The sequence below is a fragment of the Camelus bactrianus genome, chromosome 10 (assembly GCF_048773025.1).
Source record: "Camelus bactrianus isolate YW-2024 breed Bactrian camel chromosome 10, ASM4877302v1, whole genome shotgun sequence".
In the NCBI taxonomy this organism is placed as follows: Eukaryota; Metazoa; Chordata; class Mammalia; order Artiodactyla; family Camelidae; genus Camelus; species Camelus bactrianus.
The window spans coordinates 11,493,059-11,565,147 of NC_133548.1; the positions used below are offsets into that span (position 1 = coordinate 11,493,059).

At 39.9% G+C, this 72,089-nt stretch overlaps 4 protein-coding genes and 1 pseudogene across 4 annotated transcripts; 3 read left to right on the top strand and 2 right to left on the bottom strand.

Moving 5' to 3' along the window:
• Positions 1–11,507: 11,507 nt before the first annotated feature.
• On the top strand, positions 11,508–12,452 carry OR10W1 (olfactory receptor family 10 subfamily W member 1). The gene has a single exon (XM_074373016.1). It carries the CDS (start codon positions 11,508–11,510, stop codon positions 12,450–12,452), a length of 945 nt encoding a protein of 314 aa, XP_074229117.1.
• Positions 12,453–35,771: 23,319 nt separating this feature from the next.
• On the top strand, positions 35,772–36,850 carry OR10Q1 (olfactory receptor family 10 subfamily Q member 1). The gene has a single exon (XM_010952366.2). The coding sequence runs from the start codon at positions 35,772–35,774 to the stop codon at positions 36,729–36,731; it is 960 nt and encodes a 319-aa protein (XP_010950668.2). The 3' UTR covers positions 36,732–36,850.
• Positions 36,851–43,924: 7,074 nt separating this feature from the next.
• Positions 43,925–44,808, top strand: LOC105066953 (olfactory receptor 1S1-like; annotated as a pseudogene).
• Positions 44,809–56,474: 11,666 nt separating this feature from the next.
• LOC105066954 (olfactory receptor 9Q2) lies at positions 56,475–57,617 on the bottom strand. The gene has a single exon (XM_010952416.3). The coding sequence runs from the start codon at positions 57,474–57,476 to the stop codon at positions 56,532–56,534; it is 945 nt and encodes a 314-aa protein (XP_010950718.1). The 5' UTR covers positions 57,477–57,617; the 3' UTR covers positions 56,475–56,531.
• A 5,626-nt stretch (positions 57,618–63,243) lies between these two features.
• LOC105066955 (olfactory receptor 9Q1) lies at positions 63,244–66,349 on the bottom strand. The gene has a single exon (XM_045514775.2). The coding sequence runs from the start codon at positions 66,205–66,207 to the stop codon at positions 65,251–65,253; it is 957 nt and encodes a 318-aa protein (XP_045370731.1). The 5' UTR covers positions 66,208–66,349; the 3' UTR covers positions 63,244–65,250.
• Positions 66,350–72,089: the final 5,740 nt, after the last annotated feature.

Consider the following 72,089-nt stretch of genomic DNA (forward strand, 5'->3'; position numbering starts at 1 on the left):
TTCATGGAACTTACCACTGACTGGTGCTGTCTCGTTTACTTATTTCTCATCTTTGTTGTCTGCTTCAATGTAAGCTCTATGAATGCAGGAATCCTATCTGTCTTACTCTTCCTTGTACCTCCAGAACTTAGAATAGTGATGGTCACATCGTATTACATAAATATTTTGTTAGTCAGTCAATCAGTGATGAGCCAAATTCTAAATGAGTGAACCCTGAGACTAATTATCACCTGGAGTAATTATCACATCTCAAAAAAAACACATCAGAAGTTCTTCCCATTGTGAACCATCTAATAAACCAAGGTAAATCAGGGAAAGAGAAAATTCAGTAAGGGGAAAGATTTTTTTAATGAATATGTTTTAATATGACAAGGCAATATCTGAGCAAGATCATGACCAGACCTATAAATCTACCTGGTACATTGAGTGAATATGTATGCTTTCTTCAAATTCTGGAAGACCACAATAAGGGAGTTATTTTTAAAGTAACAGAGGAAAATTAAAGGCCCACCGGGCCTCTCAGGACCCTGGAATATAGTTCTGAAGTAGGGGTGAGATCATTGCAGACTTAAAATAGGCATAATCTCTTGGCCCTATGAGATCCTTCCCCGGTAAGAAGGAGCTTGCTAGAGAGAGTCCCCTTTGCACAGGCTGGAAGGTGCTCCTACTCAGTGATCAAGTCTGTGTGATAATTACTCACCAGTCCTCCTGGATATGGACCCTTGACTCAGCACCAGCCCGGTGACAGCCACCCTCCTGCTTGCTGGAAGGCTCTTCTTGTTAGCTGCCTGCCCATCTGGATTTATGCATCTGTCTCAATTACCCTAGTATATTTTCTTTCTAACTGTTAGACTTCTGTGAAGCCCAGACTAAGTTTAACTGGCTTCTGCTTCAGTTTCCCTCTCTAGTCATCAGTTCTTTACTGAGAATAGAGCCCTTCCATTGGTCATCATCCACCCAAAGGCCTTCTAACACCTGCCTAGAACTTGCCAGTCTCCTAACCTCTGAGAGAAGAAGTTGATATCTGGTCTCCAAATATCCTACTCTGGTTGGAGTGCTGAAAAAAATAACTAGTTGACCAGGACCAAAACACATGATTGATCATCAGTGCTAATGCAAGAGAACGGTTATGCCATCTCTGTCTTCACTATTCTGGTTCAGTTCACCCTTAGCTCTCATCTTAATTACTACAAGTACCTCTAATTGTCTCCATGTTTGATTCCTTACAATTCATTCTCCCGTCAAAATCTAACCTCCCATGACCAGAACAGAAGAGATGATTTCCCAAGTCATTTTATTGCCATAAGTCCCCCTCTACTCATAATCTGTCTTTTCACCTGTGCACTCTACACTGTATTCAGCAAAAAATAATTAAAAAGGAAAGTCACTGAGCTCTTACTATTACCAGGAATGGCGTTAAGAAGTAATAGCCAAGAAATATCATGGTTGCCATGTCTCCCTCTAAACAGAATGCTACTCTTTCCTTTCAAGGTTCTTTGTTGCACAATATTCCCATTGTGCATCATAGAAGTAAATGTAGACAATAAATGTTTAGAGATATCATCACTGTTATCACCACCAACATGAACATCTTTCCCAGATTAATAAAAACCTGAAAATGTCCACCTATTTCAGATCTTATGGAAGGAAAGTCCTCTCCTTACAGATATTTTGATAAACCTAGGAATATCATTATTGTACTTCCAGAGATCAAAGTCCACATTAAGAACTTTCTGCAAATGGGAAATAACCAATTCCTTACAGAACAACAATGGGTTTGGAGAATAGAACCTTCACAAAGCAAGGACAAGAGGAACCTGTTGATCAGAATAGTAATTTCTCCCAGTAAATATTTATTAATGAGGTGGCATCAAACTGTGCCATTCACATCTCCTGCCACAGGAAGGATTGCCCCAGACGCTCAGCTGAATCCACCACTGTGTCCATGCCGTGGCCACACTGCACACAGTTTGCATTCAACTAATGACTGACTGTGTTAGCAATACTAAGGCAAGATGCGAGACTCTTACGGCTAGAGATTCTACCTGAAGACATCATTGTCCTGGTTAAAACTCTCTTAGAACTACACTGCAGCCTGAAACTTGACCTGTCCAACCCTCATTCCTTCTCTTCCTCCTCCATAAGTGTCAGAGCTACATCACAGCTCAGCATCTCTCCCTGCCTCCTTCCACCCCTTCCCCCTTTTCTCTGATAAGCTTTTACCCCAATACCTCTTACACATATCAAATCCTGTCTTGGCATCTGCTTCTCTGAGAATCCAGAGCAACACACTTAATAACAAGGAACAGGCAGCTCACACCATGCCTTTTAAAATGTCATATGTCAATGTTGTCTTCATTTTAAGTAGACATGACATAACTCTTCATTGAAGTGTATAGAGTCTTATCAAGGTGTGAATTCATTATTTTCTAGTTAAACTTCTTCCCCCTACAAAATTCTTTGATAAATAACCTCTCCAAACATACACACAGATAGATAATAATAGATGATAGACAGTAGAAAGATAGATAATAGGTAGATAGCTATTGAGATGATAGAGATCTATAGGGAAAGAGAGTAAGAGAAATAACTAGGAATCTGGGCCTTATGGACAATGTGGACAGAAAATCTTATGGAATGCTGACTTAATAAATATAATTTATGCCTGGGTGTACTACAGAGTAGGCTCTCAATTATTTAACTTTTTTTTTTAATTTATGTGATACTTTTTATTAATTTGTTGTGAGCCACATGAGCATGGAGTACATAGACGGACACAGATGCCCAGGCTTGTCCCAGTAAAGTACCCGATGTATTATCTGCCTTGGACAGAGAATTCCTGGAATAAGGACAGGGATGTGGGCTACCAGATACATCTAAAAATGCCTAAAACAAAATAGTGGAAAGAACAAGCACAAGTTCTGGTGCAAACCTGAGTTCCTATAGAGCAGTGTATCTCCAAGGGCTGTCAGCTAGCTTCCTGCATGAGAATCACCAGCAGGGATTGGGGAATTTGCTGCTCCCAAAGTCTCATACCCCATAGCCGCTAATCAGAACTTCTACAAGAAAATGAAGAAATACCCTTTTGAGACAAATGCCCAGTGACTTTATGTAAACTAGTGTCTATATCAAAGATTTGCAAATCAAATTTTTTAACACTGACCCACATTAAGATACCAGAGTCTATTTATCTTCATTTTTACTGATCTTCCTTGGTCATTGTTGATAATCCTTAGGGCTCAGCTGTTGAGGTCACATCCCCAGTGACCCTTTGCTAAACCTCTCTCTGAAGTCCTTCTTAGTGTTTTGTGCTTGTCTAAACTAGGATGCATGTGTAGGAACTCCAATTTAATTTGATTTTTCTGCATTGATAATTGATACCCCCACTCACATTCTTAATTTATTTTTGTTGTTGTTGTTTTTAAGTTTGATCTTTAAAAATAGTTTTCTGAAAGCCAAGTATGCCAGTAGGCTTTACTTCTTTCATCCAAAGTCCCTTTGGGATTAATTAAACCCAGTCCCTGTAAATCAGGGAAGAAAAGTAGAGTTATCGTGGGAAAAAATTATTCATTTCATGAAGCGCTTGGTCCATCCCTACAGCATTTCCTGATAGCTTATTTATAAAACATGGGATGCGAGAAACACATTCTTGGTTAATCGAATATCTGAGTTTCCTTCATCCAATTCTCCAAGTGTTTTTTTCCCTTGAGGAATGATTGGAATGAGGGTGCAGGTGGGATTGGGGGCAATGGCTCTAAAAAGGCACTGCATCTACGCTCTTACAGGTAGCCAGTGGCTGAACCAGGATGCAAACCCAGGCCAAGACCATCTAAAAGTCTAAGCAATTTCTATTTTGCTGTGGTCAGCTATTTTGCATGCACATGTGTGTCTGTGTGTGTGAGTGTGTGTGAGAGAAAGAGAGAGAGAGAGAGAAATATGAAAGATGAAGAAACTTCTGGACAGACCGTTGACCTAATGGATAAAGACTGAAGAAGAAAATTCCCTGGTGTGACATATTTTACCATAACACATGTATTATTGGCTGAATTGTGGACCGCCTCCACACTTCATGTATTGAAGTCTTCACCCTTCAACACTTCAGAACGTGACTATATTTGCAGATAGGGCCTTTAAAGGGGTAATTAAGTTAAAATGATGTCATTAAAGTGGCCCCGAAATCCATGTGACTAATGTCCTTATAAGAAAAAGAGAACAGGATGCAGACACATCCAGGAGGACCACGTGAAGACTCAGGGAAAAAACGGCCATCTTCAAACCAAGGAGGGAGGCCTCAGAAGAAAGCAACACTTGTTGACACCTTGATCTCAGACTTCTAGCCTCCAGAACTGTGAGGATATAAATTCTGTTGTTTAAGCCACCTGGCGCGTGGTAATTTGCTATGGCGGCCCTTCCAATCTAATACACGTAACTACCAAACAAATAGCGTCGCACTACTCTTTTATTAATGTAGCTTAGAGAGGAGAAATGTTTCATCACATAGTATACAGTCATTATATATGCTATATTTTTCACCCATATGCATATCTTCATTTTTACTGATCTTCCTTGATCATTGATAATCCTTAGGGCTCAGCTGTTGAGGTCACATCATTCTCTCGTCTTTCCCTGATGAGTAAATTTTGCAATCATGCTATGCAATTTCCTATCCCATAATAAATTATCTAGACCCTTACCAGAAGTCAGGATGTAGCAGGCCCAGACTGTAACCTCATAATTACTATGTAATAACCTGCTTCACTCCTAGAGGGACCAGACCACAGTGAAAAATTATTCAAGAGATTGGAAGGAATCCTGTATATTTTCATAGTCTTAAGTCCCCTGTCCAACCTCCCCTCATTCCAGATGTGTCTTGGCTTCTCAGTTGTAGGAACGTTCACCTGTTCCCTCACTCCTCCAAACAAGGATCCACACAGACAACTTAGTTCTGAAGACAATTTTCAGACAGGAGTTAATCTATGTTATTCAAAATGAAGAGTTGGTAGGAAAGAATTGGTGTTTCCTTAGACGTGAATGGAGAAAAGGCTGCCCTGATTTTAAATGACCATCCCTAATTGATTTAACTGAAATATCTTCACAACGGTGAAGAAAAAGCATCAGATTAGCTTAGCAGGTTAGAAGGAAGGCTTAAACACACACAGCTCAGTCAGCTACAATTCTGTGTTCACATACCAACCTCTCCGCCTTTATCTTGAGCTTAAAGACACATCTTATAGCGTTCCAGGCCTGAGTCTTGAGCTCTTTATTAAATTATTCAACAAATAGTTTTGAGCACCTTCTGTGGGTCTAGCCCAGTGGTTCTCAACTGAGGGCAGCTGAACCTCACAGGAAATATTTGGTAACGTCTGGTGAGATGTTCGATTATTGTAAACAGTAGGTAGAAGTTGGTGTTACTGTCATTTAATGAGTAGAACCCAGGATACTGTGAAATATCCTGCAGTGTTCAGGATGGCCCCTCACAACAGAATTATCCAGCCCCAAATGTGAGCAGTTCCTAGATGGGAAACCCTTTTGCTACCCATCCAATAGTATACACGTTGAAGAAAAGGGGACTCAACTTTGTCCTTGTTGATCTGGACACTACTAGTGGAGATGGAAGTGCATCCATAAACGTACAGCAGTGACAGTGCAATGACGAAGGAATATGTGAGAGTCCAAAAGGAGCATTCCAGAAAGTGCTTCTGACACTGTGAAGTTGTCATGGACCCAGCACAAAGGAGAAGTAGGAGCTACTTCTGTAAAGAGAAGTGGCATTCCCAGCAGCGTGAACAGCATGTGCAAAGGCCTGGGGGCAGGAGGAGGTATGATGAGAAGAAGGAACTGAAAAAAAGACAGAGTCGATGGAGCAAAGAACCAGAAGAAGGCTAGAAGTTAGTTAAGTACCAGCTTTTACATGGCCTTGTAAGTAATATTATGGCTCATCATTGTCATAAGAGCCAGATTTTACTTTACTTGAAAGCAGTGTGGCTGGATGAACCTTGATGCAGAGGAAGAAGAATATGCTTCCGGGTCAAGCAAACTTCATCTCAGCCACTGGCTGCATTTACTCTTGGATAAGGTATTCACATTCTAAAAATCTTTTACCTTTGACTTTACTTATAAAATAGGGATAACATTCACTTTGCAGAGTTCTTATAAGGATTAATATAATATAATATGCAAATGGGATACCAATAGTACCTCCTTTTTGGAATTGTCGTAAGGATGAAATTAGTTAATATATGTAAAGTATGTGAAATGTAGTAAGTTCAACGTAAGACTTAGCTACTGTAATTATTATAATGCTGGGCACAAAAGATGTTTCAGAGGTCCCTAAGTATCCTGCCTGGCTGTTGGGCTCTCCCAGTGTTCTGCACCAAACACACACACACACACACATGCACACACACACACACAAACACGTGCACATACATCAAAAAAATGCATTAATCACTCTAGCCCTCTGCAGAGGACTTGCCTTTGAATAAATGGGGCTCTTGGGATCACACATTCACACACACACATATAAACATTGATACACACATGACCGAGCAACATCTCTTCAAGGAATAAGCTAATTTCACTAAGACCTATGGGATGTCTCTGCTCAAGGAGAGTCAGACAAAGAAAAATTTGACAAATAGCCACTGAGGACCTCTTAAGCATATAGCACTCTGCTGGGTCTCATGGAAGCCAGGCAAATTGTGAAATATGGTTTCGGTTCTCTGGAGTGATAATAATTGGTGACTTGGGCTGAACAGAGAGCGATGATAATCTGGCGGAAGTAAGCTCCTCAAAACAGGAGGCTCACATGACCTTGATTAGGTAACTTCATATTTCTCAGGAAATTATTTCAAGCACTGAGAATGTTGCTGAAGTGTCTGACATTGGTCTTTACTTGGAGGAGCACACCCGTGACCTTCCATGGACAGCGAGGAGATCCCAAGTGGAGAGACAGTTCTAGCTGGACTAATTATCTGGTAACAGGAGATCAGTAATCACTACACCACCTTCTTCTGGGAGATGGAGTTCATGAGGCAGGACCCTAGATAGCAAAATAACTTACTCCTTCCATGGGCTTTAATTTGGGAAGGTTAATATAGCCTCAGTCCTACTGGGTCATCTCTCCCATGCTCCTCCTTTCTCCATCCACCGGAGCAGTCAGACATCACCTGCAACGTTCTGTCTTTTATGAATGTGACTGAGAAGACAGGCTCGGTGTGCCCCTCTTTCTTCTCCTGCTGACAGTAAGAGAAAGTGTTTTCTACCTCCTTGAAGACTAGCAACATACCAGGCACTTACTGATGCTGGTTAGAAAAGCACTTAATGGCGCCACAAGTAAAGACTTCAGGATTTCAGAACTAGGTCAGCCCATTACTTACAGTGTTTCTCTGAATTCACTTGGAAGGCCTATTCCTCAGGTTAAAATGGTAATTACTAATCCCAGTCTAATATTGAGGGATATAAATATAAATTTGGGGGAATGACTAATATATATTCAGATAAAGCTTAAGGATTAATAACAAAAAACTTTTCCTCATAAGGTAGCTCATTTAATCCTCCGCTATGAAGCAAGTATTATCATCATCCCCTTAAAAGATTCAAAGGAGAGAAGAATTAACATCTATTACGCAATTTTAAAAGTTTTGTACATCAAATGAAGGGTTCTAAATACTTCATCTAATTTAATCTTATCACAACTCCATCAGGTATCATTATTTACATCTTTTAAACTTGAGGAAAGAGAAATTAATGTAAGATAATCTGTCCAGGTGACAATAATAGACTGAGATTCTACTGTGGGTCTCTTATTGCCATATCCATGGTCCTCCTTTTTTTTTTTTTTTTTTTTTTTTTTTTTTTTTTTTGCATGGTGATAATTAGAATATTGGAAAATTGCTCCAGTCTAGACTTTCTGTGTTTCCACAATGCACATGGAAAACATTTCTCACAACACCTTTGCCATCTCAAGCTGGTCTGGCTGGAGGAGTAAGAAGGAAGATGAGGATGTGACTTAGGATGTGACTTGGAGGCACTATGATGGGTGTGGATTAATGAACAGACACCAACCTGGGGCAGGTTTCTGAGGATGATGCTAAAATGCCCTTACTGTGCCTCTGTCACAGGCAATATGACAGAGTAACAACTTGGAATAGCAAGTTGACACTATGTTAGTTAGTAACACCCTGGAACAGCAAATTGACAATATGTTGATATAATGTATTTCACTCTCTTTGAACCACAAAATCCACCGTTTTACCTGTTCACAATATGGACCCACTACTCTACCTATCTCGCTTCTCCTAGTTAGCTTCTATTTTTCAGATCTAAGATTAAATATTCCTCCCTCTAGGAAGCTCTTTCATAAACTTAATCATAAACTGTGCCAGAGCCCCATGTTGCACAATCTGACAACACGCTATATTTTGCAGCATTTACTCACAGTTGTAATTATATGGATATGTAGCATATACATATATAAATGTGTATAATATCATATATATATATACACATACATATATATTTATACATGCCAGATTCTTTAACAGCATCTGTTTCTCTCATTAGGATATATAATCACTTGGGCACAACTATGCAATTTTGATAACCATTATATATGGGCTTGGCACTTAATAAAAAAATAAATGTGAGTGACTGCAGGAAGGATAGTTAAGATGTGGAGTCACACATTGAAGATTGTATTAAATGTCCATCTCAACAGACGAGAGCAATGGACCAATGTTAGAGGATTGATGGAGGATGTTGTGTTTCTTTGGAAATGAAAAAGTTACGTTTAAAGTTTGAGCATCCAGGGAGCTATATATCCATCCACATCTGAGGAGACCATTCGAACAATCAAACAGAAGCATGTGAATTAATCCAATTTTGATTAAAGAAATAGACTTCCAATGAACAGAGAAGTGAGACCCAGTTCTTTTTATCTGATCATTTCTGTGATCTGCCCCATGCAGTACAATTTTAAGTAAGGTATTTAAAATGAGAGCATTTCCCAAGCTAAGTTTTTTTATGTTTAAATATCTTTTCTTTTATAGCAATAAAAATATATGTATATATAGATGTAACATTTCTCTCAGTATTTCATTAATTTGACCTCTCCTCAGCATACTTAATTACACAAAGTTGAATTTTTGTTTGCTTCTCTCTTGTTTCCATAAGATAATACCTGCTCCTTTCATGGAATAGTGAATGAACTGGCTGCAAGTACGATGTACAGGAAAAGTTGAGACAGGAACACGTGTAGGGCTGAGGCAGCTTTACCGAGCTCAATTTTTGAGACACACCAGCACCATGTCATGTGAGGAACAGCAAAAAGGAAACTGGGAAGAAAATTGAGGACTGCATGATAGTAGCTCTTTAACTCCTGAAGCGTTTCATGCAGAAATGGCCCCATTGTATAGAACAGAACAAGTATGTGGAGGTTGCACAAAGGTAAGTTTCAGCCATTACGAGAAAAAGCTCTTAGAGAATGGTGTCGTCCAACAATGAAGCAAGCAAGTCAGGAGGAAATGAGATTTTCTAGGCTTTGAAGGTGACCTGATGTTCAGATACAGATGGGCGATTCATGTATCTGACATAGGACTGAACTGAGGTCCTTTCCAGCACTAAGAATTCATGACCTGTAGATAACTCCATTACAAATATTTTATTGTAGCTCCTGGAGAGCACCGCTAAGAAGACATAAGTGTGACTGACTATAATAAAGTTCTCAGATGTCATCATCATCACACAGATCGCAGAGCCTTCTGTCATAACATGGGTGGAAGAGAAGCCTTGGATGTCTGCTATGTTCCTCTATACACTATGTCTCTGAGTGACAGGATTTTTCCACAGTGCAGCTCAAATGTTGGATATCACATTGTTTTCCATAAGGGCTCCTAAACAAGTGTTTTGATTATGAAATAATCTTAAAAGTAAAAGAGAAAATGGAAAAAAAAAAGTGTAAATGACATGTTTTTCACAGTATATTTATCCATGCAACATATATTGAATGTCTATAATTTGTACAAGATTAGACTCGGGGATATGGGAGATGATATAAACAAGGGAGGATGGTTGCCCTTGAATTTATAAACAATAATCATGGTCACCCATCATTAGGTTGCTATTACTATGACCTAGGCTTTGTAGTAGATATTTAACCTCAAAATCTCATTTAATCCTCACTACAACCCTTAGAATTAAGCATAATTATTATACCCATTTTTCAAATTAAAAAAAAAAGGACTCAAAGAAATTATGTATTGCCCAGCATAACAGAGTCAGGAGATGGGGTTACTCAAACCACATCATTTAATACCAAAACTTACTTCACTCAGTATAATCCTCCCTCCCCATGTTATAACACTATCTTGAACATGCTCGGTGACATTAAAAATTATTCAAAGCATCAGTGAAGTTCAGAAATGAGAAAGAGAATGAAATGGACACCACTTGTTAGTTGTTGGAAAAACAACAGAGCCTTTCACACCCTAGGTCTTCTTGATACTTGTGACAGTCTCTAACCACATTCCCCCCCATGCTTGGAACACTACATTGGGTTTATGTGACTGGTTTTTCCTAGAGTGGTGCCTCTGGATCAAGATTTTCCTCAAAGCTCATAATAAATGGTATACATTAAAATCAGGCAAGTTGAATCAAGGTCACATGTTGTCTCTTTTCCTGAATAAGTTGGTTTGGGGAAAGGAGTGGAATGGATACCCTTTGAGAGTTACGTCTCTTTGTTAGAAACTTCAAGGAAGCTAGATGGTTTTTCTTAGATTTCACTTTCGCTTCGTAGAAGAGGGAGAAATAAATGGAAACTGGCTCAGTCTTTTCTGTTCATCCCCAAACTCACAGGATGGATTCTTAGATCCCACACCACCCACCTCGAGCCAGGAGAAGCCCTGCGACAAGGCTCCCTGGTTGGATATGGATGGAGAACCCAGACATATAGAGGCTTTGTTTTCTGATGTTTATTCCCAACACTGTCAGTCGCAGGCCATGTCAGCTTTTTGCCTATGGGCATCATTTTTTTTTCTTTATTTTCCATCATATCACTAGCTTTTCAGTGTTATATCCACATACCCCTGAGTCAATACCAAATAAATATATGGATGAATGAAGGAATGAACGAATAGCTTCCTGCTCTCAATTTAATGCCACCTGCTGTCAAGAATTCCTTGACATTTCCCTGTGAAATGTCATAATAATTTAATTTTCATTCCACTTCTACCAAAAATAGCTTTGAAAAATAAACTTCTTCTGCTTCTTTTCCTCAAAAAGTTATACAATTTAGCTCAATTCTTGGCAGTTAGATATTAAGTTGTAGCTATTTCTGTGAAGAGACTCAGTAAAGGGGGATGAACAAAGAGAAATAGTCCTAATTCCTCTAGTTTCTAGCTCCAGCCCTGATTGGATGACATCAGGGCTGAGAGTGTGAACTAATGTATTGTCAGTCTGATACATTCTTCTTTCTTTGTAACTCTTGGCAGAGATAAGCTGTTAGCTCAATGACCTGGGGAAATCGCTCGGCGTGGATGGAGTTTGTGTTCCTGGCCTATCCCTCGCCCCCAGAGCTGCGTGTCCTGTTGTTCCTTGGGGTCAGCCTGGCTTATACACTGGCCATCGCCGGGAATGTCCTCGTTGTGGTGGCCATCCAGACAGAAGCCCGCCTACGCACACCCATGTACTATTTCCTGGGCAGCCTCTCAGGAGTAGAAATATGCTACACGGCTGTGGTGGTGCCCCACATCCTGGCCAACGTCCTGCAGTCAGAGAAGACCATCACTCTCCTGGGCTGTGCCACTCAGATGGTGCTCTTCATTGGACTTGGCAGTGCCGACTGCTTGCTCTTGGCTGCCATGGCCTATGACCGGTACGTTGCTATTCGCCGCCCTTTGCAGTATCCTCTCATCATCACTTTAACTCTCTGTGTCCGCTTGGTTGTGGCCTCTGTAGTCATTGGCTTGTTCCTGTCCTTACAACTGGTGGCCTTTATTTTCTCTCTGCCATTTTGCCAGGTTCGAGGTATCGAGCACTTTTTCTGTGATGTGCCACCAGTGATGTGTCTTGTTTGTTCCGAGAGCCGCATCCATGAGCAGTCAGTGCTGGTGGCAGCCACACTAGCCATAGCTGTGCCCTTCTTCCTTATCACCACCTCCTACGCCTTCATTGTGGCCACTGTGCTCACGATCCGCTCAGCGGCTGGCCGCCACCGAGCCGTCTCCACCTGCTGCTCCCACCTCACTGTGGTCCTGCTGCAGTACGGCTTCTGTGCCTTCATGTACCTGCGCCCCAGCTCCCACTACCACCCCAAGCAAGATCCGTTCATCTCACTGGTGTACACATTGGGAACCCCATTGCTCAACCCACTTGTCTACACCCTGAGGAACAGTGAGATGAAGGGGGCCATAGGGAGAGCTCTTACCAGAAATTGCCTCTCCCAGAACAGCTAGGAAAGGGTATGACCTCTCAGGCCAGGGTTTGGTCCCAGCTCGTGCAAATTCCCGCCCAACGGGGATTTCTCTCAGTTATATAGCTGATGTTATAGCTGATCTAAAATATGGTATAAATTATCTGGATACTATTTAGCTATATGTGCCAAACATCTTTACAATGTTTCCACTGTTAGATGCAATAATTTCTTTTTTTAAAAAGAATTTAACAAATGAGTATAATGTAATAGTACAAGGCTGCACCTCAGGTATCAGCTGGAAACAGATGGCTCATTCAATAGATTTTAAAAATAATAGAAAAAAATATAGAGTTTATATTCAGAAATATTAGTAAGGGAACCAGTAAGGGGTAGCTACACACATACTGACAATAGCAGGAAACTATTAGGATCCCCAGATCACAGAGAAATGAGAGGGTAGAGGATTATCAGAGATCAATGAGAGCTAGATTTATAGCTAGATTTATTCCTATTTATGGTAGGAACTCTGGCTTTAGGGGGAAAAAAGCAACTTTTGACAGAACTATAGCCGTGCAAGAAAAGAGCAAGAAGATAAACACCCCAATTTGTCTCTGCTTGTACCCTCCCAACTCTTGCCTGTCTCCCACTGGCCCAACCCAACCGGAAGGAAGAAGACAGAGGAGACTTTGTGATTAAGTTCTCAGAAGTTAGACTTTTGGGACAGTGAAAGAAAGACAGAAGAGGACTCAGGCTTAAGAGCAAACAGAATAATCAGAAAAGGATCATTTATTATAGCATTTTATCTGAAAATAGAAATATGTTAACAATATAATTTGTCCAAAATAAAGCATTGGCTAAACAATTATTGTATGAAAGAATATTAGGTAGCTTTAAATTTATGTTTTCAAATACTAGTTATTAGTAATAGCTAAAATGAAGTAAGTGCTTACTGTGCACCATAACTAAATATATATATATATAATATATATGTATGTATGTACAAAAATCCTATAAAGATTGTTATTATCCTATTTCCAGTGATGGAACTGAGAGTTTAAGTCACTGGTGTAAGTTCACACAGCACATATGTGGAGTTAGAATTTGTCATTTGAACCCAGGGTTTCCAGATTCAGAGCCCATGTTTATTTGCATTTCCCTGATAAAATGATGATAAGTACCTTTTCATAAGACCATTTGGATATCTTCTTCTGTGAAGTATTACTTTAAGTATTTGCTAATTTTAATTGGCTTTATTATGTTTTTCTGAATTTATTATACATTCTAGATATAATTCCTTTGTCAGATATGTTTATTGTTAACATTTTTCTTCCTAATTTGGACTTAAACCTTTCATTGATATTTTTGATAAGTTTTTTTATTGAAGTCTAATTTATCATCGTTTTTCTTTATGATAATGACTTTTGGATTCTAGTTAAGAAATACTTGCCTTCCCCAAGTTTGTAAAGAAAAGTTTTCTAAAAGCTTTGTAGTTTTGGCTAGCACATTTAAGTCTATGACATACCACAAATTAATTTTTATGGATTGTATAAGCTAAGAGTCAATGTTTATATTTTTCAAATTATATGTAGTTATTTTTGCACCATTTATTGAAAAGATTTTTGCTTCCTTTTGAACTGTTTCTGTACCTTTGTGGAAAATCAGTTGAATGTGTGTGTGTGTGTGTGTGTATGTGTGTGTGTGTGTTTAATTCTGGACTCGGTCCAGTGATAAATTTTTCTAGTGTTATAGTATCACCAAGGGCCTTAATTACTGTAGCTTCCTAGTATGTCTTGAAATCTAACCACATAAGCCTTCTAAAATTGCTCTTCATTTATTAGATTATCTTGTTACTCCAAGTCATTTTAATTTCTTCCTAAAATTTATAGAAAAGAAATGAGGAGATATTATTTTGGACTATATTGACTCTTTAGAGATCAATGCGGACATAATTAATATCTTAACAATATTAAAACCTTTAATCTGTAAACTTGGTATAATTTTTATTTATTGGTCTCTTTAATTTTTCTTAGTAATGTTTTATAGTTCTCTGTATAGATATATTTCACATTTTTCATTAAACTCATATCTAGGGAGCTGTGTTTTTTTAATACTATTGTAAATGGTTTTTCTTGTTTTAGTTTTCAGTTTTTTCTAATCAGCATATAGAAATACTGCAAATATATCCATTGACCTAGTATCTCATTACTTTCATAAATTCACTTTTTAGTTCTAGTAGCTTCTGAATTCTTTCAGATTTTCTATGTACATAATCATGTCAACTGTAAATAAAAACCATTGTACTTCTTCCTTTTGAAGTTGGTTGTGATAGCAGTGCCTGCCCTAAAGAATCTTCTTTCCTGCTCCCTATGCCCTGATGTAGAATGTTCTCATGACAGTTCTGAACTTGTATTGCCCAATGTGATGTCAGCAAACATGCTGCAAAATAAAATCTTGAAAAGCACCTGCCTATTGGGGCGTTCCTTCTTTGAATCTTGGGGCCACCTTGTTATAAAGAACTTGCAAGTAGACTATGTTGAATAAGAGACCCCACTTCCAAACTCCCCTAGACATCACACCATGTGATTAGAGATTCATGAGTTATCCCAGATAAGGCCGGCAAGAAATGGTCCCGCCAACCCACAAGTTTGTGAGAAATAATAGATAATTGGGTTTTTTCCCTTGGTCTTTTTTTTTAACTTTGTTTTTATATATTTATTTGGGGAAAGGAGGTAATTAGGTTTATTTATTTTTATTTACTTATTAACAGAGGTACTGGGGATTGAACCCAGGACCTCATACATGCTAAGCATGTGCTCTACCACTGAGCTTTACCATCCCCCCCCAAGTAATTGTTATTTTAAGCTGCTAAGTTTTATATCGTTTGTTATGCAGCAATAAATAATTAACACAGGCATTGGTACCTCCAAGTGGGGTATTTCCATAACAGAAACACAAAATGTGTGGCATTGGTTTGGGAATGATCTGAGGCTTGAAAATTAGCAAGGAGATTGCTGGTGAAGGTTGGATATATGGCAAACAAACTGTTAGCAGAGGCTGGAAAGATGGAAACTCATGGAGTAAAACCTATGAAAGATTCATAGAAAAACCACAAAAATGTCAAGATATTTGTAGTAATTTGTATTGTATTATATTGTATTGTGTTGTATCATATTGATAAAAGTATAGTCAACTTGGACTAAAAGGGACACAGGCAGTCCAAAATAAAAATACTCCAGACTCCCAACTTTGTATGAACTGGAAGCCACCCAAGAAAGCTACTCAGCTGCAAACATAAGTCATCTTTTAATATAAATGGAAGAACTTTTCAGAGGACAGACCCAGGGAGTGGAGCCAATGTATACAAATTGCAAAGGATTAGGGAACCAGTCCCAGAGAGCATCATAAGGAAACATTCTCTGCTGCCAGTAGAAGACCCTGACACTGTGCCCAAGTGGATTCAGGATTGCTAAGGAATAGTAACTACTATGTGCCTCCTTCCCATCCCACCCTCCCTTTGAATGAAAGTGTCTATTATGGTCCAAATTGGGAATCAATGCTAATTACAAGATCCAAGATTTTGAGTCTGGATTATAATTTTTACCACTGAGGGTTTTTTTTAAATGGCAAGATATGTTTTGTTGTGATGTCTCATGTGTCTTTGAAAAGAATGTGTATCTGGTAAATGCTGAGTAAAGTCAATTAGATTAATTATGTAATAGCATGATTCTAATCTTCTTTATTCTTACATATTTTTGTCTACTGTGTTATCAAGTCCTAACAGAAGTGGGTTAAAATTCCCAGCTATGACTATGGATTTGTCCATTGCTCCCTTTAGTTCTGCCAATTTTTATTTCTTTTATTTTGAAGCTCTGTTATTCGATGTACACATATTTAGCATTGTTCTATCTTGTTGTTAGATTAACCATTTTATCATTAAGAAATTTTCTTTTTTATTGCTGATAATATCTCTGGTCCAGAAATCTACTTTGTCTGGTCTTAATTTGCACACATTGTCTCTTTTATGACTGGCATTTGCACGATATATACCGTTCCTCCTTTTGATTTCTGCCTGTATTTCCTCGCGTATAAAATACACCTCTTATAAAGAGCATATAGTTTATACTTTTTCTTTTTAAACCAATCTAATTGGAACAATTTTATTGAAGTATAGTCAGTTTACAGTGCTGTGTTAGTTTCTGGTGTACAGCCTAGCAATTCAGTTATACATTTATATATTCCTTTTCATATTCTTTTTCATTATATTCATTTCATTCATATTCATTTTCATTACAAGGTATTGAATATAGTTCCCTGTGCTATACAGTAAGTCCTGATTGTTCAACTACTTTATATATAGTAGTTAGTATCTGCAAATCCCAAACTTCCAATTTATCCATCCACTCCCTCCTTTTCCCCTGGTAACCATAAGTTTGCTTTCTATGTCTGCGAGTCTGTTTCTGTTTTATAAATAAGTTAATTTGTGTCATTTTTTTAAATTCCACATATAAGTGACATCATATGGTATTTTTCTTTCTCTTTCTGACTTCACTTAGAATGACAATCTCCAGATCTATGTTACTGCACATGGCATTATTTCATCCTTTTTACAGCTGAATAATATTCCATTATATATATACATGTATATATATAAACTTTTTTATCCCGTCATTGATTGATGGACACTTAGGTTGCTTCCATGTCTTGGCTATTGTAAATATTGCTGCTGTGAACATTGGAGTGCATGTACCTTTTTGGATTAGAGTTTCCTCTGGATACATGCCCAGGAGTGGGATTGTTGGATCATAGGGTAAGTTTTTTAAGAATCTCCACGTTGTTTTCCATAACAGGTGCACAAAACTACATTCCTATGACTGGTGTAGAAGAGTTTTAGTGGAGCATTTATATATACTGTTTTCCCTTGTGTATTTTATTCATCTGTTCTCTTCTTTTTTTCTTAGTTTCTCCTTCTCAGGCTCTTTTTGGATTTATAGAGGTTTTTATCTCTGTTGGTTTCTTTAGCTATATCATTTGCATAATATTTTGCATTTGCGTTCTTGTCACAGCCTACCATGAATTATTATGATATTGTTGAGGTAAATATGCAGGAAACTCTTCAAAGTATAATTCCACTTACTACCCTCTGTATTTGTGCTTTTATTGTAATAGTCTACTTATAAATTCCATCATAGGTTATTATTTCTGTTTTAAATAGTCAACAGTTTTTAAAGAAATTCTAAAAGTAGTCTTTAACATTTGTATGTTAATTTTAAGACTATTTTCATTGGATATAGAATTCTAGAACTGATCTTTTCTCTTTCATCTCTTTAAAGGTGTTATTTCATTGTCTTCTGATTTCCACTTTTCTGATAAGAAATGACTTGTATTTTTGTGGGGTTTTTTCCCCACATGAGTTTAAAGTTTTTTCTCTTTATCTTTGATTCCCAGTCGTATAACTAAGATTAACCTAAAGTGTGTGTGGGGGGTGGGGGGGCGTGGGATGGGGGGAAGGGTACACTTTAAGGAACTCATTGTATTAAAATAAAATAAAATGGAGACCAGACTTGAAAATCCTGTGAGCAGACAAAACCAGTTAGGCCATGTAAGCAAAATGTAATCTAGCTTGTTTCTTGAATGTAAGTGGAACTTAACTTAGATATTCCCTTGTAAATGTTTCTGATAATCATAAATGAAACTTAAATCATCTTCCTAAAATGGTATAATACCTTTTAACTAAGTGCCCCACCATCTGGAAACTCCCACTGTAATAGCCAATCATTGTAAAAGTTAAACTCCATTCTCATTTTATAATCCATCTTTTAACAAAATGCCTCTGAGCTTCTAATCACTCTGAAGTTTCCTTTTTGCAAGTCATGCCTTGCTCAGTAAAACATTCATATCAAGTAAAGCTCTCTAAATTTTCTTTTGATGATTGTATTTATTAACACATCCCAAACGCGAAGTACGTTCACCCTACTCCAACATCCCCAAAAGCCTCACCTCGTTATAGCATTAACTCAAGTCCAAAATCTCATCTAAGTATCATTAGTTCAAAAGTCCCAAATATCATCATCTAAACCATTTAAACCAAGGTCTGGGTGAGGCTCGGGGTATAAGCCATGCTGGGGCAAATCTCCTCTCCACCTGTGGACCTGAAAAACCAGGAAACAAGTTATCTGTTCCCAAAATACTTGGTGGGACAGGCATAGGATGCAAGTTAAAGACATTTCCATTCAAAAAGAGAGAAAATGGAAAGAAAAAAGGATTTATTGGTCCCAACCAACTTTGAAATCAAACAGGGCAAATTGCATTAGTTTTCAAGACCTGGCCTGGGAATAATTCTCTGTAGCTCATTGCTCCAGTCTCTGGGCTCAAAGTATCAGCCTCTGTGGTCCAAAGTACCACTCTCTGGGCTCACAGCTCTTCCCTTAGAGTCATCTTTCTTTTTCTCATGAGGGCAGTAATATTTACAGCTGAGTAGTTTTATCATCCTATTTCCTACTTGCAGAATTTGGAGAATATAGTTCCCTTTTCTTTCTTTCCTTTTTTTTTTTTTTTTTTAGTATATTTAATATGATTTTATTTGACTGGTTACTTTTTTCGGTTTAAGCAAAAGAGTTTATTATTATGTATCCTGTGGTTTCCAAAATGTTGGACTGGCTGGAAAAGTACATGATGTTTCTGGGAACAGTTTCTTGTCCCAGCATTTCCCTGCTTCTGCCAGAATCGGAAAGCCACCAACCCAGAAGCTGCTTGCTGTGAAATCTTGCCCCTGAAGCTATGATCCATGCCAAGCCAGCAAAACAATGGCTTGCTTCTTGCCTGGCTCCCTTTCTTTTCTTCCCTTTTAATTGTGGTAAAAACACAACATGAGATGTACCCTTTGAACAAATTTTTAAGTGCGTGATACAGCTTTGCTGACTATAGGCATAACGTTGTACAGCAGACATCTAGAACTCATTCGTCTTGTACAACTTAAATTTATGCCCATTGAAGAGCAATTCCCCATTTCTCCCTGTCCCCAGTCCCTGACAACCATGATTCCAGTTTCTATGAGTTTGACACTATGAACTATTAGATACTTCAGGTAAGTGGAATCATGCAGTATTTGCCCTTCTGCAGCTGGTTTATTTCACTTAGCATAACGTCCTCCAAGTTCATCCATGTTATCACACATAACAAGATTTTATTCTTTTCTTTAAACTGAACAATAATCCATTGTATGTATATAGCACGTTTTCTCTACCCATCCATTCCTCAATGGACACTTACATCTTTTTTTTAAAAATATTCTCTATGTCATTCAACATTTTACATAGTAATTAACTTCCTGGTTACAAATGTTCATTTATCAGCGGCATTCTTGAGGTGATAATCCCTTGTTAGCTATAAAATTAACTAAAGAAGTGGTTATCATGGACGTTTATAGATAGGCAATGAAAAAGGTTTGTGGCATGGCACGGGCTCTCGAGCCAGATTGTGTGGATTTGCATCCTGGCTATCCCTCTTTAGAGCTGTTTGAGAAGGGGAAAAAAGTCACTTAAACTCTCTGCCCTTCAGTTTCATTTTTAGTCAAATGAAGATTACAATAAACCTACCTGATATGGTGATTTAAGGATTAAATGAATTAATACATGTCTTATAAAAAGCCCTATAAATGGTATAAGTTATTAGTAGTGTTGCTGTTTTCTCATTCTTGGGGGTACAGAGAGGGAAAATAAAGAACACAGAAATGGAGAGAATGTTTCCACAGGTGAGGTTATGACAGTTTCCTTCAGGCATTTTCTCAACATGTATAAATCCACTCCCTTGGAACATTCTGATGAGTTGACCAAATAGTTTATTTCTACATCATATTCAGTCTTCAGGTTTTTAGGGGTAACAATGAAAAGGTAAGCTTACCTGAAAAAATTCCTTCTCTTTGAGATTTGCCAAAAATATAAGCCATTTAAGATATTTTGAGATGGAAGAATAGCATTTTAGTTTGCAAAAATGTTTAGTAGGAAAGAGTGGAATAATAATAGAGGAAACATTTCCATTCTACCCCAAACACATTGAAATGATTGACAAAATATATATGTTTCAGTCAGTTCGGGCTGCTATAACAAAATGCCATAGACTGGATGGATTAAACGACAGACATTTGTTCTCACAGTTCTGGAGGCTGAGAAGTCCAAGATCAGGGCACCAGGAGAACCAGTATCTGGGGAGGACACTTTCTTGGTTTGCAGACAACCATCTTCTCACTGTATCCTCATATGGCACAGAGAGAGAGAATTCTACTCTCTTTCTCTTTTTATAAAGGGCACTAACCCCATTCATGAGCACTCCACCCTCCTCATCACCTACCTCCCAAAGGCCCAGTGACCAAATACTCATCACATCGGGGATGAGGCTTCAACATACAAATTGGCAGGGATGGGGGGTGTTGAGAGGCAACATATAGATTGGGAGAGATTACTGGTGTCCATGTTTATAAATGATCAGCCATATGCATTAGTGGTGAAATACTAGAACCAGTCTACATACACAAGCATAAGATCTGGATAGTCCTTCCTGAACATAAAGAGTGGCTTTATCCAGAAACAACATATTTTCCCTCAAAAGATAAGACATTCATATAAACAGTAACTAAGCCAAACCACCTAGTGATTTAGAGCCTGTAAACCAAAATATTTCCAAGGGCAAAAACTATGATCTTTTAATATATTAGACATGTTCTAGTCATGAACCTTAGGAAGATGGGTTAAGACAACAACAAACAACTCAATGAAAATGATAGTTCAAAGCAAAAAGAGAACAAAAAAATTTAAACCTCCTGCATTAGATGAGCAGCTGGAGAAAAATTACAAAACAATTTTAGATATCCATTGCCAAAAAAGATTCTCAATGTTTTACAATTAACAAAAGCAAGGAAAAGGTTAATAATGAAAAAAAGTAAAAACAATTTTAAACAAATGAAAAAGATTATAATTAATAATAAATTTGTAATAAGGAAAAAAGAGCATGTATGTAGCCAGAACAGGAGTCTATGAAACAAAAACTGTAATTATGATTAGAAATAGATCAATGTGGAAAAAACAAGTGAAAAAAAAAGAAACAAACAAAAAATAGTCAATTTTATTTTTAGAATTTTTTTATAGATGACATAAATATCTGACAAGACAAGTTGAAATGAGAATGAGTAAACTGATGCCAACATTGAGGAATTAAACAGAATACAGCCAGAGACATAAGGGTATCGAAATATGAGAGAGTTTGAGAGACAGGAGGATTCATAAATTATTCAGATAAATATTTAATGCAATGCAAGCATTATTCTAGACTCTGAGAATACAGGCACAAGATAAACAAAATCCCAAATACAGAAAAAAAATTGGTAATTAATGGGATAATGTCAATTGCTATTATGTGATATGGAGAAAAATGGGGCAAGATGAGAGAAATGAAGGGGAACAGGGATGTTATTTCATGCAGAGTCACATGAAAAGCCTTCTTGTGTGAGATAATATTGAGCAGAGACTTGGTAATGCAAAAATACAAGGCATATGTAAGTCTGTCAGAAGAGCATCTCGGGCAGAGCAAAGAACAAGTGCAGAGTTGTTAGGGTGGGGGTTTGGTTGGCATGCTCATTGCTGCTACTCTGAAGCGGAGGCAGAGGAGAGTGGGGATTATGGTGGTGTGGTGACCGATGATGATGGGTGATGATGATGGGCGTCATGATGATACTGATGGTGATGGTAATGACGATGGTGACGATGACTGGCTACACCTACTGATCACTTACACGGTTTGATTCATTATCCTTACCAAAACCTGAAGAGTGGACTATCATTATTGTCCCCAACTTACAGATAAGGAAACTGATGCACAGAGAGGCTAAACAACTATCAAAGATAAAAAAAAAAAATTTTAATGGAATCGCCAGGGATTTAACCCAAGCAACATGACATCTTAGTCCAAGCACTTGATTGATTGCTCCTCACAGAACAGCAAGGAGGTTAAGCGACTTGAGACACCGAGGGAAGTATGGACGTGCAGAGAGTGGTATGGTAGGAGAAGAGATAGGAAGTTACCTAAAATCAAAACCATGGAGATTAATAGGCCATAGTTAGAAGTTTCATATTGCCTTAAGATGCAAAGCCACTGAAGGGATCTGAGCAGAGAAGTAGCATTTTCAGACTTAACGTTTTAAGAGAAGTGCAGTAAAATAGTAAAATATATGTCTCAGAAAGAAACAGGAACCAGTGTCTTGATAGGCATCTATTGTGACAATCTAGGCAAGTAATCACATTTTGAATCTATTTTGAAGGTAAAGCCAACAGAATTTTATATGGACTAGATGCCGGATGAGTCAAGGATAATTTCAAAATTTGTTTGACCTACGAAAGTGGAATAATGAGATGCCATTTACCAACACTGGGAATCCTGTAAGAAGATGAAATTTAAAATTTAATGGTGAAAATCAGTAATTATGCTTTGGATATGTTGCATTAGAAATATATTTTCGATAACTAGATCAGAAGAAAGGTTGTGGCTACAGACATAAAATAACAAATGATGAGCATATTGATGGAGTTTAAACCTCCCGGTCCTCATTTTCAGCCTTCTTCCTCTCTTTGGCTTGATTCTTCTTACGGTCCTGACACCCAAATGCTGATGTGCCCCAGCGTTCCATCCCTGGGTCTTTTCTACTTTGTATCTTCACTCACATCTTAAAGTAATTTCATTTGGTATCATTGTTTTTAATATATTTTAAATAATTACAATTGCCTGGCATAGATTAATCACTCAAAAAATACTAGCAATGTTATTAGCTATTTCCACTGCATTGAAATCACTGACCACAGCAGGTTTCTTACTATTACGCTCAGACAGATTGGTTTTTGCATTGATTATACAGTTTTGAACTTGTCATGGTTAATCCTACTGGACTTGAGAAACTGGGACTTTATCAAGGATTCCCCATAAAAGGAAAATAAGTCTGCAAAGGTCATTTATATTGTGTTTACTAAAATTGAGTTAATTAGATACCATAGTTGGCAAATGTACGACCTAAACTTTTCAGAAATGATTTCAGTGAAGCTTTTCTGTATGTTTTAAAAAACTCTTGTTGCACTTTTTAAAATTTTATTGAGATAAGAACACTTAACTTGAGATCCATCCTCAACAAAATTTAAATATGCATTATAACAATCTAAAGTTTTTAGAGTTGATAAAGTTACAAAAATATCCAAGTAAACGAAACAAAGTGTACATTTTTTAAAGCAGAGTGTTGGATGACTAAATGAATAAAATGGTCTAACCTAGCTGTTACCCATCGAAAGTCTTAAGAAAATAAAAATAAAAGACATCCTAAAAGTTCAGTATTATTGAATAATTTAATAAATTGTGAAACATCAATACTATTCATAATAAGTAGTCACAAAAAATATACCTGTGAACACTCCATTTAAACACATTTAATACTTATTGTTTAATGGGAACACTTTATGCTGTCATTGCAAGAGTTTAAAGCATGTTTGTAGAAATGAGGTCATCTGAACAAATAAATACATCTGGGTGAGAAAAAAAGAAAAATTAATCTGAATGTAACCTCCATATGGCCTCCAATTTTAAGAACCAGCATAGACTCATTTAATTGACTGTTGCCATGAGTATAAAAGGCAAGTTGTTTCCACTCACATGGATTTTATATATTTTGGACTTTATGGACAAATTTGATATGCTTATTTTGGCTTCAGAAAAGACTATTTCATGTGCTGCTGACTCTGCCCTAAAACAGTTACCCTTCCCTTCTCCTGGCAGACTTGCCATCTCATAGGTCACCATCTAACTATTGCCTCAGAGAGCCCTTCCCAGAACTCACAGTAGCTCTCTGCACCTGCCATATCCATCAAATCTGTGTCACATTCACTCTCCACCGCCCTTCCTCCACCCAGCTTTTTGTCTACAGCATTTATTCCTTCTAACACACTATTGTATGTTCTTATCTTTATGTATTGCTTACTGATTTTCTTCCCCCTTCCAAGATACAATCTCTATGAGGGCAAAATTCTTGTTTGTTTTGTACACTCATGTATCCCAAGCATTGGAAATAGGGCCTGGCTCATAACAGAAATTCAATAAATATTAGTTACGTTTTTAATAAATATGTATTATTAATAATGGACCTGAAACAAGGATGCTGAAAATGGCTGAAAATTAATGGCAGCAATAAGGAAAAAGCATATGATTTTAAGTACGTGAGTTATGGAAGGAGGCGGAAAGGGAGGAAAAATTTTAAAACATGAGTAGATAAGAGGGAGGAATATAGCTATAATTACCCCAAAAAATATAGATATAGATATGTAGATACCTTTAAGGACTAGAAAAATATCAGCAGAGAGAAAACTTGATCAAGAAACAGAAATGAGTAGGATAAGAAAAAATGAAACCAAAAATCAGAAGGAATGATAATAGAGAAATTCTTTATAATTCTGCTTATCAAGGCAAAACATAGCTCATAGAATCTTAGGGCCAGAAAGATCCATGGAGTTCATTTAATCCGACACCTTGTATCACAGATAAGGAAGCCCACATAAGAGCCCCAAGGATCGCCTGAGGTCAACATTTACAACACAGCAGGGTCGTAATTAGATTCCTTTCCTCCAGATGCCAAGGCCGTTACTGAGTCAGTGATTACACAGGTTCCATGAACTCAAGCTGAAATGAACGTGTGCTTTCGGCAATGCTCACTGGGAGATTGTCTGGAACACAGTATCAGTGAGCTCCCTGCTGGGTACAGAAAAGGAATGGAGATGCCCACCTGGAATTCCCAGGTAATATTGTCTGTGGTGACCAGCCCAGAGAGCTGCCCATTAATCTTGCTTAGTTGATCAACTCGGGAAATTTTTCTCAAATATTTTCTCTAATTGGCTTCAGTTTAAGGGGAATCCCTGGGGAAATCCCTCCTCTGTGGTGACCCATTAATTTTAAAGCAATTTCATAAAGGACAGTAAATAGTACGAATAAATCAGGCAAGACTGGACTCTGAGTGGATGTATTGGAATCTATTTCCTATCATTAAGGAGGAGACAGGTCTTCTCACTCAGGACTTGACTCGGGATTATCCCACAGCATCATCCTTCCAAAGGGTGTTCCTCTCTTCCTGCTCCACCCCGATCACAAGTTCCCAAGAGGTGTCTCTTCTCCAGAATGCAGAGGACACTTTTCTCCATTCTCATCTAGATATTGTGGAAGTATCATATACTGTCTACTTGCTCTCTCTAGGAGGTACTGCACAGCAGAAGGTTCGTGGATCCCCATTCCATGTCATGCTTTAAGAAGACGGTAAATAGAGTCAATGAGCTCTCTGGAAGAGCTCTTCTATCCTCTATGGCAAGAACTTTTAACATCCCAGCAAAAACCCAACCCTGATGGAATGAAGCAAATTCCAAAGTGGTAAGGGAGCATCTCCAGAAAATTAATTTCTTTGATTGATTCCATTTTATTTCAAAAATAATAATGAAATAAATTTCTATAGTGCTTTACAACTGAGGAAGAATATTCATATGTATCGACATTGAGTTTAGGATAACAAATGAGTTAGTAGGTATTACTATCCACTTTAACAGATACAGAAAAGGGACCCCTGATCAATGGTTGAATTGCGCAGCATCATATACATAATAAGTGTAGAGCTAGGGTAAAATGTGTGCCTTTTGCCTTTTCTTTTAATATTCCATCCACAGGACTATCTTACAGAGTATGGCATGGACCTCACCTTTTTCAAGTAGAATTAAGTCGTAAGTATTTAATGGCTCTGTGTGAAGAAAAAAAAAAAGTATTCCATGGTGAAATACAGTTGGAAAATTTTTGAGGTAAAATCAAGCTCTTTGCTTTACAACCAGACCTCACAGACCTCCACTATGCTAATATGCACTGTGAATCTAGAAAAAAAAAAGTGTGAAAGTTTTCTCATTTGACCATGACAACTTTCATTTCTGAGGTGTCATGAAGAAGTCTGTTCTAAGGAACACAATTTAGGAATTAGTTCATTAGAAGTTGTTTAAATTCTTTTCTTACAAGACATGTTCTGTTACGAGGCTGAAGCTGGCAATAATCATGTCTTATAATTTTCTTATACCCTCCACGTAGCTGAGCCCAAGATTTGAGTTCAAAACAGATACTAAATACATGTTTGTCTGCTTGATCTATTTATTGCTAAGATACAGTGGACTTACAGTTGAGGTGAGAAGAAGGCTTTTTGGAAGTTCAGAGAAGGAGTAGCTATCACTAGAGTTGGAGAAGGACGAGGATCAAGGAAAACTTCTAAGAGAGAGGACACCCGAACTGAGCTCTGAAGGAGAAGTAAGATGGTGCTAGGGAGTGGAAGGAGAGTGTCCAAGGTGGATGGAATAGATAATGCCAAGTCCCTAGGGCAAGAGAGACCATGAGAAGAAGCTGAAACTAGTTTAGTAGAGCTGGGCAGAAAAATGCAATAAAGAAACTGGAAAAAGAACACCTGCTAGAAGTTAGGCAGAGCATTTGATTCACCTTACTATTAATTCTCACAGTACCTCCATAGGGTAACTGTATTAAACCCTTTGTAGCTAAAAATCTTGGATTCATCGAGATTAAGTAACTTTGTCCCTGATTCTAAAACTAGTAAGTGGTGGATCCAGAACCCACATTCTGGTTGAGAGATCAAATGTCTCTTAAAGGGATAATTAACTTAGGAATGGCACAGTAGTCACCACGAAGGGAGATAGTGTGGGGTAGGAGAAATTGTAAGGAGTTTTCAAATTACTCTACAAACGACATTGCTTCCCTTACTTACATGCATAGTACCAGACTGAATTTGGGGTGTTTTTCACTAACATTGCCAGAATAATCTGCATGGATGTTTGGACTTTCTTAACTAAGTTAAAGGTCTTTGTTGTAGATAAAAAGTGAGATACACTAAAGGTGCGTATGTACACTTAAACTCTGGTAATTAATCAAGTGGAATGCAGATTTATACCTCAGATATGCCCATTACGAGACATATGCCTCTGAACGAGGCTTAATCTCAATAGATCTTAGTTTTTGCATGCAGAATATGGATAAGACTGAAGTACCTCTTGAGTTCCCTTACAGTTCCCAGATATAGATGTTCAATTTTATGTTTTATAAATGAGCACTCATTTGACCTATGATAGGCTTTGCTATGACTTCACGACTCAGACATTTTCACAAGTGTTGGGTTTTATATGCAGTGTTGATGGATTAGCAGTAAGTGTACGTTATACATTACCCCTGGTAAAATCGCTTAGTCAGTCAGAGGCGTGACCGCTAACTAGATGAGTTTCCCAACATTATCAAACGTATCGGTTCAACAGGCACATCAACAGTTTCATCGCTCACTGTCAATCACTCAAGTGAATCCATCCCAGCCAAGCCTTCCTTTATCGCCTGCAGCACGCAAATATAAACAAAGCAACCATTGGACTCGCAAAGCCCCAGTCTATGTGGGTTTAACACAATCGCAGCATAGCTGGGCTGTAGAAGACATCAATGTACGTTGGCTTTGAAGGGAAGTTTAAAGGACATGAGATTTAACTACAAAATAATTAGCTCTAGTTCGAATCAAATTAATTGTGATAGAGGAAGAGGATATAGCTCGGTGGTAAAGTGTGTGCTTAGCATGCACGAGGTCCTGGGTTCAATCCCCAGTACTTCCATTCAAAAATAAGTAAATAAATAAACTTAATTACCTCTCCCCCCAAAAACAAACAAACAAAAAATTGTAGTAGAGATATACTAGTGAACAAGACAGGCAGTCACACCCTTGTGGAACTTAAATATAACCCTCACTGAAATGCTTATCAGAATGGCATTGCCAGGAGTTGAGTGTTCCCCAAGGAAGGAACGCGGGCGCCCAGAAATCAAGTGACTTCTCTGAGCAGCAATGATAAAAGGATTGGGAGATTCTCTGAGAACAGCTTTTGGAGGAGTGCTGGAAGACTGAGAATAGTAAATGCAGCTTTATGGATTTGCATGAAATGTTAGGTAATAAGGAAATGAAGTTCTGAATGCCTCATGAAATACGATAGGAGGATGAAGACTCAGAACTGTGAAATGTATTTGTATTTGTGTCTTTTGGACATAAAATAAAGAGGTGGCACAGGGATGGTGTCTATTAAGAACTTTTTAGATGCAGTCAACCTCACACACATTAGCAGATGAAAATGTTGAAATGCTCAGGTTTTTTCAAACCCTAATTTGTAAGTACAAACTCTGATGTGTTTTATTTTTAATAGATTATAGCCTCACATTGAATATATGTGATAGTTTTTTCCCTCAGAATTGTGCTATCATAATTTGTCCTGGCAAACAGCAGGTTCCAATACTGCATGTCTTGCTTTATCCAGATGAAGTATATTTTGCTCCAAATCTTGACTGTTTCCGTTTACATATAAAGCTGCTCAATTGATGTTCATGTCTTTTTTAAATTTTTTTTAGTTGAAATATAGTCAATTTGCAATGTTGTGTCAATTTGTGGTGCACAGCATAATTTTCAGTCATACAGATATATACATATATTCCTTTTCATATTCTTTTTCATTGTCAATTACTGCAAGATACTGAATATAGTTCCCTCTGCTATACGTGTATAAACTTGTTTATTTTATATACAGTAATTTGTATCTGCAAATCTTAATGTTCATGTCTCAATAAGAGATTCCTTTTTAAATGTTTTCCTGCATCAAAGTCTATCATATTTGGTTTTGACAATATAGAATCATGTGATTTTACTGAAATCTTTCTTCCCTTTTATTTTATTTTTTTCTTTTCTCTTTTTTTTATTGAGTTATAGTCATTTTACAATGTTGTGTCAATTTCCAGTGTAGAGCACAGTTTTTCAGTCATACACAAACATACATTCATTGTCGCATTCTTTTTCGCTGTGAGCTGCCATATGATCTTGTATATATTTCCCTGTGCTATACAGTATAATCTTGTTTATCTATTCTACATATGCCTTGTCAGTATCTACCAATTTCAAACTCCCAATCTGTCCCTTCCCACCCCCCGCCCCCTTGGCAACCACAAGTTTGTATTCTATGTCTATGAGTCTGTTTCTGTTTTGTATTTTTTTTTTGTTAGATTCCACATATGAGAGATCTCATATGGTATTTTTCTTTCTCTTTCTGGCTTACTTCACTTAGAATGACATTCTCCAGAAACATCCATGTTGCTGCAAATGGCATTGTCATTTTTATGGCTGAATAGTATTCCATTATATAAATATACCACATCTTCTTTATCCAGTCATCTGTCGATGGACAGTTAGCCTGTTTCCATGTCTTGGCTATTGTAAATAGTGCTGCTATGGACATTGGGGTGCAGGTATCTTCTTGAAATAGGGTTCCTTCCAGATATATGCCTAGGAGCAGGATTACTGGATCTTTTCTCTTTCAGTCTTCTTATATTAGCAGAGCAACTGCAAGGCCTGAGAACTATAGCTCTCAAGGAGCCTCACTCTCCAGTCTGGAAAAGATAAGAACTGAAGTTTAAGTAGCCAAGGGAAACTCACCATCATGAGAAAAGGGAAGGGAGGGCAGTTATTTTCACTGGACAGCTCTTGGGTCCTGGGCACAACACAGGTTATTATATATTTGAAACATTTAATCTGCATAAATTCCTTATAAGGCTCCATATTCACATCTCCAATCACACATTAACAAACCAAGGCTCATCAAGTAACATAACTAATGTAAAAATTAAAGTAGCAAATAAGGGGGCTAGGTTTCACCCCCAGATCTAGTTGACCACAAAAATTCACATGACTGACATTCTACCATTCTTCCTTCTTATCATTATGTTAAAATACCAAAAGATAAAAGAAATTTTTAAATGTATTATATGATTGCAAAGTTGTGTACGTTCATTGTGAAATTTGTAAATATAGAAAAATATAAGTCATAAACAAAAACCCCACCAACCTGGTAATGCTCATTGCTAATATATTGAGGTATGTTCTTTTATTTTTTATGAATATATAGAATTATTTTTCAATGGAATCATGATATAATGCTTCTTTATAATCTGTTTTTTCATGAGCCTTCCTGGTCTTATTTAATATTTTTCTGCAACATCATTTTTAAATGATTGTAATGTTCCATCACACAGATAGACCACAAGTAATTTAAGTATGTTCTTATTACTGATGTTTAGTTTAATACAACTTTTCATCATTACATTGAAAACTGTGATGAACACTCCTGTCAACAATTTTATGCACATACGCATGATTTATAAGAATAAATTCCTTAAAATATTACTGTTGAGTCAGGGTAAATGCATTTCTTCAAATCTTTTATCACATATTACCAGACTGCACTCCATATTTTTTTATATCACTTTATACTTCCAGTAGCAATATTTGGGCTATATTTTTCTTTGAGACTTTGACAACACCAGGTATTATCTTTTTTCCAATACTGTCAGTTTGTAAAGAGAAAATAATATTTGATTTTGTTCAGTTTTATACTTACTTGAATAATAATGAAATTGAACTTTTCTATATTTGTTTACCCTTGAATTTTTCTTTTTTGAATTACCTGCTCTTCTAATAATGAATTTTTTTTGCTGGGTTGTAAAATTTCATTTTCTATTCAGTTTACTTATTTTATTTTTGATACACAGAACTTTTCATTCTGTCAAAATGTCAATATTTTTATGTACTCTGCTCATTTGGTTGTACTCTGAGATCTGAAAAATATTCATCCACACCGTCTTCAAGTTTTCTTCCACTTTTTAAAATATTTGAATCTGAATTCCATCAGAAATAAATTTTGATGTATAATGCATTAGGAAGTTAATTTTTCAAATAATTAACCCATGTCTTAATACCATATTAAAAACTGATCCTTCTTAATTTATTTGAAATAGTGACAATAGTTAATATACATTGACTGTGTGTACTCTGTGCCTGGGTTGTTCTAAATACTTTCACAGAATAATTCATTTGAATCTCACAACAACCAGAAAAGTAGGTACATGTATTTTCTAAAATGAGATCATGAAACTGATGCACATAGTAGACAAAGGCAACATAACACAATGATTAAGACAAGGGTCTCTGAGATCAGTCTATGTTTAAATTCCCATTTCAGCACTTGCTAGCTGTGTGATCTTGGGAAAGTTACTTAACCTCTCTGAGCTTCAGTTTTCTCACCTATAAAGCAGGTATTAGAGCCATTATGAATGAATTAATAAATGTAAAGTGCATAGAATAATAGTTGGCACAATAGTGCGATAGACTAATTAGCTGTTACTAATAGTTCTTTCTGTTCTAATGTGCTAGAGATCTATTTTAACTTACGATACAATATATGATATATTTTATAACATAATTATTTTTGATATCTTTCAATGTCTTGTGATGCAAATTTTGCCATGTTTTGGTACTCTTTTTTTTTTTTTTTTAACATTTTCTGGTCTTTTTACCTATCTATTCTTCTATAGATTTCAATAGGAGTTGCATAGAAGTCATATAGTTCCGAATCAATTAACACTAAAATATTAGTTTTCCATCCAGGCACATACATGCAAAGCTTAGATTTTCCACATAGTTCCTACTTGTTACTTATTAAGTTTATTTATTGGTGTGTTATTTGTTACACATTTATTCATTTGTTTTGTTTGTTGTTTGGAGAAGGGGCATTTTCTAGTATCAGTGATTTAAAAAAAAAAAAAAAAAGAAAGAAAGAAAGCCCCATAATTCAAAGCATATACTATATACTTATCTTAACGATTTTACTTTAATTTAAAACATGCAAATGAACATTTATTCATCAACCTTTTGGTATAAATCTAAAGGGCTTTACTTTGAGTTTTTGTTGCCTGAAGTCAAAGCCTTTCTTCTCATGCATCTTGGGTTAATTCCAGTTTTTAGCTTTTATAACAGCAAGTGAACATTTAGATCCATGTCAAATATTAATATAAAATTATCCAAAATGTTAGCTTTTTCCTTCCCAATCTTTTACACCTTATTCCACAGAACTATTTAGCAACTTGTGATTAACAAGTGTTTCTGAAGCATTCAATTTGTTTACATCCCCAGGACTTAACTAGAAGTTTATACCTTTTGATCACCTTCAGTCATTCAAGTATTAATTTTTATTAAATAATAATTTACATTAAATAAATATTCACAATAACATCTTAGATTTTGCAATGGTTAATAAAATTACATAATTACAAAAATTAATACAAATAGTATAAGCTGGTTTGATGGAAATTCTACTGATTTATAGACATACAGTTCAGTTTGCAGATGTGGAAATGCTCAAACATATAGAGAATAAGCCGTAGGTCTCTTGTGTTCAGTACGTTGGGCATCACCTAGTATGTTGTACAGAGAGGATGAGGAGCATTGGTTAATCTGATACATCAGTAAAAGCAGAGATTAGTTATGAGACCCTCCAGTACGTTTCACTTGGAACTAACCACAACAACGATTATCATTTATCTTAATTTTTCTTTTGGTTCCGTTGAGTGTCTGAACCGATCAATTCTTCTGCATCCCTTTTCTGTCTTATTGCATTGGCTACATCATAAAACAAAATGCTAAATAAAAATGATGTTAGCCTTTGCATGTCACTATATGTAAACTTGGCTGAAATTTTCTCTAATAAAACAGGAGCCTCACTTAAACTTATTTTCAGAAATGAAATATTTACTTTTCTCAGAAGCTGTTTTATCTTATATGCTTGCTCACATTTTCCTTTGTTTTCAGCCTTTTGCTCTCTGCACTATATTTACTTTTTAAAATCAGATTGTTTGGAATAAACTGTGTGTTTATTCTACTGACTATTATTGTTCAGAATTACGTGTTTGAATAGATATTTCTCCAATTAGTCACACTGAGATGAAACAGCTGTTGTATCTTTCCTTCTGTAGTTTGAGGAAATTCACATACCTTCATTTCTCCCACCCTTCCCTAGCAATTCCACAATTATATAATTTATGGTTTTAAATATGCATAGTTATTTTAATTTTTGCATTTTATACTATGTATGTTTTCAATAATTATTCTTGGAATTTTTTTTTTTTTTTTTTGCTTTTAACAATATTTGCATTACCCATTTAGTGTTTGACACACATTTTACTCTTTGATTTTTCAAATCAAAGTTTTACATTGCAGCTTCCTCAATCTTGAATGATGTACTCTGATTAACACTTAGCAACCCAGAGTTTTTGTTGAGGAATTGTTTTTAGCATCTTTAGAATGACATGCAAGGATACCTCACTGTATCACATTTCACTTTATTGTGCTTTTTTTTTTTTTTAACAAATTGAAAGTTTGTGGCAACCCTGCACTGAGAAAGTCTATTGGCACCATTTTTGAACACATTTGCTCACTTGGCGTTTCTGTGTCACATTTTGGTAATTCTTGCCATATTTCAAACTTTTTCATCATTGTTATATTTTTTATGGTGATCTGTGATCAGTGATCTTTGATGTTACTATTGCAAAAAGACAACAATTAGCTAAGGCTCTGATGATTGTTAGCATCTTTTAGCAATAAAGCATTTTTAATTAAGGTATGTACATTTTTTAGACATAAAGCTATTGCACACCTAATACTGTAAACATAAGTTCCACACTCACTGGGAAACCAAAAACATTGTGGCTTGCTTTATCATGATATTCACTTTATTTCTGTGGTCTGGAACCAAACCCACAATATCTCAAAGCCATGCCTGTGCTTCCTAAGCCCTTGTAAATCTGAGAAAGTCTGTTGCTTTTGAACAGAAATCACTAAAGCCTGAGTATAGAATTCTTTCACAAAAATTTGTTTTTCTTAAAACTCTGTAGACATTGCTCTACTGTCTCTTGGGGTTTTGTATTGAAAATAAAATTGTAGCTCAACCTGTAGAAAGCACTTACTTAATAGAAGTTTTTCCCTTCCCAGATACTCATAAAACTCTTACTCACCTGATTGTTCTAATGCCTGTTTGAATTCTGCTTTCATATTTTTAGTTTTCCTATTGTCTTTTCTCACTTCAGGCAGATCGACTTTACTTTTTACCTAATTCTCTTACAGGTTCCTTTTATTTAAATCTGTCCAGGTCCTAAAAGTTTAGGGTCAAGGTTGCAATTAAAAAAAAAAGTATATATATATATATATTCAAATGAAAAGAAATACATAGAGCGTATATGTCAGAAAGGACTGGAATAAAAGGTGTTTGGCTTTATATGAACTCAAAACTGGACAAAAAGTAAACAATCCATGAATAAGTAATAGTATGGCCATAGAGATGGGATACTATAAAGCAATGGGCAGAACAAAGTCTTGCTACACAAAGCAGCAAGAATAACTTTGCAGATACAATGCTGAAGCCAGTTACCATAAACTACACACTTTATTATTACATATACAAATTGAAGCATAGTTAAACTGGTCTGTGGTGATAAAAGTCAGAAGAGATCTTTGTGAAGGATAAAAACTGAAAGAGACATAAAGAATGCTTGTAGGTTACTGGAATCGCTCTATTTCTTAACCTTGGTAATGTTTATACCTGTATATTTACGGCGTAAAAAAATAAATCAAACTGTATACTTAGAATCTGTGAAGTTCTCTGTATGTATGTTATATTTCAAAAAGGACGTTTACCAAAAAACGTAAACAACACACCCATTTATCTAATTTTGAAAATATATGCAGCTACAGTCAACCTGTTCTATCCACATGTTCTGTATCCATGGGTTCAACCAAACAATAATAGAAAATACGTGAAAAAAAATTTTCCAGAAAATGTCAAAAAGCAAAACTTGAATTTGCCAGGCACCAGCAACTATTTACATAGCATTTACATTGTATTAGGTATTATAAATGACCTAGAGATTATTTAAAGTATACAGGAGGTTGTAGGTTATATGCAAATACTATCCTATCTTATGAAAAGGACTTGAGCATTCATGGATTTTGGTATCCATGGAGGTCCCGGAAGCAATCCCCTGCAGATACCAAAGTACTACTGTATACAACTCTTTAGTTAATTAAACACAAGCAAAGATTTCGCCTTTGTCAATTGGATTTTTAAAACCAGAGTAAAAATTAGAAACATTTGTCCAAGAACATCTATATGTCTCTGTCACCAAAAACGTCAACAGATTAGTATCTATCCCATTCGTGAAGATTTCCAAAGAAAAAACACCCCATACCTTCTATTGTGAATTCATCCCCAAGCACTGAGATTGGAAACTGGATTCTAAACAGCTCATTCCAAATCTAAAATCAAATTTTAATACCTGATTCTACCCAGGCAGTTAAGTAACTCCTTAAAAGGAAGGCTCAGCATTTTTCTGCTCTTCTTCTGCAGGAGGTATGTTTGCTTGGAGCCCTGACGTCAACCAGTCCGGCCCCACCGAGTTTGTGTTCCGAGTCTTCACCACTGTCCCTGAACTCCAGGCCCTCCTGTTCCTCCTCTTCCTCCTCCTCTACCTCATGATCCTTTGCGGCAACACCGCCATCATCTGGGCGGTGCGCGCACACAGCTCCCTCCGCACCCCCATGTACTTCTTCCTGTCCAATCTGTCCTTCCTGGAAATCTGCTACACCTCTGTGGTGGTGCCTTTGATGCTGTCCAACATTTTGGGGGCCCAGAAGCCCATACCCCTGGCTGGCTGTGGGGCCCAAATGTTCTTTTTCGTCACCCTTGGCAGCACTGACTGCTTCCTCCTGGCAGTCATGGCGTACGACCGCTACGTGGCCATCCGCCACCCTCTGCACTACGCTCTCATCATGACCCAGAAGCTGTGCGTCCAGATGGTGGTCTGCGCCCTGGGCCTCGCCCTCTTCCTGAGCCTGCAGCTCACATCCTTAATCTTCACCCTGCCCTTCTGCGGGCACCGCCGGGAAATCAACCACTTCCTCTGCGACGTGCCTCCGGTCCTAAGGCTGGCCTGCGCTGACACCCGCGTGCACCAGGCCGTCCTCTACGTGGTGGGCATCCTCGTGCTGACCGTCCCCTTCCTGCTTATCTGTGTCTCCTACGTGTTCATCACCTCCGCCATCCTGTGCATCCGCTCTGCGGAGGGCCGCCGCCGGGCCTTCTCCACCTGCTCCTCGCACCTCGCCGTGGTCCTGCTGCAGTACGGCTGTTGCAGCCTGGTCTACCTGCGTCCGCGGTCCAGCACGTCAGAGGATGAGGACCGCCAGATCGCCCTGGTCTACACCTTCGTCACCCCGTTACTCAACCCCCTGATTTACACTCTGCGGAACAAGGATGTCAAAGGTGCTCTGAGGAGTGCCATCATCAGTAAAGCAGCCTCTGACACCAGTTGAAGGCTTAGGGGACCAGGTTGGGTGTCTGTCACTTGCCAGCATAATGACAAACAGAATGTTATAATACTTAGTTTCCCACACTTTGCCGTTGACAAGTCTTTTTTTTTTTTTTTTTTTTTTTTTTTGCCATATACGCTCTAAGTCCACAATCCGTCCTCATTCTTCTAAAGTGCTTTAAATTAACATTTGAAAATTTGGACAAAACTTTCAATGTAGGAGCTCTAGGCTACTAGTCCTACTTTACAGATCAAAACTCATCCACAGCAATTTCTCTATCGCGAACCCCTCAAAACAAAGTGTGAATAAAGGTTGATACCTTAGACCTTTAGACATCCTGCCTCCCGAGGAGACAATGATATCAATTTATCACATGAAATATACCTTAAGTAAGGACTATGCATATAAACATGTATCTTACTCAGAGAACTGCATTTTATTATTATTTTAGATATGAACACATGGCAAACAATAGCTTATTTGATGCATCAGTTTCCTTCCTTCCATCCATCCTACCTGGTCGCCTGCTATGCCAAGGCGTGGTCCAGAATTAGCATTCATTAACTAAGCACTTACTATGTACCACTTACGCTAGAGTGTGGAAAACTGCATCCGGATGATGCCACCACTGCTGGCATGTGCTATCTGTCCTGATGGCTTTCAGGTAGACTTTGCTGTTCCTCTTTCCTCGCCTCTTCCTGTCTTCATAGTGGCTGCTATTCACAGATCCACCCAGAAGGCGGCACCACTGCTCCTCCCACCTCAGCCATGTCCAGCTACCCCATGCGCCCCAACTACAGAAAAACACTCAAGTAGAATCAGGTCCCTCTCCAGTATTCACAGCTGACTCCATGCTGCTCAACCTTGTCTTTTACACCTTGAGGAACCATGGTGAAGATGACTCCCAGGAGCATCCTTGACTGAAATGATTTCTCCTAGAACAGCTATAAGGCAAGGGACTGGACCCAGCCTCTAAAACTGATTTTGTTTAGCAATTGCAGAAAGAAAGTGTTGACTAAAACAAATAGACTGCCAGTTATTTTTCCAGCAAAAATGGATTTATTCACAATCAGCAAAGAATTGCAATTTGGGGTCTGCAACCATGGTGAATCCCGTCCAAGTCCCCACAGCACAAGGAGAGGAAAACACTCTTAAAGAGTGGGAAAGGAATCGGTAGGACTATAGTCAACAAAGAGTCCATTGGAGAAAGCCGGAGTCCAAAGTACAGTGGCTTTTTATTGGCTGACGTGTGACAGTCCCTCGCTGGCTGAACTCTTACCAAGCAAGAAGAGGAAGTCTTTTTTCTTCCTGTTGGGCTCTATCTTTGTAAGGCTCGAGAGCTCCCCCTTCTGGCCTCTTGACTCTTTTAGTTGAGGGTTTCTGTTCATTAACAAGAATGAGAGTGCCTGCAATAGACATTAAACCTAATCTAAGAAATCGGTATAATCCTGCATTTTTTATGACTAAGTATACCAAAGGCATAGAAAAGTTTCCATTCTTTAATTCAATAATTATTATTCTAAAATTGTAACTTCAAATAATTAACAGAGTCAAACAGAACTGAAATATAAGGCTTGTTTCTTACATTTATAAAATAAAAAATTATCAAAATGCAATTTCAAATATTGTATACATAAATACAGTATACTTTATAAGGAGCGCTTACTATAAGTGAAAAAACAAGGTACAAACTTTTACTTACAATAGGAACTAAATTTTGTAAAAACACATATGAATAATAATGAATAGAAATGCTCCAAAAGACACTTGTTCTCTGTGATTTGTAGAATTACTGATAATTTTTTCTTCTTTATTCACTTATGCATTTTTCATGATTTTTAATATAAGGTTGTGTTACTCTTATAATTGGGGAAATGATCCGTTCTAAGTGGATTCTGAGGCTCATGTAGATTTATTTGGCAAGTAAACTTCCCATCCTCACAGCACAATCCCCCTCCACTTTTTTATATTTTTCCTAGATTAACACTTTCTGTTTTGGTTACTTCTTTTTCTCTTCAAAACTGCTTTTGATGCTTAAAACTTTTAAGCTGATTTCACATGGGGATAAGGAAAACTAAAAAGTGTTATTTATTCCAGGAACAGCCTTGGATTTGACAATATATTGGAAATGCCTTTGCTTCCCACTAAATGTTGGAGAAGAGAACCAGGACTCTCTGGTTGGCAGGCTGCTTGTGAACATATCCAGTCCGAGTCACATCAGAACATGACGAATCAATTAAATGTACACACTGTGCTAGGCGTTGTCTGGAATGCCGACCAAAGAAATTCATGCCTGAATTCCTCACCTCCTTTCATTTTCATTCAATGTCACAGCGATACAACAAATATGTAAAGGGCATAAAGCAAAGCCTAAGGAATGTTTCATTAACAAACCTGGAGCAGATAAAATGCATTTAGAGGCTCAGAAGTTTCTTCCAAGTCCCTCTCTTTAGATAGAGCTAATTTAAGGTTCTGTCCTCCACAAGTTCACAGCACAGTAGGGAAAACAGGCATCCTATTCTTGAAATCTCAAACCAGGGTAATTCGGAACTCTGGAGGAACGGCTGTAATGAGTGATTACAACCACTACAACCTAACAGGTCAGGGCAACTAGGAATTCCTGCCCCTCAGGGGAAAAGTTCCAGGTTCCACAGAAAACAACCTAAATCAGCCACAGTCTGAGCCATGAATGAGGGGCTCTGATGAACGCTGGCGGAGGGAGATGGAGAATAGCCATCAGAGCCTCAGCTCCAGCTCCAGACATGAGGACTGAGGCTTTTTTTTTTTTTTTTGCTAACATTCTTGCTTTAGTTTTCCAGGTCAAGATGGGCCACCGCCCTGCAGGGGTCTCAACACGGATGATACTGCCCCCAAGTGGACAAAAATTAGAGCTTCAGGAGTGAAAAAGAATCTTGGACCTCTTAATGGTTTGTGCCTTTCCAAAGTTCAACCCTGTCTGATAAAACCTTGTTTCATAGTATTTAATTCAGTGGGAGGTGGAGAGGATTGAGAATAAAAGATCTATGAAGGCTTCTTAAGGAGATGCCTGGGCAGCGATGAATAAAGGACGGGGGAACACTGCTCTAGACTGACTGGACCTGCACTTCCCTTCTCAGAGTATTTTCATTCTCCTGCAAAAAGCATACCACAGAACCTGGAGATGATGAGAGGGCATGAGTAGATAGGAAAAGCACAAGAGGTGGGCTGTTCCAGACACAGACCTCATTTTACCTCCTTCTTTCTAATGACCTGGTTCACCTCCCGAACTCCGCTACCTCTTTCCAAGCTCTCTCAGCTGGCTGACATCCACATGAAACCTACATGCCAAGCCTGCCCAAGTAATATTTCCTGCCTCTTCTGGACTCAGATAAACAGTCTTATTATGGAATATGGTTCCTGACTTCCTGTGTGGCCACCAAGGGGCCAGATGATGCAACCTGGAAGTTCAAGAGAGTCAAGTCCCCATGGGACGAACCTTGGCTGATGGGAAGAAAAAGAGGAAAAGGAACAGGACATAGAAGCGTCCCCTTCTCCTCTCCCTGGACTGATCCTAGCTATGAGTTCTCCCTGCAGAGGAGCCCAACGTGCTGGGTGAATACATCTGATGAATAAGCTTCTCTGGCTCTTCCATCTTGTGAACAATCACCCTTGCAGTCATGCATTTCATTGCATTGTTTTGCATCTAGCCTTGCCTCTGTTCCCTCTCTGGTCCTCCTCCTTACATCCCAGGGATTTTATCTTCCAAATAAAATGTCAAGATGAATTCTTGCTTCAGGCTTTGCTTTTGACAGTAGTTATCTTAGTCCCTTCAGGCTGCTGTACAAAATGCTATAAACCGTGTGTCTTATAAACAACAGAAATTTAATTCTTAGAGTTCTGGAGGCTAGAAGTCCAAGATCAGGGCACCAGCAGTTTCAGTGTCTGCTTTCTGGTTCATAAATGGTCATCTTCTCACCGTGTTTTCACATAGCAGAAGGGGCAAGGGAGCTCTTTCCAGCCACATTTATAAGGGTATCAGTCCCATTCATGAGGGCTCTGTCCCCGTGACCCAACCACCTCCCAAGAGCCTACTTCCCCTTGCCATTATCTGACAGTCAGGTTTCAACATACGAATTTTAGGAGGACACAAACATTCAGACCGTAACAGTAGTAAGCAAAAGAAGAAAATCGTGGACAAGTTGTAGAAACAAGGAGTCTGGTTCCACCCACAGTTCTTTCCTAGCTGTGGCCAGATAGATAGATAGATAGATAGATAGATAGATAGATAGATAGATAAAATAACTTGCCTTTTCTTTCTTCTCCATTATCCAGTTATTTTAAATATTAGTCATGAATATCTATTCAGTTAGTCCATAGGTTAAGTTGTTTCCTGTTGAGGAGGGGGTGAGTATTCTTGGTTTGGGTGAGAAATAACTGCACTGTATTATGAGGCACATGCAATCATTAGAAGAAGAAGTCTATTAATTTTGGTTGTATCTCTAGCTATAGCCTCCCATTCTCCTGCCCATTTCAGGGTCTGTTTTTCTAGCCTTCCCTGTGTATCTGTGAACCACTCAATATCATTTCAATATGTTTCTTTTCAATATTAATAATGCAGATTTTATTTTTTTAATTTGCAGCTAAGAGTCTTGAGTGCTGAGTTACTGGGTCCCCAGATTCCCTTCCAACTCTGACAGTCACTCAAGTGACACAGACGTGAATAGAAGAGTAGTCTAGCCTCTTCTTCTATAGATGGCATCTCCTTGGAGTCATAAACCCTAGTGCAGGAATTAAACTCAATTCTCAAGGTATTTACTGAGTGTTTTCCCTTGACTGGGCACTAGAGAGGAAACAGAGAAGGAACTCTCAAAATGCTTACCATCTCACTGGGAGCATAAGACACACAGCGAACAATTCACTTGCTACAAAGAGCAATAACCAACTAAGTTACAAACAAGAAATCACTGATAAGAGGTCCCTGAAAACAAGCAAACCAACAAAAACAACAAAAAAGCAGGGCATCTATTCCCCATTTACCTCATTGAGACTGAGATGTGAAAACAACTGTCTGTCTTTAGGGAAACACTCCAGGGATATTATCCTTAAAGACCTAGAAGGAGCTTAATGTCCCATGTGAGCCCAGCACCAGGACTCTATTAACTCTGGTGCTTAGGAAAAGAATCTCATTCTGAAAAATTACATAAGACCTGCTCTCAGTCTCCCCCCTGCAACCCCATCAAGAACAAGTTAAGCTACTGGGTCTAGATTCCAGTGACTTCCTGAGATCCGTCTTTCAGAGGTGAGGCTTTTCGGAACTTAGCACTGCTCTTACCTAGCTCGGCAGGCCCTCAGGGACTCAGGGCTATTTATGCTGGACTGATGGTGGGCGGGAGAGGTGGGACAGGGAGGCGAGACTGGAGATTGTCGCTCAAAACTACACACTTCCTCCTGCTAGTTAAGCACAAACCAGCCCAGCGCCTAGTGACCACAGGACCCTCTAAGGCCAGGTGGTACCTTGCCCTAAAGTTAGATTTGGATGCCTGCCGGTTCTTTATCTCATTTTAATTTTGTTTTTCATCTCACTTCTGCATATAAGTTTCTCTCCCTCCCTAAGCCAACCTTCTAAGGAGCAAAGAAACCTCAGAGCCACTGCTCCAGTCTCCACTGCCCTTCAGTTTTCCAGAATCCCAGGGGTGGAGATTTTTTTTTTTTTTTCCTTCTTCATGGAAACAAAAAGCTGCCTGGGGACTATGCTGTCTCTAATCTTTGATGGACACGTGATTTGAAGATAAGAAGACAAGAGAGAGAAAATGAGAGGGAGACGACAGGAGGAGAGCAGAAGGACAAAGATCAACACCTCTTGGCTCTCAAGCCAATTTCCTTTCCAATTAATCACAAGGAAAACCCCACTCAGTCCAGTCCCCCTTCCCTGCCTTTGGGTAACACTTTGCGAGGTCCCTATAGTTTTCTGGTCACCATCAGTTTTAAAAAAAACTTTAATTTTAGTACTCCAGGTTTTCAAAAGCCCAGCCCAATTTAAAACTTCAATTTCACATCCTAAAAACGTGTGTCTTCCCTCCTGGGCTCAGCCTGATGTGCAGCTCGGGGCTGTGTAGCTGGAAGCGATAAGAATGAAGAACGGGAGTGAGAAAAGGGCAAAGTCTTCAAGTCTGCTGCCAGGGAATACTAGCAGTTGGGGAGTTGTGTGTGGCAGGCACGCTCTGTCATGAGAACATGTGGGATTCTACAGAGGTATTCTCAGGGACTGCCCCCTGACAAGGGCAATGAAGTTTCTCCCTGATCTCTTTCTGACCCCTCTTTCATAAGAGAGCCACTCCATGACCTCATACTGCTGTAGCTTCCTACCCCAGCAGGTTCCTTCTTGGCAGGAGTCCCACCAAGGTGGCTTGAGCTCAAGGACTTCCTGCAGCATTCACTTGGCCTCTGGGTGACTCACTTGCTCATGTTGTGCCACGTGTGAGGACGCAGGATTGCCCCACCACGCCTTCCCCTCTGCCTCCCGCCATGCCATAGTGGGCTGATCCAGTGGCCTCCCAGCTTTAGAAGGGGAGGCTGACACAAGCCTTTAGGTTCTTATGTGCCCCCTCAACTTTCTCCATTCCCCTCAAATCTAGCCAGGAATGAAGTAGAATTCTGGGCTTAGGTTTTATACACATTCCCCAAGAGCAGTTCTGTTGGAGTCCCCCCCCCAACTTGAGTGGGAAGGAGCACCCACACAGCAGTATATTCTGTGAGCACCCCAACCCTCAGGGGTCCCTACTTCCCCAAACTCTTCACTTTCACGACTCTTCAGATTTCTGTTTTCTTAGATTTAAGGGGCGGAGGTGAATGGTGGGAAAGGTCTTGGGACCAATTAGTTTGTTTTTAAGCAATTCCTTCAGGGATACCTAGTGCCTTTGAAAATGGAATATACCTCACTTATTGTCCTCAATTTAGCACATTTAAACTACATTTGGAGCCAACTGTAAAAATCAATTTCAGAATCATGTTAGAGTTTAAAACATGTTCATTGAGAAATATCTATCCTGTCTCTGTCTTTTCTTCCTAAGGTATTCCCTGAGGCTCTGCTCTGCTGACACAGTTCCTTGTTAAGTAGTCTTTCTCTGCCCTTCGTTCCTCTTCAGCCCAGAGGGCGTGCCCTCCTCCCTGCGGTGGCCACAGTTGAGTGGGACCATATTGAGCTTTCTTGTGGGGATATGAAGACCTTGTGTTCCTTTCTCCAGGTCGGCAGAAATATGCATCAAGGAAACCAAACCACCGTCTCTGAATTCCTCCTCCGGGGACTCTCCAACTGGGCTGAGCAGCAGAAGCTCCTCTTCGTGCTTTTCCTGGGTATGTACCTGGTCACCGTGGGTGGAAATGGGCTCATCATTCTGGCCGTTGGCTTGGATTCTTACCTTCACACCCCCATGTACTTCTTCCTTGCCAATCTATCCTTTCCTTCATGGCCTATGACCATTTTGTGGCTATCTGCCACCCCCTGAGCTACACAACCATCATGGAACCCAGGCTCTGCATTTTGCTCACAGTCATCCTGTGGATCCTCAGTAATGCTGTTGCCCTAACACACACTCTCCTGCTCCTTCCATTGCTCTTCTGTGACAGCAATGCTCTCCCACACTTCTTCTGTGACTTGGCCTTTCTGCTCAGACTGTCCTGCTCAGACACAGTCGTCAATGAGCTTGTGTTGCTTGTCGTGGGCTTATCAGTCATCACCTTCCCCTTCTCCCTCATCCTCTTCTCCTACGTCCGCATCGTCAGGGCTGTCCTGAGACTCTCATGCACAGAGGGGAAGTGGAAAGCCTTCTCCACCTGTGGCTCTCACCTGACAGTTGTCTTACTCTTCTATGGGACCATGGTGGGGGTTTACTTCTGTCCCTCGTCCACTCATCCTAATGACAGAGATCAGACTGGTGCAGTACTGTTCACTGTGGTGGCACCCATGATGAACCCCTTCATCTACAGCCTGAGGAACAAGGACATGAAAGGTGCTCTGAGAAAACTCATCAGTAGGAAAAGGGTTCTCCCTTTGATGCCCTGGGCAACTGAATTCCTTTTATCCCCATTACAACATGGATAATTCTGCCCAGAACTTGAGGCGTACTTGTGATGGTTAAGTTTTTAGTGAACTTTCAGATATCTGCCTCTTAATTCAACCTCTGAGGGGTTGGCGCTTTTCCACATAGCTCTGATCTTAGAAGCAAGACCCCAAATGCCCATGGTAAGTCACAAGAATAATATATATCTTGATTATAATCTATGTTACTATTAACTTTTGTGCAAAGTGTTTATACCTTAGATGATAACAAGCGTATGTGACACCTACAGTCTAGCTTCTGCATCTTTGAGGACATTTATTACTAATTCCTTGAATCTAAATTTCTCTAGGTCAGATTTTCTCAAAGTTTGTTTTATCAAAACTGCTATTCAGTGAGATGTTGAATAGTTATAAAAATGAAGAGTTTCACGTTCAAATAATTTGGGGCATTTCTGAGCTAAGGGAAGCAAAATGTCTTAATAGAAAACTTCTGAGACACTATGAACTCATCAACAAAACAGAAACAGACTTGCAGACATAGTAAACAATCTTGTGGTTACCAGAGAAAGGGGGTGGGAAGGGATAAATTTGGGAGTTTGAGATTTACAAATGTTAGCCACTATATATAAAAATAGACTTTTTAAAAAAAATTTTCTGCTGTATAGCACAGGGAACTATGTCCAATACCTTATAATAACCTTCAATGAAAAAGAATATGAAAATTAATATGTGTATGTATACGCATGACTTAGACATTGTGTTGCACACCAGGAATTGACACATTATAGCTGATGGTACCTCAGTTAGAAAATAAATACATAAATAAAAAGAAAACTTCTGGGAGCTTTTAGTATAAATCTCCAGGAAGGTAACATGTGTGCAACATTTCTCAAAACTAAACTTATTCAATCATACAGAACCTGATCCATTACAGAGTGGTACATGGGACTTGGGTTGTACAAAACACATTTTGGGAAGTGCATTTTGATGGAAAACCAAAGAGCATGTGTATAGAAAACAAGAGTTCTAAGTTCTGACTGTGTCCCCAAGAAGCTATGAGACTTCAGGCACGTCAGGGCACCTTCTAGAACCTCATTTCTCATCTATAAAATGAGGTCATTGGTCCCAGTTGTTTCCAGCTGAAGGTGTACAACAGAATTACCTGGAGGAATTTTTTTCCAAATTCACACCATCAGATCTTGTAATGCCTGCAATGCCTTCACGGCTTGACCAGCTGCAGTTGTCCTGGGTTCAGATTGGAAATTAAATTCACAAGATACACCAAGAATCAAGCTGTAAGAAAGGATACAGGAGAGTCACACAGCACACACACTGACAGCATGGTAGGGACTCTCACGGTTCCCAGGCACACCTTCTAAATACCCCAGTTACTCCATACTTGGGATGTGCGTGATCATGAGAGAGAACACTGGGCTTGACCATCGTGAGAGAGAAGAGCCAAAGTTCACTTTATTTGCCTTGCTTATCACGTAGCCCCTTAGAGGTGTGTGACTAGTACCCACCTGCTGGTCAGCTGCATCTCAGCAAACACGGGTTACCCATCAGTTACAGAGCCCTCCATTATCAAATTTAACAAACAGATGCAAGTGTTCATGTCACGTCAAAGCCATTTCAGCAGGACTGTCATGTATCTTGGGTCCAGTATATACCTATACAGTTCTTGAATTCGTTGCAAGGGAGATTTTATGGAATGTCAAACTCAGAATTCTCCGTGACTGAGAAAAGGCTACAAATCAGGTTTGGCTGCTTTCCTTCCAAACCCCACCTTGGATCTACTAACCTAGACTCCAGTGATGGAATTGGACATTTGTGTTCTGAAAATGCAAAATCCATTTGGGGACCCTGATGTGCTAAAGAATCCTTGAACCACATGAGCTCTGCGTTTCCTCCAGTTCCGGAATTTTGTGAATTTAGATGCCTACTAGCTGATGGGGACATACTTCAGACATCCATCTTAAAAATACCCTTGAGCTACCCAGAAGAATGTGGATTTTTACCCTGTCCAAATCCTCTTTTAAATTACTTCGGGCACTGGAGCAAACTATTGCTAGTTATTGAATATATTTCCCCCTAACAATTGCACTGAGGTGCAGAGAAAATATTCATTCTAAATCCTGGCTTTTCTGCAAATTGTGGTCCATCTATGTGGTCTAAGGGAAATTATTTAAGCATTGAAACTCCTCTTCTTCATCTGTAGAATTGGAATAATAATCCCAACATCCTAAAGCCATTTGTGGTTAAATGGACGTGTACAGTTGACAACTCCCATGATGCCTAGAATATTTGTTTCCTTTTCTTCAACTGTTCCCTGGATTCCAACTCCAATCTACCTGCCCCACCTAATTTGGTTTATTCGTCCCCAGTCTAAACTGACTTCTGTTCTTCCCTAAACTTTCAATAATCCAACCTCTTTAGGAAGAAATAGATAATCAGCCCCTTGCCTTTCTCTATGGTATCTCTTAAACTTTTATGCTTATTTGAGATTTTTCCATTACTCATGTAAAATCCACCTGCTTTTATATGGGCTACCAAACTAGCCTCTTAATAGTCCTGCCCTCTTCAAGCACCTCAAAATCCACCCTGTTCCACTCCCGGCTCCAACATGAAACGTCACAGACCTCTGCTTCCATTATTCCACATGGAGTAGTAGAGAGTCTTAGATGTGTAATCAAGAGACTTGGACTCCGGTCCAACTCTGCCACTAATGCACCGTGTGACAAGCCACGTTACTAACCTCAGCTTCTCTTTCTGAAATATAGCAAGTGCTCTAATATGAACAAAGACGGCTTTGTAGCAGCAAGTATCACTAAAGCCCATTTACGTAAAACAGAATATGCAGAGAGAGACGCCTGGGAGGAGAGTCAACAGAACGTCAGCAGTGGTTGTGGAAGATCATATTTTCCAAGATTTTCCACCCCACGTGCTCTTGAAGGACTTAGCCACTTCTTCATCAGGAGATGGAATGTGTCTCTCCCCTTGAGCCTGAAGGCTGTGGGGGCTGCTTTGACTAGCAGAGCATCCCCCAGGGGCTGTTGCACGAGTCCCAAGGCTCTCAGAAAAGCCAGCACAGCTTCCACCTCTGGGGCCCTGGGTTAGAATGCACAAAGGCCCAGCACTCTGAGGCCGCCGTGCTGGAGAGACCACACAGAGCAGAGGGAGATGCTCAAGGAGCCCCAGGGGCTCCAGCCAGCAGGTCTCAGAGCACCCCCGCCCACCAGTCACCCAGCACGTGCGGGAAATCCCTCTGACCCCAGCCGAGGCCCTGACTGTGAGCACGGGAGTGACAGCCACCCAGCCGAGCGCAGTCGACTCCCAGGACTGTGAGAGGTGACGACAAAATGACTTATTGTATCAAGTTCCTTACATTTGGGGTTTGTTAATCATTAATATATAACCAAAACGGGGGTTGTGTTTCACGGCATAGAGTGATTTATATTATACCTGATATTGCTTTAACATTTTATAGTGATCGTCATTTTAGGAAGTAAAAATGACTTTTTTAAGGAAAATAAACTGCCTTGCCTATTAAACCACCTTGATTAACATGGTACCAAAATATTCTCAGTTGCATAAACATCTGTAAGGCAGAGCTGTAACTTTCTGTCTTTATTCTGGTTTCATCTAGCCCACGTTTGATAGAATAAGAACCTTGATGGTTAGACCCAGGTCATTTGGTTTGCGTTGGTCACCATCCCCGTGGCCTTGTCCTGGACCTCAGTTTCCTGCCTTATAGGCTGCACAGGAGGCTGCATCCATTCGAAGGCACCTCTCCACCTGCAGTGAGTAATAGGGAAGCTGAGTTGGCTAGGAATAGATGTCTGTGCAAGTTGGAGAAATGTCTGTGCAAGCTGAGAAAATGAATTAAGATTAAGGTAAGACACAAAAGACAACTGATTAAGAAAACAGAGAATCACAAACTTTTATGAAATTCTTAACAATTTTTCATACAAGAAAGGCATAAATCTGTACCTATATGCTTATATGTCCCTAAATCATTGTCATTTCAACAAACATCTGTTATAAACCTTCTATTTACCAGGCTGAGTCTGGTCCTGGGACGAAAAGGATGAATAATTCACTCACAGTCTATGCCCTTAATACACTCACAAACTAAAAAGAGAAACTGACAAAAAAAATTAAGTGATTTTTAAGACTCAATAAGCAAAGACAATATTTAGTCAATAATTCATGTCACTTGGTTTAGAAAGCAGAAAGATTTTGTGCAAAGCACAGTCAACCGAATTTTATGCCATAGTTGAGAAAAGTCAACCTGTAGGTTTCTGAATAAATTAACAGAAACCCCTGCCATCTAACTGCAGGTTGCATAAATGAAAAAGAAATGTTTAGGAAAAAATGCATACATTGAGTGGAATGATTTGTAAAACCTAATGTATAAAGTATCAGCAAATATTCATTTATTTATTCACTAAACAAATCTTTTTTGAGTACCTAGTGAGAGTCAAAAGTAAATAAGACAGCACCATTGGTTTTGGGGTCTTACTTCATAGTACATGAGACAGGCAATGAACACATAAATAAATAAATGTTGGCTATAATATGAGTAACAAGAAGGTGTATGATAAAGAGTGAAGTAGGGTGAGGGGACAGCCGATGACACAGGGTGGAGTAGCTGTTTTAGGCAGGGAGGTTCAGGAGCTGGGGAAGGCTTATCTTAGGAATTTGAGCTGAGAACTGAATAGAATAAGGGGGTAAGCCATGAGAAGATCTGGGGGACACATTCCAAGAAAAAAAAAAAAAAGAACAGGAATAAAGATCCTGTTGCGAGAACATGTCGAGCATCGTCAGGGAATAGTAAGTGTACTGGACGAGGGGGAAGGAGAGGGTAAGCAGATAAAGTCACGGAGGTAGCTGAGTACCAAACCTGGATGAATCTTGCAGGTCACAGTAAAGAATTTGAATTTGATTTAAATACCTTAAGTAAGTACTTAAATCCATGAGACTGGGTGAAATCACCCGAGGAGTGACTACAGGGAAAGACCTGTGACCACGCCCTGGATGACTCTAACATTCAGAAACCAGGACCTAGCCAAGGAGCCTGAGGGGCAGCAGCCAAGGAGGAAGGAAAACCAGAACACAGCAGCGTCAGGAAGGCCGGGGAAGGAAGTGAAAATTCTTCCAAGGAAAAGGGGGGAATGAACAGTTTCAAATACCACAGACGCCAAACCATCAGTCCTAAAATTGTGCTTTCTGATCCGCCCTCTCCAGCCCACGCAGCTGTCATCCCTAGCGAGCTCCCGACCAGTCCTGCACCCTCAGGGCTGAATTCAAATCAAAACTGCCTCCTTCAGAACATATTTCTCAGAAGATGAAGGCATCTCACATTTCTTCTTTGCCTCTTCTTCCTTCCAGTGCTTATGCCTCTCTCTGCATTCTCTTTTTAATAGAGGAGTTTAGATGACTCAGAACTACAAATCCTTTTAAAACTGGTGTATGACTTTAGGCGATACCATCTGTGATCTTTGTAACTAACCAAGAATACTCAGGAACATCTTCTACTTTCTTTGATGATTAAAAAAAAGACTACACTGTGACCAAGTGCAGTTTATCCTAGAAATAAAAGAACTGTTTAACATTCCAAAAGTAACCAGTCGTTCAACATATTAATAATATTTTTAAAAAGTACAATCATCCCAGTGGATGCAGAAAAACTTTTTGACAAATCCAAAATCCATCCTTGATTAAAAAAAAAAAAAAAAGAAAAGAAAAAAACCCCTTAACAAACTAGGAATCAAAGGGAACTCCCCTAACATGATAAAGGGGTCTGTGAGAAATCTACATAATGAATCTACATAATGGGAAATGATTGGAAAGTTTCTCCTAAGATCAAGAACAGGACAGGAAAAAAAAAAAAAAAAAAGAAAAAGAACAGGACAGGAATTTTCACTTTTCATCACTTCTATTCAACATTGCATTAGAAATGAAATAAGTCAGACAAATACGTACATGATCTCCCTCATATGGGGACTCTTAAAAAAAAACAAGTTCATAGAAATAAAGATCTGCGGTTGCCAGAGGCAAGGGGTGGAGGGGGTGTCCGGGGGGGCAGAGTGAGGTGTGAGGGCACTGGAGGTGGTCAAAAGGCACAAACTTCCAGTTATAAGACAAATAACTTCTGAGAATGTAATGTCAAACATGATGACTATTGTCAACAACACTCTATTGTATATTTGAAAGTTACTAAGAGAGTAAATCTTAAAAGTTCTCATCACAAGGAAAAAAATATATAACTAGGTGATGAATATTAACTGAATTTATTGTGGTGATCATTTCACAACATGTACATGTATCAAATCATTTTGTATACCTTAAACTTATAACATGTTATATGTCAATTCTATCTCAATAAAACTGGAAACTAATTAATTAATTAAGACAAATCAAGTAATATGCCACAGGCTCAGAAGCAGTGCCCAAGAAGACATGGTAGCAAATTAAGAATTTTAAAAAAACACACACACTCACATTATTTTGGAGGTTCTAGCCAGTGCAGTAAAGAAACAAAAAGAAGCAGTCACTCAAATTAGAAAAGAAAAAATAAAACTATTTTTATTTATAGACACCATGACTGTCTACAGAAAAGCTACAAGAACTAGTAAGTGAGTTTAGCAAGGCTGCAAGATTCAAGATCAATATTAAAAAGTAACTGTATTTCTAGACACAAGTAAAGAAAAATTGGAAATGGAAATTTAAAAATCAATAACATTACAGTGGCATCAAAAATAATGGAATACTCAAGGATAAATCTGACAAAAGAGTTTAAAAGTCTACACTGAAAAGTACAAAACACAAAAATTAATGAAGATCTAAATAAAAAGAGATATATCGACCCCCTGGCTCAAAATAATCACTATTGGTTATATGTCAGTTGTCCTCAAATTGATCAATAAGATTCAATGCAACCCCAATCAAAAATGAAAGAGACATTTTTATGGAAATTAACAAATTGATTTTTAAAACCATATGGATATTCAGAGGGTATAAAAGAATTTAAATGAATATGAAAATGGGTGAAGTTGAAGGACTTGCACTTAGTATTCAAGATGGTATTGGCATAAAAATAGACAAATAGGTCATTGGAACAGAGTAGAGTCCAGAAATAGGCCCACACATACACGAACAACTGATCTGCAACAAAGGTGCAGCGCCAACTCAGTAGAGAAAAGATAGTCTTTTCAACAAGTGGTGCTCGGACAACTGGATATCCATATGCAAAAATATTTACTTTGGCCCATAACTTTTTTCGTATACAAAACTAACTCAAAATGGATTCTACACATAATGTAAAACTTAAAACTATAAACTTTGAGAGTACAGAGGAAAACATCTTTGTGACCATGGAAGTAGAAAAAAATTTCTTATATATGAAACCAAAAGCACAACCCATAAATGGCAAAATTGATAAATAGGACTTCATTAAAATTAAAAGTGTTTACTTTCTGAAGGACACTGTTGAGAATAACAAAAGTAACAATGTAGAAGCTGGGAGAAAATATCTGCAAATCTTTTATCTGATAAAGGACTTGTATCCAGAAACATAAAAAGCTCTCAAATGTCAATCATAGGAAAACAAAGAGCCCACTTTAAAATGGGCAGAATATTTGAAAAGACATTTCATCAAATACTAATGGCAACTGACCACATTAAAAGATTAAACCATCAACATCATTACTCATCAGAGAAATGCAAGCTAAAACCACAGTGAGGTACCACTACACAGCCATTAGAAAGCTAACGTTAGAAAGGGTGGTCACACCAAGTGTTGGTGAGGATGTGGAGGATCTGGAACTCCCATGCGTTGTGGGTGGAAGTGTTAAATGACACAGCCACTTTGGAAAACCGTTTGTCAGTTTCTGAAATAGTCATATACCTACCGTATGATCCAACCATTCTACCCCTCAGTAGTTACCTACAAGAAATGAATCATGTACCCATACAAAGACTTTTCAAGAAGGTTCGTAGCAGCTTTAATTAAAATAGCTAAAAACAGAAACAACCAAAATGCACATAAATAGGTGAATGAATAAACAAAGTGTAGTAGATCCATACAATGGAAGGATACTGAGCAACAATAAGGAATGAGCTATTGATATCCACAACAGTAAGGAATCTCGAAATAATTATGCTAAGTGAGAGGAAGCAGACATAATTCTATTTATATAAAATTAACATAAAATTCTAAGGCATTCTAACTGATGTACGTTGAGAAAAGGAGATTAGTGATTTCCTGGGGGTATGAAGTGTGGGTGGTGGGAAAGGGAACAGGGTAAAAAGTGCAATGGGGTAAAAAGAAACTCTGGGGAGTGATGTATGCGTCCATCATCTTCATTGTGGTGCTGGTTTCATGGGTGTATTCACAGGTCAAAACTCACCAAGTTGTGTACATTAAATATGTGTGGTTTACTGCATGTCAGTTACACCTCAGTGAAGCTGTTTTTAAAAAGTCTTTGCAGAATAGAATAATGTCATTTGCAGCAACATGGATGGAGCTGGAGATTGTCATTCTAAGTGAAGTAAGTCAGAAAGAGAAAGGAAAATACCATATGATAAGGTCTTAGCAAATCAGAAGGGATTTCAGACACAATTGTTGAGTAATATCTTATGAGATGATAGATACATAGATAGGTAGATAGATATTACATAGATAATTGAACAAAATAATAAAATACATTGTTAATTCTATCAAGTGGTAAGAAATAACAATTACCATCATTTGGAAAGGAATCTTGTATTCTTAGGTGATTACTGGAGGGTGAGGAAGACGACGTGAAGACAAGACTGGTGACTGCTTGGAGACACTGTACTGATGAGCTACTTATTAGAGGAAGTGTTGGCTCAGGAGGTGCTCAGGAAGGGCTTCAAAAGGCAATAGCTCATCTGAGCCAATCCTGCTCTTCCTGAGGGAGCTGCAGATTAACTGGCCTACAAGAGGGCAAAGGTGAGTTCCATGAACTTCACATTTAGGCCCTAAGATGCACTCACCCTAGCAGGGATCCACCAAACACTGAGACCAAGAATGCATCTGAAATCCAGACACCTCGGAAGCAAATTTCCAGAGTTCTGGGGCCTGGGGGAAAGAGAGGGGAAAATACAGAAGAGTGGATACCATTTAAGAGTACATTGAAGACTTGAAATCAGATCCTCCCACGGCGACCATTTTACAGCTGCGTAACTTGGGCAACTTGTATCATCTCTTTGCCTTACTCTTCCCTGTTGCTAAATGAGGTCAATAATAATTACTTTCCATTAAAGTTGTCAAGAGAACTGAAATAAATGATTCATGTAGAGCACAGTGCCTGGCATTAGATTACGTGTGCATTTAAGTGTATCCTAGTTTGAGAGTTACATTAAAAAAGTATTAGTGAACTCTTTACTTCTGGAGGTGTTTGGATCCAAGGCTAGTCTTGGCCCGGGAGTGACAATTCCAGACGGCTCTAAAATAAAGTTGTCCATTGATCTGCTGTGCATCTTTCTACCCATTGCTGCTCACCAGGCTGTGGAGCCAGAGACAATTATCATAATAATACTATTTATGAATTAACGTTTATGCCTATATAGTTTCACCCAGCACCTTCCCATCCTCCACAGGTACTAAGTTGTTGTGGGAACACATGAGATAATACAAAACCTGCCCAGTAAGTACTATTTCACAGTCGAGAAGGCAGGCTGATAGGCCCAAACTAATCTGAAGCCTGAGAACTGAGAACTGACAGACTGGACACGCTGGTGCCAAATTCTGAGCTCTTTCTACAATACAAATGCCTCTTACCACCTACTACAGAAGTTGAAGTGTCAGGCGAAAATTTGCATGGCAGTTAATACTTAAAAAAAAAAAAAGCAGCCTCCAAGATGCATTCTGTGGAGTCGCGTCACCCTCTTCTGCAGGTTTTAAGTGATTTATGCAAAACATGAACAAAGACTGATGTGTGAATCCAAATCTCTTGGCCACCCATGCAATTTTTTTTCCAATTTCCTAAACTTGTCTACCAAACTCTTTTCTAAAATGTTTGTTATATGCCATTCAAATGAAAGTTCCTTGCGTTCAGAAGCTGTCATCTGTTTAATCAACACACTTTATTTTCTCATACACAACTACATGCACACACATGGGCGTACACACACACACAAGCGCACGCACGTGTGCGCACTGACACATGCTGCCCCATTACACAGTACTAGCACATCAGGGCTACAAAATACATAGTTGTTGACTGCCCCTGCCTCTACAAATTGGACTTCTATCTTTTCTCCACCAAGGAAAAGGAAAAAGCAAATTGCAATAACAATAAATTCCAGATCGAGTGATTATATAAAGCGAGCAGTAGGTCGCAGCAGGAGACTGTGTGTATGGCAACAAATAGCTCAGGCTTGGGTGGGGTGGGAGCCCCGCTCCCCCACATGCTCGCTGACCCTGAGACAGTTACTCACCTGTAAGTCTCAGGGGCCTCATCTACCTGTAAAGCAGTAAAAGTAACTGAACATGCCTCACAGGGTTGTGGTGGGAATTAAATCAGATAATTCCTGCAGCAAACATCGAAATTCTCCGAAGGTGATGCCTGCCTAATACATCTTAGTTGCTATCTATTTATCATCATCACGAATATTAATGTTATGATTCTTCAATATCCACAGAAACAATAAGAAGAGAAACAATGAACACATAAATGATGGGATTCGGAAAATCCCTTTGGATCAAAAACAGTAGTTGGATGTAGAGCACAGGGAACTATATTCACTTTCTTATAATAAGCTATAATGGAAAAAGATCTGAAAATAAATGTGTATATATGAAAGTATGTATATTTATAATTGAATCGCTTTGCTGTACACCTGAAACTAACATTGTAAATCAACTACACTTCAATTTTTTACAAAAGAAGTGGCTGGTCAGACTCACAGTTATAGAAAACAAACTAGTGGTTACCAGTGGGGAGAGGGAGGGACAGGACAAGATAGGGGATTAAGAGGTAAAAACTGTCGTGTATAAAATAAACAAGCTACTAGGATATATTGTACAACACAGGGAATGTAGCCAATATTTTATTTTTAAAAAAACTTTAAATGGAATATAACCTTTAAAAATAGTGAATCACTGTTGTATACTTGTAACATGTAATATTGCCCATCAACTATACTTCAATTTAAAAATTAAAAAAAAAAAGTTAGTTGCATTTGTAGACAGCTTTTTGATTTTCCAAATATTTTTGCTTCACCCATCAAGTGTTCGTTGCGCCAAGCAATGCACTACATTCAACAGATCCTAGTGAATAAGACCAGCGTGGTCCTTGCCCATTCATGCACTGAATCCCCAAAAACATCGGCCTATAAAATAGGGAAACCCACTTGGCAGATAAGAAAACTGAGGACAGAAGGAGTTGAAACTGAAAGGTCAACACTGGAACCTGCGCTTCATTCATTCATTCAACACATATGTACTGAGGGCCTTCATGGTGCTTTGCGAGGCACTGGGCATACCGGGGTGAATCTCAGAGCTAAAAACGCTTACTCCTGTGGAGTTTACTTCTGGTTATGAGGATTAGACAATATCAAATATGTAAAACACAGGACATCAGATAATGACAAGCATTACACGATCTGGTAAATCAGACAGTGGAGATGGGAAGTTCAGGTGCAATTTTAATCAGGTTGTCTGGGAAAGCAGGGGATATTTGAGGAAAGACGGGAAGGATGGAGGAAGTAAGGACTCAGATCCGCCGAGGGTCCCTCTAGGGCCTTCCGGGAGGCTTGGATGGGCTCAGGGCTTTCACAGCAGCCTCCTTTACCTCCTTATTCCTCAGGCTGTAGATGAGGGGGTTCAGCATGGGGGTCACCACCGTGTAGAGCACTGACAACCCTCGGTCCGCCTCCGAGGACTGGCCCGAGTTATCTCGCAGGTACATGAAGATGAGGGTCCCAAAGAAGAGGCCGACGGCAGTGAGGTGGGAGGCACAGGTAGAGAAGGTCTTAGCCCGGCCCCCGGCAGAGCGGATCTGCAGGACGGCCACCACGATGAACAGGTAGGAAACCAAGATCACCAGTATACAGGCAGGCATGACAAAGCTGGCAAACACAATAATCACCACTTCCTGGGGGTAGCTTTCCCCACAAGTGAGTTTTAACAGAGGGGGTAGGTCACAGAAAATAAAATTGATCTCATTGTTTCCACAAAAGGAGAGCGTGAAGGCTGTGACCGTTCGAACAAAGGCACTGGAAAAACCAGCAACATAAGCCCCAGTGACCAGACCCAGGCGGGCCTTCTCGGTCACGATGGTGACATAGAGCAGGGGTCGGCACACGGCCACGTAGCGGTCATAGGCCATGATGGCCAGGAGGTAGCAGTCAATGGAAGCGAAGAAGGTGAAGAGGAAGAACTGGGCTGCACAGCGGGCTCTGGAGATGACGACGCCGTGTTCCAGCAGCACGGCCAGCATCTGGGGGACGATGGCGGACGAGTAGCAGATGTCCACGAGGGAAAGGTGGCCGAGGAAGAAGTACATCGGGGTGTGGAGCCGGCGATCCCTGCAGATCAGGAAGATCATTCCTGTGTTCCCCAGCAGAGTGAGCAGATAGAAACCCAGAAAGACCAGGAAGAGAGGCAGCGCCCACTCGGGATGCTCAGGGAACACGGTGAGGAAGAAAGAGGTCACTACGGTGTCATTCATCCCGGCCATCCATTCAGCGGTTCCCCTTGAAGGCTGAGACAAAAGCGCCCAGTGACGGGATCCAGGAAGACCAGTACAAGTCAGTTCAAGCTAGAAGCTTCAGACTGAGTGTCTGATAGGTGGCGCTTGACCATTAGCACACTTCTCAGCCTAATGTGGAAATGGACCCGCTACAATACAAGATGAAAAGTGATGAATGCATTGATTACACTAAGAATGGAGAGCACATGATTCACCGATTTACAAGTCAGCTCTTGTATTTGCAGCTCTGTCCCCAATTAGCTGTTTGATCTTACACAAGGCACTTAACCTCTCTGAACCTCAACTTCCTCTTCCATCAAAAGAGGATCATATCTGCCCTGCTTATGAGATAAGGTTAATGCACAGATTAAAACAGATGCAAAAGTGCATTGGAAAGCTAAAAGCACTCTACATACATATATATATATATATATATATATATATATATATATATATATATATATATATATATATATATGGTGGCTATTTAAAATTTTAAATGAATGTTTTAAGGAAGGGCAATTTCTACTCCATGAACAAAAGAATGCAAACCAAAAAAAAAAAAATCCATTAGCAATCAGCAGTGGGCTCTGCTTATAGGAATATTTCTATTTTCAGTCTAACAGCATGCATATTTAACAAGTAGCTATTCTCCTAATTAGAGTTGGCTGGCTTATTACGAGTTTTGGGGGGGAGGTGCTTTTTTTTTTTTTTTTTTTAAGTACTCACATTAACCTTGGAATCAAAAGAGCTGACATCAGCTCCCTTCAGCACCTAAAATGCTCCACGAGCTCAGTGTGGTTGTTCTCACAGTCCCTAATAAAAGCAGCAGTTGGATAATAAACAGCAACCAAATTTGAAAGCAGATCTGTCTGTGCAGCCTGCTGCGGTCGCAGCATGTTGGAGGAATCTGGGTTAATGGAGCTGAGGGTTCTTAACAGAGTTCTAGAGCAGGGCTGTAAAGGAGGGCTTTGGTCATATTTGACGCCCTGATGCACCAGCAGCCAGGCCAGTAACTGAGCTGACCCACTAGAAATAAGAATAAAGAAAAGAAATCAGATTTGGAAGCCATGAGCTTGGCATGAAGCATCCTCACCTGAATTCCACGTCACCAGCGTATTCTTCCCTCGTTTAGTGTTTCCTCTGCCGGTGACCTGCCAGTCCAGAGGAGACCTGGGTTCTAGCTCACTCAGACTGGATGTGTGACCCTGGGCAAGTCACTTTTCCCCTCTGGACTCCAATGACCTTGTCTTTGTCCCCTTTAAATAAACGACAGTAATACTAGTCCATAATCATAGCAACCAGGTTGATAGGGAGTTGCTTCCAGAAACTCTATGTCTTATTCTCACCCTTGACATTAGAGTTTCCCAGGATTTTTTTTTCAGGCTCAGCCCAGGATAGCAGGGCTCGGGGACCAGCCTCTCCCCCTGAGCTTCTGATCCTGCCCTAGACCATGCTGGTGGTGCTTTTTGTATTCACTGCCCCAGCTTCATGCCGTAATTGGCACCTGAGGTAAGTCTCCAGAGAGAAACAATTTATCTTCCTAACAAGGTGTCTAATATTTTTGAAGATTTCTCTTTAATTTCCAACTCCCAAAGCCCCATCCTGCATCCTGCCACAGGGGTCTGATGGGGCTCGTTCCTAGTCTTGTCTCATTCCTGGATGGTACCAAAGGATTCTATTACTTTGAAGATTTCCTCTATCTCAGTTGAGAATTTCATCAGCGGTTTATGCACAATGACACTCCAGCTGACTACGACCTGATCCTAAAAGGAGTCTGTTTTGTAAGCACAAGCTTTTGCTCCCCATCACCAAGACATGCTGTGATTGGTGACTCTAAAGTTTCACTCTTTGGCAGAAACAGAGACTTTTCATGGGGGAAGAGTCATGAGATGAAACGTTGGAGAGGCAGGTATGAGCAGGTCATAAACAGATTTCTCACGAGGCAAACTGAGCAAATTCTTAATGGTGACCAACCTCTCCTCCAGGGCACTGATTCTCAAACTCCCGTGTGTGTAAGAATTACCCAGGGAACTTATTTAAAAGGTGATAATATCGTCCCACTTCCATAAATTCTGATGCAGTGCCTCCACCATAGGGCACAGGCATCCACAATGTTAACAGGCACCCGAGGTGGTTCTGGTAAGTTAATCTCCAAAAATTACATCCAGAGACAGTGCCTTGGGATGCATTCACAGGAGCTCTCGTCCTGCCTGACCCTCTGTGCACTGGGCCATGAAGTAAAATAATGAAAGCATGTTCCTGAAGAGCGTGATGTCCGCAAAGTCCCACCGGTGCCCTCCTTCTTCGCAGGAGACCTAAGATAGATGGAGTGGGTTTGATGCTTCCCTGTCTTATTAACTTAACCACCTAGATACAGAGAGGGCTTTGCAGCTACTTGGTGGCAAAACAATGACTTGAGCCGGGTCAGTGCTCTGCTTGGAAGATGACACAGAGGATCTAGGGCAATGGTTCTCAACTTTGCTACACAATAGAATCACCCGGGGAGCTTTCAAATCCAGAGGCCCGGAGTGTACCCCGAAACAAGTAAACCAGAATGCTTGAGTGTAGCAGCCAGATATCAGTTTTTTTGTTTTGTTTTGTTTTGTTTTGTTTTTTTAATCCCCAGGTGATTACAACATGCAGCAAAATTTGAGAATCCCTGCCAAGGGTTCTCCTACCTGGCAAAGCCTTATGTTTACCCAGGTGTCTTAGTAGACATTCCTGGGGGGGAAATAGTTTGACTCCTCTCCTAACTTTGGAAATCACTGCGCACCACATCCTCCACGTGGAAAATCATATTGCACTGCAGCACGTTAAAGGATGGATAAGGTCCTATATTTAAGAAATCTTGTCGACTTTCTTTAACCCACCATTTCCCACAAAATATTTGAGAGCAGATTAGCATCCTGGGGTGCTAGAGCTCCCGGGGGAAGATGACCCGCGGGCAGGCCAGCTCTAGCAAAAAGCTCAGCAGCTGACCAAACGCCGAACAGCAAAGCAGTGATCGCCCCAAGAAAAGGCGTCTCTTGATGACTCATCTCAGGATCTGGTGTCTTTAAGTCTCTGTCACACTGGCTGCCCCAAGAGAAATCACTCCTCCCGGGAAAGGAATTGGGAGGGGAACGCCATTTCCCCAGAGGGATGTCTCATGCGCTGTGGAAGAGGAAACCATCATGCCCTTTAAGAAAGGAGTTTCCTTCAGTCGTGAAGTGGGTCTGATGGCTGAGCCCCTGCAGTTCTACCTCATAAATAATAGTGACCCCTCCAAACCCACCCCCAGGCGAAGCCGGCTGCTGAGGCCATCAGAACCCAACTTTCAAGAAGCTATGGTAACATTTGAAAGTATTGTCAGATAAACGTTAAGATGATTTAATCGCCATGAGGCCAGCCCAGAAAAGCAGGAGGAACCTCAGAGAGTATAGATCAGGATTTCACATAGGTGAGTACTAGGGCCTATAATATTAAAGTAAAAGTTTAGAGATTTGGTCCTAAGACCTACATATCTGACCAACTTTGGTTTCCTGACTCAGAGATTCAGGCCATGGTGGTAGCCGAACCAAAATGTGGGCAGGAAATCCAACAGGATTATGATAGCAAAGACTACTTAAGCTGCTTACCATATGCCAGTTCACCCTACTAAGCTGATAGATGATTGACTGACAGATAGATGTGTTAGTTCATTTAATCCACACAACAATCCTATGAGTTGGGTACTATTATTATGCCCATTTTAAGGAGATGAGAAAATGTAAGCACAGAAAGTCAAAGTAGGTCACCAGTAGTCCCAGAGTAAGGGGCCAGAGCTAGGGTTTGAACCCAAGCATTCTGGTTCCAGAATGTGCACTCTTAATTCCTACATTTTTGCAAAACCTTTGTGAGGATGTCTCCGAATTCCATGTTTGGGAATAATTGAGGAGTTTCTCCTTCTAGGTCTGTATTTTCTTTCTACCCTTTTAAAAAAAAAGGAGACTGGGCTTAGATGCAGGATCTAAGTTGCAGGCTGAGCAGATCGTGGTTGAAAATTCCTGGGGTACTTGGCCAGGCCCCTGCACCTTCTAAGAAGTGTTACTCACAGCCACAGGGAAAAGCTGGAGTCGGCATCCACCTTGGCCCCAGATGGCCTCACCATTCTAAGCAAAGATGATTTGAATGATTTCTCATCAGCTATGTATCTTCTATAAAACAGAACTCAGAATTAAAATAACTCAACAAAAGCAATTACATGTTGCTTCATTTGAATGGCTTCAAGATAAGACACAGCAAGATATAAGGAAATACTAACACCTATTTACAACAAGGTAACCTCCCTATTATCAACTAATCTTTAAAATTATCTAATTTACCCCTGTCTCCCCTCTCATCCATAAGTGGCAAGCATTTTTTTTTAACTTTCCCTAAGCTCTTTCTATAGAGTTCAAATTATATGAAGTCTCATAGGCAAGGCTGGGGCTTCGTGGCCGCAAGTTCCTAGAACCTTTTCAGTTAGCCCTTCCTTCTTAAATAGAAGTCTTCAACTGTCTGCTCAGAATTTAATCAGAAAGAGGCATTAAGTTGTCTCCTTAGACCTGGCAATGCATTCTCTTAATAGTCCCTTGAAATTCACTGAGTGCTCCCTGCCTTCTGGCCGATTCTGGGAGAACAAATAACTCTGCATGTGCTACTCTCATTCACACAGAACCAATGTTGTCTCTTTCAATCAGGAGGGAACTTTGTTAGACCAATCCAAGCTTTCTAACTACTTCCTTAACTTTTCCCACCGCCCGTAACACAATTGACACAGGAATTATTTATCAACCTTCCCCCTTTTAGCAGAGCTATGCATTTTCAGCCAAGGTTTTGATAACGAGATAAACCATCATTAAAGGGATTAAATATTTCCTATGAAAATTATATATTTTAAAGCATCCTGTCTTCTAGAGTGAACATCATGTCTTTGAAGATTTAAATGTTTTATTTTATTATAAGTGAACTTAAATTGAATATTCTTTGGCTGCCTTCACCCTGACTCTTCCATGTTTCACTCATCTGCTTCTTCTGATTTAAAATCCTCTTGCAGGATTTCCGGGTGTGACACATCATTTTTGGCTGGCTGAGTTTGGAATCATCCTCTGTTTGTACTGTCACCCCTTACCCCCTCCCATGATGGTTTATATCATTCATATCCCTGGGATCTTGGGGGTTTTGTTGGTTGGTTGGTTAGTAATCCAAGGGACAGGAAGAAAAGGAGTTTGAGTTCTGGGAATAAGAACCAAAGGGAAGACAGAAAATGATGAGTAGCTGGGGCCTGTTCCCCGCCCCCCACCCCCAGAGCCTTGGCTTTGGTTGGGGTACCTACAGAGAGATGAAGAGCAAGACCCAACAGATTCCAGGAGGCTTTGAATGCAGGCAGAGTTGCTGCAGAGCACAGGGACCCAGGGAAGATCAGAATTCCCTCCCGCTCACCCCTGAATGGGACGCAACAATGCTCTGCCTCCCCCAGGTCAAAAGCTATAAGATCACAGAGTCGACATCCACCACACAGACTCTGCAGATACCATTATGGGCAGTGGGAATGATCTAAATCACCCAGTGGGTTTTCAGCACATGATGTTATAAATGGGAGCTGGAGCGGGTGGAGAAGAAGAAAGAACAGGGCATCTTTCCAGTGGTGACTGTAACCAACAGACATGTTATTATGAGCATGTGGCGATTCACGTGAGGCATCCCTGGAAACTACAACAGGAGCCTGAAGAATACTTTCAGCAGGGTCAGCTTTATTAACTGCATTATCAAACTTCTACCTTAATGTAATCATAAAATAAACATCATCTGTATTTCTCTAATAGTTAACAATGTTGAGCATCTTGTCATGTGCCTGTTGGGCACCTGTATGTCTTCTTTGGGAAAATGTCTATTCAGGACTTCTGTCCATTTTGTGATTGGGTTGTTTGTTGTTTACATATTGAGTTGTATGAGCTGTTTACATGTTTTGGATATTAACTCCTTGTCAGTCACATCATTTGCAAATATTTTCTCCCAGTCTGTAGGGTTCTTTTGTTTGTTTTATTGATGGTTTCCTTTGCTGTGCAAAAGCTTTTAAGTATAATTAGGTGCCATTTGTTTCTTTTTCCTTTTGTTTCTTTTGCCTTACAAGACTGATCCAAGAAAATATTGCTATGCTGTGTGTCAGTCTCCTGTCTGTGTTCTCTTCTAGGAGTTTTATGATTTCTGTTCTCACATTTAGGCCTTTAAACCATTTTGAGTTTATTTCAACAATGAGATATCACCTCATACCTGTCAGAATGGCTATCATCAAAATGTCTACAAATAACAAATGTTGAAGAGGATGTGGAGAAAGGGGAACCCTTGTATACTGCTGATGGAAGTGTAAATTGGTGCAGCTACTATGGAGAGCAATATGGAGATTCCTTTTAAAACTAAAACTAGGACTACCATGCCATCCAGCAATTCCACTCCTGGGTCTATATCCAGAAAAAACAAAAACTCTAATTCAAAAAGATATATGCACTCCAATGTTCATGGCAGAGCTATTTATAATAGCCAAGACATGGAAGTTACCCATGTGCCCATCAACAGATGATTGAATTGAGAAGATACATATATATAATGGAATATTAGTCAGCCACAAAAAAGAAAGACTGAGATTTGCAGGAATATGGATGGACCTAGAGAATATTATGCTTAGTGAAACAAATCAGACAGAGGAAGACAAATACTGTATGATACCACTTATATGTGGAATCTAAAAAATAATACAAATGAATGTATATGCAAATCAGAAACAGACTCCCATATGTTAGAAAATAAACTTGTGGTTACCAAAGGGGAGAGAGGGAAGGGAGGAGGGACAAATTAGGGGTATGGGATTAACAGATACAAACTACTATGTATAAAGTAGAAAAGCAACAAGGATACACTGTATATCACAGGGAATTATTATCTTGTAACAACCTATAATGGTGTATAAAAATACTGAATTACTATACTGTACACCTGGAACTAACATAATATTGTGAATCAACTATACTTCAATTTAAAACATTTAATAAACATAATCTAAATATGGAATTCTAATTGATGACATCATTCTGGAACATATAGGATTGAAGAGTACTAATACTGATGTCTGAAACTCACTTTGAAGTCTATCAAGAAACAAAGTGGAAAAAAAAAGTTTCTTTTGTATAGCACAGGAAACTATGGTCAATATCTTGTAATAACCTTAAATGGAAAAAAATATGAAAAGGAACATATGTTTGTATACGCATGACTGGGACATTGTGCTGTACACCAGACATTGACACATTGTAACTGACTATACTTCAATTAAAAAAAAAAAGAAACAAGGTGCATTGGTGAATGAACAGAAGGATGAATAAGTAGATCATATGTGTGTGATAAAGCAAAAACTATCTAAGTATTGAGTACAGGGAGTTCACTATACATTATTTTCAACATTTCTATATGATGGAAATCTTTCATAGAAAATTGCACCAAAAAGGTAGTCACAGACCTGTGAGGTGTGCCACGTCTGAATTACACAAGATTCAACCTCAGATTCTTTTGTCTCCTGTCCTGGGAGTTAGAGCTCTCTCTCCAGTCTCTTCTCAGGCTCCCTCTTCCTTTCGTTCCTTTCTCTCCCTGGAACTGAAAGCTCTGGTTCTTGTTTACACCTTGTCCCATGACATATTCACTTCAACCTCGGGCGTGCTTCAAATAACGAGTTCCCAGAATGCTGGCACTGCAGAGGAGGTGGTTCTCAGGACTTTCCAAGGTTGGACGAGGACGACCTGGCTCTGTTGAGAATCCTTCTCACAGCCTCCTTCACCTCCTTGTTCCTCAGGCTGTAGATGAAGGGGTTCAACATGGGGATCACTGCCGTGTAAAACACAGACACCACCCTATCCTCCTTAGAGGACCGGCCCGAGTTCCCTCTCAGATACATGAAGATGAGGGTCCCAAAGAAGAGGGACACGGAGGTGAGGTGGGAGGCGCATGTGGAGAAGGTCTTGGCCCTGCCTCCAGCTGAGGGGATCTTCACAATGGCCACGATGATAAGCAGGTAGGACACCAGAATCATCACCAGGCAGGCAGGGATGACAAAAACGGCAAACACGATAATTACCACTTCCTGAGTGTAGCTGTCCCCGCAGGTCATCTTTAAGAGAGGCGGGAGGTCACAGAACATGAAGTCGATCTCATTGGTTCCGCAAAAGGAGAGCGTGAAAGCGGAGACCGTCCGCACGGTGGCGCTGAAGAGCCCCGCGCCGTAAGCCCCACCCACAAAGGCCCAGCGGGTCTTCTGCGTCATGACAGTGACATAGAGCAGGGGTCGGCACACGGCCACGCAGCGGTCGTAGGCCATGAGGGCCAGGAGGTAGCAGTCAGCTGAGCCGAAGAGGGTGAAGAGGAAGAACTGGGCTGCGCAGCGTGTGTAGGCGAGGGCTGCCCCGCGCTCCAGCAGCACGGCCAGCAGCTGAGGCACCGTGACAGACGAGAAACACGTGTCCACGAGCGACAGGTGACTCAGAAGGAAGTACATGGGGGTGTGCAGCCGGCGATCCACGCGGATCAGGACGATCATGCCCAGGTTCCCCGACAGGGTCACGACATAGATAAACAGAAACAGGAGGAAGAGAGGCCGTGCCCGCTCAGGACAGTCAGTGAATGCGACCAGGAGGAATTCCGTCACCAGGGTGAGGTTCTTCCCTGCCATGAAGCCAGAGATGCCTGAGAGGGCCAGGATGAGAAGCCAGTTAGGAAGCTACAAGGAGGATTTACCTGTATTTCTGGTTTGCATGCATTGAACATGTGCGATGTTGGGCTTCAGAGATGGCTGGTCTTGGCCCCTAACTTCACGGGAGTTCTGTGAGACGCAGTCTTCCTGGCACTTCAAGAAAACTGAGACAGGAAAACATTTGCAGAATAGGAGTTCTTGTTCTCCCGCCTTTATTGCTAACTAGCTGTGTGAACCCCAGCACATCCCATAACCACTCAACCAGAATTTCTCTATGGCTCCAATAGGGGTTGATACATGGGGTCCTGCCTCCCATGGGAATATCCATCGGAAGACTCTGTCCCTTTTCCTCCATGACCACAGCTCTCCCCTTATTCCAAACCCTCTTCATCTCTTGCCCGGATTGTAACTTAGCAGCTCCCCCTGCCCTCAGACTTGCTTCTTTCCAATTCTTGCTTCTCATTGTGGCCAGAGTGATATTTCTAAGACTTTAATTCAGTCACATCACTCTATGTTAAAAATCCAGGCAGAGTGCCCCAACAAGAAGAAGATATTCTTTAACCTCCTCTGCACGTTAGGGAATGCTGCCCTTGAGGTCTCCCCTGCTTACTTCCTCCCATCACGTCCCTACTTCTCATTCCTCGAACCCACAGCCACACTCCACCTTGCACACTTCTCTTCAGCCACCTGAATTTTTTGCAGCTTCTCTCATCCTCTGTGTTCTCTCAGAACTCCGTGCTTCCCACGGGCCACCCCTTCCACTGGAACACCTTGTCTTTCTCATCCTCAGGGTCCTGCCCGACTCCTACCCTACCTCCAAACCTCAGCTCAGATCCTCCTTCCCACAAGAAATCTCTCTTGAGTCTGTCTTCCCTGGTCAGGGGGTGTGCCCCTGGAGCTCAGCACGTCAATAAATGAAGTTCTCCAATGACATATGAAGCATCTTGCAAAGGGTAAGGCATCGTGCAAGTGTTCAAGTGACTTTTATTTTTATGCAAACATTTTTTAAACTGTCTGAAGTCTAAGAACCCATTGAAATCAATCAATGTTCACGGAGGTCATAAGCCATCCTTGGGGTTACCCTACCATTCTCAGCATAACAGTGTGCTTACTTAACAGAAAGCTACTGTCTTAATTAGATCCTCTTAGTTTACCCAAAATGGATATTTTTAAAGAACAGATATGATTCTCGTTAATAACAGAGAACAAATAGACACTCTTCTAAGTGATTTACATATTAAGTCATTTAGTCCCCACAACCACTTTATGAGGTAGGAACTTTTATTATCCCCATTTCACAGATGAGGCAGCCGAGACAGAAAGAGTTTAAGTATTTCGGTCTTGCACCCGAGACTACACAGCTAGTAAATGGTGAGTGAAACTGCCATTAGGAGCAAAACTGCACATAGAATCCCAATTGATCTTATATCGGGATCTCACATGCATCACGAGTCTGCTCTAACAGCCCAAGAGGACCCGGGAATCGTCCCTCTTTAAGCAAACAAGCATGAACACCAGCTCTGCAGTCTATTCTGAAGGCTGATGGACACTCCTGTGCTGAAGGATGGAAAGTCGTTTGGCAGAGTTGCGGTGCAGTGGGGTAGGGAAGACATTTGATCATTTTTAAAGTGTTAGACTCTGGCAGCGAGGCCAGTGTTGGGCTGACATATTGGAGAAAATGATAAATACAACAGACTGGATCTGGTGATCTGAATTGCACCTAAACTGAAATTTGCCCTTTCCTGGCCAGACCTCTTCTCTCTTTATCCACTATTTTTCCTTGGTCTCAGAAAAACTGTTTCTCCTTCCACTGCTTGGAGAAGCAGCCTATCCTGAGGGTCCGAGGAGAGACCACTGCGCTGGGGAGCAGGAGGTCTGGGTGGGTCTTGTCCTCCCAAAACTGCTCAATTATGACACTGAGCAAGTTACTTAATCTCTCCAGGCCTCAGTGTCCTTCTGCCTCCTCCTACACTCCACACAGACACACACATACACACACACACACACACACACACACACAAATTAGTGAATCAACTTGGGGGCAGTAATGTCACAGCTGCCGGAACGTCAGTCCCGGCATCAGATCGCCCTCAAGCCCCTTACCAGTTGTGGTCTGTCAGGCACTTTCTTCTCTCTCTTCCCTTAATCCTTCTGCTTCCGTGATGTGCTAATCCCAGGTAACACGCATTCCTCACTCTGGCTTTTGTTCAGTTCCAGGCTGGGAAAGCAGAGATTGGAGAAAAGCTTTGTCGTATGGGCTCCTGACTCCAGTGCAAATCCCTTTTGGAGAAGACACTAATAGTCCCTGAAAGTCAGAAGTCCCCAGTCCATGGGTGATGTGGTCTCCAGGGAAAGGCAGTTATGGCCCACGTGGATCCTTAACAAGGCTCCCGGGCCCAGTCCCAGCTCCCAGGGCCCCTCAACACGCACACTAAGTGAGGTCCAAAAGACCTGCATCCCAGTGCTGCACGGCCCCTTGAGGAGGGAGGTGGCTCTGTCCTTAATTTCTCTAATCAGAACAATGTCAGAAATCATGCCCCCATCAGTGTGGCCACAACCTGGAAAGAATAAGAGTGCTTTGTAAACAAGCTTTGGTCACATGGCTCTGAAGGACACAGTGGGGACGCTACTCAGAGACCTCAACAAGAACAGCGTGTCTTCTGAGTTTGCCCTCTCTGGAAATCAGGAGTTTTCGCTGTGTTCCCCCACTTCCTTTTCTTTTTTTTTTTTTTTTTTTTTTTTCCTTTAAAAGCAAATGAAGTCACAGGCAAAGCAAAAGCCTGGGATGTTGCCCAGAGGAGAAACTGGCACGTTCTTTTTGTTGACCTGACCTTTGCCAGCTCTCTGCATCTTCAACGCTGCAGTATTTCTATAGTCCCACGTTCACAGGCATTTTGCTAAGCCATTGTATTTCAAGATGTCTCAATTCGGAGAAGGAAATAAGGAAGACGGGGGAAGAACAGAATAATTGCAGAATAATTGTTCTCTTTGACAACTATGAGAACCAAGAGAAAATGAGACCATATTGATCATTGATTCATCACTGTGCTAAGCGTTCTAAATGAGCAGCAAGAGATACAAAATGAAACAAATCTCTCTAAAAGAAAAAACACAATGCTTGTCTCCAAGGACTATGCTACCTCATAGGTTATGTAATTATCCATCCTACACGATAACAAGTACTAAACTCTTAAATGAGGTGTAGGTAGGGAGCCATGGGTATTCAGTGTAAGGCAAGATTCCTTATAGGTGGGGGAAATCAGGGATGGCTTCCCAGAGGAGGTGGACTTTGACAGGCAGTTTGGTTGGAAGTGGGGAGGTGGGGATATGATGGGCAAAACTTTTCAGGAAGGGAGACCAGCGTGAGCAAATTCACAGGGGTAGGAAAGTCCAGGGACTACTCCTGGGACAATGAGTGTGACGTTGGCAGCAGTACAGGACAGCATTAGGCAAGTCCAGGACCAGGGCGAGGTGAGTGAGGCACTCACCTCGGGTGCAGAAGTTAAGGTGGCACCCAAAACTTTGGTAAACAAGATAAATGATAATTTAATATTATTAAAAAATAAAAATCAGTACAAAAAATCTATGATGAGTAAAATGTTAAAACTTTAAATAAAAGGCACCAGTATTACTGATTTTCCTTTTGCCTCATCTCTAGTATGGCTCAGCAGAGTGCTTGCATAGGAGATTTGCTTGAAAAGGGAGAGCAAAACCAAAAGGTCTCCGAGGACAGGCTTAACACGTGCCTTTTTTAAAATTGAAGTATAGTTGATTTACAATGTCGTGTTAGTTTCTGTATATATATATACAGTTTTTCATTATAGGTTATTACAAGATACTAATATAGTTCCCTGTGCTATACAGTAGGACCTTGTTGTTTATTCCATATATAGTAGTTTGTATCTGCTAATCTCAAACTCCTAATTTATCCCTCCCCTCTCTTTTCCCCTTTGGTAACCAGTCTTGTTTTCTACGTCTATGAGTCTGTTTCTGTTTTGTAAATAAGTTTGTTTATGTCATTTTTTAGATTCCTCGTATAAATGATACCATATGATATTTGTCTTTCTCTTTCTGACTTAACTTCACTCAGTATGATAATCTCTAGGTCCATCAATGCTGCTGCAAATGGCATTATTTCCATTGTCTACATAGACCACAACTTCTTTATCCATTCATCTGCCAGTGGACATTTAGGTTGTTTCCATGTCTTGGCTATTGTAACAAGTGCCTTTAATCATTTAAGAATATTCCACTTCCTCACTTCAAAGCACCGTCCTGTGGGACTGAGATAATGAACTTCTCACTTGTACTGATCCGAGGTCACGTGGTTTCCTGGTGAGCGGACTAGAGTTTGTGTCTGTCCTGTACACACTGGCTGCAAATGGACTCTGCCTAGGCTACAGTCCCTGCTGCCCAGAAGGACTTCTTTTTTTATGACCACACACACATACACATGAGGCCAGAGCTCACTGCATGAAGAAGTAAGTCGTCTGGTCTATGCTGTATTAACAAATTACCTTAAAATCTCAGTGACTTTACAGAATGAGTTTATATTCGCCCATGAAAAATCCAGTGTGGGTTAGGTAGTTCTCCTCTGTCTTGCAGCTACGCCAGGGGAACAGGTGGCCTCAAGATTGCTAGTGGCGGGGAAGACAGGGCAAGATCCCTGAGGATATCACTGATCATTGAGGATGTCACTAAGGACCAGGTCTGCAGGTGGCCACCTCCTAGAGACCAGAATCCAGTCCCATGGCCTCGGCATAACTGCAGGGGATCTGGATAATGTACAGAAACACACCGACGCAGTGCAAACAAACGTCTGGGCTAAAATCTCTGCCACACCCGTCATCCTTTGTGCAATATAAAGTAGAGAACCCACCCCAGAATTTCCAAGGACACTCAAGGGCTCACCGTGGCATTTGCATGGCTCTCCATTCTCCTGCCTCCACTAAAGCATTGTTTACTCCTGTACCCACTTCCCAAGACTCTCACCCTTCCCAGTACCACACCACACCAAGCATGAAGCCTTTTTGCTTTTTCCTTCATTCTCTAAAGCAAAATGAATACAGTGTGTTTGGGTAGCAGACTTTTAATAAAAAAAAATATTGTAGGAAACATAACAGGTTCATAGTACTACACAGAACAGGGAGGAAATTAAAACTGAATAACTGATGTCATTGGGTACAAGTCCCCCAGCCACTTCCATCACAAGAAATTGGTCACTGGCTTCTCCTCACCTCCGCCTTAAGCCTGCCTGCTGCTGTTTGACCCCGTATCTTTCTCTGCAGAGATGATCTTTTATTTATATCTCTCTTCTCCCAGTTCCCCTTACTTCCAAATCCCTATCCAATCCAGTCCACTGAGAGAAGACTCACAATTCTTTATATATTGTTATGCATGATAATCTAAATCTTTAATACCCAAATACCTTCCATTTAGAACATTCGTTAGAGGTTCTTAAATCCCATAATCCAGATGCTCTTTAAGATGTTTCCCTCAACAAAGGGAAATTTCTCTCTTTAACAGAAAAAAATTAGGTCAAACTCCAGCTAACCTTTTTTTTTTTTTTTTTTTTTCACTTTTAACATACCGAAAAAGGATTCAGTGCTCCAAGATGTCTTGGAAACTGGGTTAAATGATGTAAACTGTCTTTACTAAATAATTTCACAGAGACTTTAGTGGGATAGCACACTTTGTAAATCTCCAGAATGAAGTATGGATCGTGCAGCAATTTTCATATTTGACAATGGAATTTCTACTAAGCTACCATGGTGTACAAACACCCACAAATGCAGTGACCCACAAGAATAAGCGTTTATTCTCACACTCGCAAGGCTCTGATGAGTCGGCCAGGATTTGGA

Coding starts and splice junctions, on each gene's coding strand:
- OR10W1 (XM_074373016.1), top strand. CDS start 11,508: ATGACCTGGGGAAATCGCTCGGCGTGGATGGAGTTTGTGTTCCTGGCC.
- OR10Q1 (XM_010952366.2), top strand. CDS start 35,772: ATGTTTGCTTGGAGCCCTGACGTCAACCAGTCCGGCCCCACCGAGTTT.
- LOC105066955 (XM_045514775.2), bottom strand. CDS start 66,207: ATGGCAGGGAAGAACCTCACCCTGGTGACGGAATTCCTCCTGGTCGCA.
- LOC105066954 (XM_010952416.3), bottom strand. CDS start 57,476: ATGGCCGGGATGAATGACACCGTAGTGACCTCTTTCTTCCTCACCGTG.